The sequence below is a fragment of the Silene latifolia genome, chromosome 6, assembly GCF_048544455.1.
Source record: "Silene latifolia isolate original U9 population chromosome 6, ASM4854445v1, whole genome shotgun sequence".
Taxonomy (NCBI): Eukaryota; Viridiplantae; Streptophyta; class Magnoliopsida; order Caryophyllales; family Caryophyllaceae; genus Silene; species Silene latifolia.
Genome location: NC_133531.1, coordinates 126,539,684 through 126,600,631, shown reverse-complemented (window position 1 = coordinate 126,600,631; position 60,948 = coordinate 126,539,684). Strand labels below are relative to the sequence as shown.

General features: G+C 38.6%; 4 protein-coding genes across 4 annotated transcripts; 2 read left to right on the top strand and 2 right to left on the bottom strand.

Moving 5' to 3' along the window:
• The first annotated feature begins 251 nt into the window (after positions 1-251).
• Positions 252-5,445, top strand: LOC141587239 (protein ROH1A-like). Its single transcript, XM_074408690.1, has 2 exons — positions 252-923; positions 4,466-5,445. Exons 1-2 carry the CDS (start codon positions 339-341, stop codon positions 5,192-5,194), a joined length of 1,314 nt encoding a protein of 437 aa, XP_074264791.1. The 5' UTR covers positions 252-338; the 3' UTR covers positions 5,195-5,445.
• An 828-nt stretch (positions 5,446-6,273) lies between these two features.
• Positions 6,274-12,986, top strand: LOC141587237 (monodehydroascorbate reductase, chloroplastic/mitochondrial-like). The gene is made up of 17 exons (XM_074408689.1): positions 6,274-6,380; positions 6,473-6,659; positions 6,758-6,857; positions 8,072-8,149; positions 8,342-8,413; positions 8,619-8,737; positions 8,844-8,928; positions 9,390-9,479; positions 9,678-9,779; positions 9,907-9,996; positions 10,140-10,220; positions 10,878-10,949; positions 11,063-11,157; positions 11,273-11,361; positions 11,475-11,537; positions 11,644-11,684; positions 12,436-12,986. Exons 1-17 carry the CDS (start codon positions 6,371-6,373, stop codon positions 12,559-12,561), a joined length of 1,500 nt encoding a protein of 499 aa, XP_074264790.1. The 5' UTR covers positions 6,274-6,370; the 3' UTR covers positions 12,562-12,986.
• Positions 12,987-13,722: 736 nt separating this feature from the next.
• LOC141587236 (1-aminocyclopropane-1-carboxylate synthase-like) lies at positions 13,723-16,403 on the bottom strand. Its single transcript, XM_074408688.1, has 4 exons — positions 16,008-16,403; positions 15,778-15,909; positions 15,125-15,285; positions 13,723-14,975 (listed from the first exon to the last, which is right to left on the bottom strand). The coding sequence occupies exons 1-4, from the start codon at positions 16,146-16,148 to the stop codon at positions 13,967-13,969; spliced, it is 1,443 nt and encodes a 480-aa protein (XP_074264789.1). The 5' UTR covers positions 16,149-16,403; the 3' UTR covers positions 13,723-13,966.
• Positions 16,404-25,327: 8,924 nt separating this feature from the next.
• Positions 25,328-28,639, bottom strand: LOC141588638 (uncharacterized). Its single transcript, XM_074410071.1, has 2 exons — positions 27,766-28,639; positions 25,328-27,126 (listed from the first exon to the last, which is right to left on the bottom strand). The coding sequence occupies exons 1-2, from the start codon at positions 28,637-28,639 to the stop codon at positions 25,328-25,330; spliced, it is 2,673 nt and encodes an 890-aa protein (XP_074266172.1).
• Positions 28,640-60,948: the final 32,309 nt, after the last annotated feature.

The following is a 60,948-nucleotide window of genomic DNA, read 5'->3' as shown; positions in this document are numbered from 1 at the left end:
CAAAATTAAAGGCTTAACTCGTAAAATAAAAACGTCATATATAAAATAATGAATGAATTAAATCACAAAGATCATAAAAAATGAAGAAATAGTCTTCTCCTAAAAAAAACAAAACAAAAGAAGCTTGACCATCAACTTCCAAAATAAATGGGTCCCCTTACACATCATCTCACACCTCCTTCCCCACCCCCCACCTCATTTAACTGTCAACCGTTTACTTTATTCCCCAATTCCCTTCCTAATATACCCCCACCCTTTCTCCTCTCTCATTTTTCCACCCATTTTTATTCTCTCTTTTTTCCCTCTGTTTTTTTTGTTCATCAATTTTAATCGCAATTATGTTTTCCGGTAACGATAATCAAGGTAATTTCCTCGGCCGGATAAGCATCCGCCGTAACCAAGTCGCTTCCATGGAAGGCGACGTCGAAGACCTCGAATTCTTCCAAAAAAAAATCTCCGAAAGATTTTCCGAATTATTACCCAATAAAAAAGAGGCCAACCACCACCACACGCCGCCTCTTCCGCCGTCAGCAACGGCGTCACCGTCGCCGGCTGGGAATGTGGATTCGCCGTCGTCGGCGGTAGTGTCCCCCGGGGAGCATGACGGGGCGGATGATCATACCCCGTCGTGGTCCGCAGGCGGGGAGGGTTCCATGCTGTCGATAGCTTGGATGAGGACATTATTGGATACGTTCTTGTGTTGCGAGGCGGAGTTTAAGGCAGTGCTTTTAATGGGAAGGGACCCGTCTCAGGTTGCGAAATCGCCTTTGGATCGGTTGGTTCCTGATTTGCTGGATCGAGTTGTCAAGGCTTTGGATGTTTGTAATGCGGTTACTCATGGCGTTGAGGCTGTTAAGTTTATGCAATGTCACGCTAAAATTGTGGTGTCTTCTTTGGAAAATCGGCCCTTTACTGATGGTCAGGTAACCTTATACGATTATTTGTTTGTATTTTGATTGATGCTTGGTCAAATTTTTGGATTTGAAATTGTAGTTGCTTGATTCGATTGAATTTGGTTGTGGAATTCCTACATGAAGATGGGATTCATTGTTGACCGTCTAATTTCATTCAATCGTAAACGGGAATATCTGTCTAAAGATATAAACGGGTTGGAGTCAAATTAGGTTCAAAAAATATGGTGTACTTTTAAATATGTTATTCGTCCCACATTGAAAATAATGTAGGTGTGATAAATATATACTACGTATAAATAGTTGAATTGTCCCACATCAGAAGATTATCATAAGGTAAGGTGATCCCATGTTTATAAATAAGATTTATCCTTGGAACTTAGGTATCACCCCAAATATATTGAATCTCTCAAAGTATACTTATTATATAAGAGACTTTAAACATAATCTTGAATTAAATGTTAAATTTTTAAAGTTGTAACATTTTTTTAGGTGGGAGGAAGAGCGATAAAATGGTAAATATTATAACGAAAATTTTTCATTGTACCCTCGAATTTTGGTAGATTACACATAATACCCCTAATTTTAAGTTTCTACATATAATACCCTTGTGTTTAAATTTTTTCATAATGTCGTTACTCCTATGAGTAACTGAGCATGTCATACTATTTGTGTTTTATTATTTAGGTATTAAATGTTAGTTTATTAAATAAAATATGGAATTAGGAATTAGATGATGAACTGTTTGTGTAATAGATAACAAAAGAAAAAGGAGTCACAAGTCATAGGAGTAATGACGAAAGTTGTCAAATGGTATTACGGAAAGAAAAAGGTGAACACATGGGTATTATTTGTAGAAACTTAAAATTAGGGGTACCATGTGTAATCTATCAAAGTTCAAGTTTACCATGAGAAATTTCCAATATTATAATGATATAGTTAATTAAATTTTCATTTAAAAGAGAGAGATATCCGTACCAATAAAACAAGAAAAGGGATATTATTCTTTAATTGTTATTTTATTAACATGTCATCAAACTTAACGTCCATTTAACAGCCTTTACATTAGGGGGTATCATAGGCAAAAATGTAGAACTTTAAGGGTACCATAGGCAGATTCTTAAAAGTAGGGTAACATGAAAAATCTGACAAAATTAAAGTACCACGACATTTTCGTATCTCAATTATGATAAAAAAATGAAGAAAAACAACGTCTGAAATATTAATGGAAATCTTGATCATATTACTAAATTTAAATATAACTACGAAGTATTATATATAATGAGTAGTAATTGTCCGTATTCGGTATTCGGGATCTGGTTGGATGTCGAACTAAGTGCAAAAAAGATGGTCTAATTCTGAGTATGTTATTTGTCCCATATTGAAAAACAATGGAGGTTTGATGAATATATACTACGCATAAATAGTAGAATTGTCCCACATCGGAAACATAATCCAAGTTTGGTGAATATATTACTTATAAATAGTAGAATTGTCCCACATCGAAAGATTAGTATAAGGTGGGGTGATTATATGATTATAAATAAGAGTTAACCCACGTATATATTAATCTTTTATTTTTTTGAAAATAGATATTTTAATAATATGTAAACAAATCATTAGACATAGAATGTAAACATTAAACTCTTATAACATTTTTTTTTTCATTATAAATAAGTTAATTACCCCGTTGCAACGCACGGGCATTCAAACTAGTAATCTTATTTTTACATGAAAAGTAACCTCATCAGACCACCATCCCACTTGTTATTTAGTCACATATTTGACCCGTCTACAACTTCCGTCTAAAGTGGAATTTTGTGAATTTCATTTGAGTATTTACATTTTTACCAATTTTCGTTTAAGACCATCTTAACTATTAAGTTAGGACGACTTTCACCTCTAATTAAAATAGAGGTTGAAATAAAAGGATGTTATGAGAGGTCTTAAGATAAGACGGTCTTAAAAGCTAGACCAATTGGTACGTTTTAGCTAATAATTTGGGTGATTTAAAAATAATATCTCTATACGTGATATTATATATATGTATGCCATTATGCCGTCTTAATTTTGTGTCGAATGAATCACGATATTACATGATTGCACGTCTGTTTTTTAATATTTAACTGCCTATCATGAATCGTAATTTCGAAAAACTAATTTGTCTAGGGCAAATTCTCGTTTGTGACGGACATTATTCTGTCATAAGCTTGTGAAGGACCAAATGTGACCATTTTATGAGAAAATATGACCATTTTTGGATAGGTAACATTTTTATGTGTGGTTACATCTTATCTATATTAATACAAAAGACAATACTCAATCCTCAGCGCGCCACGTCATTAATGCAGATTTTTTTTTTTTGGAACTTCATGTTATGGTGGGACCCGTGAGTGTGCAATGTATTTATTTCTTCAAATTTCCGTCTTTTCAAACATGCGATAAATTCTGTCTTACAACAAATTCTATGAAATAATATTATGAAAAAATTCTATGAATTAATATTATGAAATAATTTTATACATTCCGTGTAAATAAAATTAATAACATATACGCAGAATGAATTATAAATGCGAGTAAATGAAATTGAATCACATAATTTTTAAAACAAAATTACATAATAATAAAATTACATAATTTCAAGAAGGAATAACATTTATATACTGGATCGAACATAAAACGCAAATGAATTACATACATATGTTAAAGTTGATTATATTTCTTTTATCCGGATGTAAAGTTTTTTATATATGCAATTTTTATTTACAAAATAGATTACGTTATTTCCTTATAAACCAGTGTATGTGAACACGTGTTTGTAATAAATTTAAACATAAATTATGTAGATCGTAAATTTAGACCAACCAGATAAGTATAATGGCCTTGTGGAGTTGAATGGAGGGAGTATACATCTAAAGACATTAATATTGGCCCAAATACATACTCGTGCAATTTTGCACGGGTTTAAAACTAGTTTTATTATAAAATGGTCACATTTACCCCGTCGTAAATTCTAACCGTCACAAGAGAGACCTACTCTTTATCTAGCCAGGCCATTGAATTTGAATTGCAATTTTTCGAAATTACGTCACATAACTGAAAAATGTAGCGGATTGGATTCAACGAAGGGAACATTAATTATACGGAAAATGCACGCGGTGCCCTTAAACTTTGATGTTTTGCCCGAAATACCCAATTTTTTGATCCGGAAAACTTTAAGAGGCTATAACTCGTGTTTACGAGCTCAGAAAGTGACGATTTGTTTTTCCAAATTGATTATCTTTTCGAGATTTATGACTTGAAAAAAAAAATTGTCGAGTTTGGAATTCGTGACCAAGAGATATGGTCACTCAAAGTTTGTCGGTAAAAAAAACTTTGACGTACAAAAACTCCTAGCCACGGGATCCAAATACGACAATTTTTTTTTTCAAATCGTAGTTCTCGGAAAGATAATCGATTTGAAAAAAAAAAAAATTGAGTTGCATTACATTATATGAAATTATGAATATGATGGACGTATGAAATTGATCAAGTTTAGCTAGTTTTCCGTACAGATTAGGAGGGCTAGAAGGGCACTTGCGGCAGTTTTGGCATCAATAGTAGTCGACGAGAAAGAAGGCAATGGCAAAACAACCGAACGCTCATGGTCCTTTGGCCGTCGAAACAGTGGCAGCGCATCGTCCAAGGACCGCCAACACATGCCCAATTTCCGGTCCCTTTCATGGAGCGTGGCGAAGAATTGGTCAGCCTCAAAGCAAATACAAGCAATCTCCTCCAATCTATACCCGCCACGTGGCGGGGAGGCAACGGGGTTACCCCTCACGATCTACATTATGAACGTGATCGTGGTCTTTGTAATGTGGGCCCTGGTGACCGGAATTCCTTGTCAGAATCGGGCCGGACTTGCATCGCATATTCCGATTCCCAAACAATCGAATTGGGCCCATAGTATGAGTGTCATCCAAGAGAAGATTGCTGAGGAGTGGAAGAAGAAGGAAAAGAAAGGGTCCGTTGGGCTAATGGATGAAGTGGTTAAGGTTGAGAAAGTGGCCCAATATTTGATTGAATTTGCGGATAATTTTCAGTTTCCGTTGGAGATCGAGAAAGAAGAGGAGGTGGCGGCTAAGGTGGCGGAGCTGGCGGAGATATGTCGGAGAATGGAGGATGGGCTCGGTCCGCTTCAACAACAGATTAGGGAGGTTTTTCATCGGCTTGTAAAGAGTCGAGCTGAGGTGCTTGAGGTCCTTGAACATGCGAACAAAACCTCAACTCAAAATGTATAGACGGAAATAAAAAAATGTGGTTTTTATATAATGTGTGTGGGGTAAATTTTGTGTCATTAAGAAGGTATTTTCCTTCGGATGTGAAAAGTAAAAATGTTGTTTTTTAATTAGGTAATTTTTGTTTTAGTTATCTATAAGGGTTAGGATCTTACTAATCACTATAGTTATAGGCGTGGCTACCCGGGAGATTTTGTGTCTCGTCATGTATAATACTTGGTGTTATCAAACTAAGCAAAATCAACAATCGTTTACTTTGCGAGCCAGAATAACTAATGCTAGTTCATATTTGTTTCGTTGTTTATCCAAAATGTTATTTGTGAGAAAATTTTCCAAAGTTACCTTTTGCTTTATACCTTTATGGCTAACCCAAATTGGATCCACCATGCATTTTTCTAATTTTAATTTCATTTTAATCAATCATCGACTCTTTCTTATCTCCCAATTAGAGGTAGTCAGAGACCGAACTTAGCTTTTGGGAGGTCATGGCCATGCTGAGCTGGGCCCAAACCAATCAACGAATCTAGGCCATATATTTTTGGTCTTTGCGCAAGCCAATAGGCGGACCGTGCTTGGAATTAAGGACCTTAACCCAGCCCTAGCAAGTTCACGGATCTAGATGGGCCTATGGCGGGCTAGCTAGCCCAAAGATTAGCAAGCCCAATGAGTAAACCGGGCCAGGCCGACCCGTGTAGTTGGCGACCTCTATTCCCAATTATAGTTCCCATAAAAGTTAGCGTAATATAACTCAATTAGAGTTTGCATTTGAGCTAATTCATATGACCAAGGCGTACATTCATAATCGTCTCAACTTAACCCTAAATATCAGCCTCGATCCAATACTACTAGTCCGGTTACTCCCAACGAACCATTTCCCGTCTCGACTCACACCATAAAAGACAAGACGACCCACTCTCCACCCCCCCTCTCCCCGTTATGGTCGCACCACAACAACTTACACTGCCGCCAAAAGCCAATCTAACGTCTTCCCATCACTCTGCTCTCTACTCTATTATTTTCTCTACAATCCTCTTCCTCCCCTTTGTCGTTTTATATAACGTGATGACACGGCCTTTCGCTCTGATATTGAGCCACAATTCAATTAAAATAATAATATAATATTTCCCCCCAATCATACTACATACAGTAACGATACTTTATAAATTCACCAGTTTCTCGATGTCAACAGGTTTTTATCTTCGAACTTTCAATCTCTCCTAATTCTGACATAATTTTCGATCGATTTGTTGATTTAATTACCTTTTGATTGTTGTTGTATAGTTCGACGATTAATGGCGACCATGTCCAGCTCGTTATCACTCAAAAACGGCATCGTTTCGCACTCTTCATCTTCTTTCTATTCTCTCTCGAAGTTGCCTTGCAATTCTTCCGTCGTGGCTTCTAGAACTTTCCGACGGTCTTCTAGAAGCTTCTCGATCTCTGCCTCGTTTGATAACAGTAACCGAGAGTATGATGATTGCGTTGTTATATTTTGTTCTTTTTTGAATGGTGTAATTGATGATGTTTTTAATCAATTTGATTTTGATTTGATTATTTGAAAATTAGGTATGTGATCGTTGGAGGAGGAAATGCAGCGGGATATGCGGCTCGGACATTCGTTGAAAACGGATTGGCTGATGGCAAGCTTTGCATTGTTTCTAAGGAGGTACATGTCAATTGTTAGCTGCACTCAAGAATGTTTTATTAGTATCAGTAGCGGAGCCAGGATTTAAAGCATGTTCGAAATTGTTAGGTGGCGAACTAGTTAGTTAGTTTAGTAACCTTGGAAAGAAAAGGTGAAGGAGGTCTGAGACCCTATGTTCCACCTCTGACTAGTGTTTGAACTTTGAGGTGTTAATAATGAGACGCCGTCACTTTATCATGGTGTTTATGAGCTTATTAATTGGTGCTAGTTGACATTTCGTTGGAGGCAATGTCATTAATGCATGGATGAGATGGAAAAAACCATTGATTGATGACAATGATATCAGTAGGGGTTTATCCTTTGAGCTTAAAGAATTTTAGCAAATGAATTATGTTCTATTTGGTGATGTTTCTTTCTGTTACTAATTACAAGAGAGTATGGAGTGGAGGATTGGTGTGCGTTATGTCAACTCGGTTCATAATCAGCCAACATGGATGCGTGTCCAAGCGTAGATCTTTTTTACTTTTAGAAAATGATTTGGCCATAAATGAAGTGTCCAACCACTATGCCATGTACGAGTGCTTGGTCTTATGTGAGGTTATATTGAGAGGCTGATTAACGTATGTTGCAAGGTCGCTAGAGTTGGATGAGAAAGTTCTGTCTCAAGTCGCTTAATCTACGTTTCTGTATGTGCTGCACTATATTGTGGAAGAGAGGGAAGTCGTTCGTGTCTGAATGTAGTGAACTCCTCTCTATTTTATGAAGGTGAATAGCGCGCATGGAGGTGAAACAGATAATGAGGCTTGGTGCCTCCCTTGTTTGGTGTTTGTAAGACAGTTGTTATACTTTGCAATAAAGGGTTTGTAGGGTTGCAAATGCTTAAGGAGGCAATGGTTGAGGTTGTAACTGGTAGCAAGCACTGTCTCAGAATTTGTTGGTAGTCCCAGGATATAGGTGAATTTACACTAGACAATCATTGAGCTAAACATGACAAACATCCTGTATTTTTTATCGATCTTAATCTGTTGTGCTACTGCTTGCTAAATCACTCTGCCAAACGTTAGGCAAGGGATAATTTCAATTAACAATGTGTTCTAATGTCTGGAAGAATGGGATATGGCTGTATTATTCTTTCGCTTGCATTGAGTTTCATTGGCTGATTGTTTATTCTTTGTTTAGAGAGGTTCTAATCAAAGCCTTTATATTTTGATAATTGACTTTTAATGCAATTACAGGCTTATGCGCCATATGAGCGTCCAGCATTGACCAAGGGCTACTTGTTTCCAGTTGATAAGAAGCCTGCGCGTCTACCTGTACGTGTCACATCCGGTTATTTTTTAATTTAAAGGAATTTCTCTGTTTTGGGCGTTCACTGCCCAGTTAACAATTGTCAATTCGGCTTTGCCTATTTTTTGTCTTTATGTTATTCAAGTTGACACTGAGGCGCTGAGCTCACTTTGCCAATTTATTTATCATATAATGATTTTGCTTTTGATTTTTTGAAGGGATTTCATACATGTGTTGGAGCTGGTGGTGAAAGGCAGACTCCTGAATGGTACCAGGAGAAAGGGATTGAGGTAATGTTTTTTATATTTCGTTGTTGAATACTTCTTCCTTTAGTCTTTTTCTGTGTGTATATATGTTGTGTTTGTTTTGCTCTGTATGTTCGGTGGCAAGTGTAGAAAAGCTCTCAACTCATATGAGTTGACATAAGTGCATGCCCTACTTTACTGCCTTGATATTTCTATATGGTAAATTTGGTGTTTGTTTTCATACATATAGATGATTTATGAGGACCCCGTGATGGGTATTGATATCGAGAAAAATACTCTACAAACACAATCTGGTAAAACGCTGAAGTATGGTTCTCTGATCATTGCAACTGGATGCTCAGCATCAAGGTATACTTTTTTTTTTTTTTTTGCTGATATAGAGAAGATTAATTTACAGCAGCTCCCTTCCCCATTTCATGTAACTGTCTGGTACTAATACTACTTTTGGTTTCAGATTTCCAGAAAAAATCGGCGGAAGTTTACCTGGTGTGCATTATATTCGAGATGTGGCAGATGCTGACTCACTTATCGAGTCATTGGTACTGTCTTCCAATACTTCTAAATTTCAACACCTGTGTTATTGATGGTGTAGACGTATAGTGGTTTTGAGGCTGATTTCTCTAAGGCGAGCTTAAATAATCCTTAAGGGCTTCTCTTCAGCAAAGTTGCTCGTCTACTAATATTGAGCCATGGAGAACATTTGATAGTTTTTAAGGAGCCTATAAAATGATGAACCTTCTATTGTTAATTGAAATAAACGATTGTGTATTTTAACTGGAATTCCTTGTGATTTTCTATATGCCTGCAAATTCTCTCATTACTATTTTTCTTTTATTTTTATACAGAAATACTGCCTTGCTTTTATTCTTTTTCTATATGTAACTGAATCCATTTTAATTTATGTTGTCATCTTACCTATGTATTCATCTTTAGTTTTCCTACCCTGGAATTGGTTATGTTTTATTTCACTATTTATAAACCTTTTGGTTTTGATTTGCAGAAAAAGTCACAGAAAGTGGTTATCGTGGGTGGTGGCTATATTGGCATGGAAGTTGCTGCTGCAGCTGTTGGTTGGAATCTCGATACAACGGTATAAGCATGGGTTTTTTGTCGTTTTGTTTTTAAGTTGGATTTTGTCATTTGTGCTGTTGCATAGACTTTTAGCTATGTAGATGCTGAGAAAAAGCTTGCAAATACGTGTCTGATTTGGACTGAAAAATATAATTAATCTTTCTTATTTTAGCTTTAGTATCTTTAATTTTGCTCGGTGGTTTCTTTGACGAATTAGATCATTTTTCCCGAGGATCATCTTTTGCCGAGATTGTTTACTCCGTCTCTTGCTCAAAAATACGAGGAGCTGTATCGTCAAAATGGTGTTAAATTTGTGAAGGTTGGCAACTTATCTATATGTCCCCCCATGATATGTCTTAAACCTAATTGTCCCCTTTGTAATATTAATTCACACACTATATACATCTCAACTAAATTTGACGCTTCTAAGTATTTTCAAAACCTAGGGTGCTAAGATCCAAAACCTAGAAGCTGGTTCTGATGGAAGAGTTGCTGCTGTTAAACTGGAAAATGGTTCAGCCATTGAAGCAGATACGGTGAGTTTCACTTTCAGATTGTTTTTTCACTTCAGTCGGCGTATTTTTGTCAAAGTTCCATGTTCCAAAATCTCACTCCTAAGGCTCAGATTTAGTTTCTTGTGTATCACTGTTGCGAATATGAATGTTTCGTTTCTGTGCAGATAATTATAGGTATTGGTGCTAGACCTGCCACCAGTCCATTTGATAATGTTGGCTTGAACACAAGTGTTGGTGGTATACAGGTTAGTGAGATGCCTTTTCATGAATTTGTGAAATGCATATTGAAGGCCTCAATTTAATATTGAAGGAAAGTTGATGAGACTTGCGCACATGGTTTAGTTTTTTTGATGCATCGTGTTTCCACAAAAAAGACGCCGCCTCTAATTACCCTTAATGAAAATCGTGTCAGAAATTACGTTGATCTATTGTTACTAGTCATACTACACATTGTAAAAAGTGCTTCAATTTAGTGAACTCAAAGAATAGTTTGTGTTTGGCTTCATTTTAGGACTAGATCTGTAAAGTAATAAATAAAATTTCGGCAATGGGTGAAACTTGAAGTCCAAATGGTTTTGTAATAGTTTTTTTTTGTTTGTCAAAAATCAATTTGGATGCTCTCCATTTCCTCTCAATGGACCGGATTTTGTTCCAGGACGATTCAACCGTCAATTATTTGATGAGGTGGAGAAAAGATGTTAATTTAGAATTGTGCTATTAGTGGAAACTGAAAGAAATGAGAGAAAATGAAATGGAGAGGATCCATACTCGTCAAAAATGCTTTAATTCTCTTTCGGAATTGCGTAGGACGAAACATCCAATGCTTACATTTTATGTGCTGTTGAACACAGTTGGATACACTTTAGGAATTCATATTGCTAAACAGTATTGACCATATTCAGGTTGATGGGCTATTCCGTACTAAAGTACCTGGGATATTTGCTATTGGAGATGTTGCTGCATTCCCATTGAAGGTATGTAGTTTCGTCTTTCTCCACTTTATGTTCCTTCGGCTGTCTCTTATAGACCACATAGAAACTGTGGTCTAGACAAAGTTTACATTGAAACTGAATGATTTGTGTGGCAGATGTACGACCGTATGACACGAGTAGAACATGTGGATCATGCCCGTAAATCAGCCCAGCATTGTGTCAGCGCATTATTAACTGCACGAACCCACATGTATGCTAGTTTCATTTACCTGCCTTAATGAATTCACTTATATATCAATAAATTATGTTCGAGAAATTCTTGATGCATAAATTTGCTTTTGCTTACTTATCACTGTTTAATGCAGGTATGATTATCTCCCATACTTCTACTCCAGAGTATTTGAATATGAAGGGAGCCAGAGAAAAATATGGTGGCAATTCTTTGGAGACAATGGTAATATTGTCGCCAGAGCCTAGAGTACAGTAGCCTAGTATTATGGTGAATTTATTTGTTAAATGTTTTTCATGAGTAAATGTGTGCTTAAAAGTATTTTCTGTATGAAACAGTTGGAGAGGCAGTTGAGGTTGGAAACTTTGATCCCAAGATAGCTACCTTTTGGATAGACTCTGGTATCATCAGCTATCCTTTTCGGATTATCCTTCTATCTCGTTTTAAGTTGCATCTCAGTTCAATCTTAGTAGAAAAGATTTACGAGTAACATGTTCCTAATCACAGGGAAGCTGAAAGGGGTTCTCGTTGAAAGTGGAAGTCCTGAGGTAGTGATTAATGGTCATGTTTTTATTTTTATTTTTTTTATATGTATTTTTTTTTATCATCATTCATATATTGGTTAGGTCTAAAAACTTATTCTTATGCCAAAGTCTTTGGTTTGATATGCAAGCTCTTAACATGCATTTGGTTACCAACTCCCTGAGAATCATGAACACCATAAAGTCCATGGTTATAGAGAGCTATTTGTTGAGTTGTCACTCACATAATTTATGTACATATGTTTAGCTAATAAAGTCACTAAGTCAGGGATGATATTCACATACTGTGTTCGAAACACGTCATTGTCATAAGTTCATAACCATTGCCATATCGAGATAAATCTGTTTACAAAATTCCTGCCATTGCATTGAAACTTTCTACTACTTTATGCACAAGAATTAAGGGCGACTATAATATGGTATATGTAGGAAATTGTAAAGTGAAACTTTCTACTACTTTACATACCATAAATAACAGCTAAACAGAAAAATAGGAAGTTCCCAAAATTGGGCAAAATGCGTAAAAGTTTCATTTGCCTTCAAAAATTGCTCCATTCACACCCCAAAAAACTCATAGCAGATTCGATGCCTACTCTATTTGGTGCATTTGTCTCTTGCCGACCTGATTATTGTAGCTTCTTGAGCACACTCTCCTTATTGCAGGACAAATTTCCTTATCAAATACTGTCTCTCTTACTGTTGTGCTTTTTACTTGCTTGTTGTTGGAAGTAACATGCATACATTTGTGACCTTTCAGGAGTTCCAACTTCTTCCTAAACTTGCAAGGAGCCAACCATTGGTTGACATAGCTAAGCTGAAGAGTGCATCAACAGTGGAGGCGGCCCTGGAAATCGCCCAACAAGCTCTTCAGTCCACGGCATAATAGGTGTAGGAGCATGACCTAGCGGATTCTATTGTCAGCTCTGTGCGCGCTGTACATTCGGATTCGATTTAGGCGACTTATGGGCATGAAGAATAACAGAAGGACATCACTCGTCGGAAGGAGGAAGATAGATCATAGCTACAGAAAAAAAAAACATTTGATGTTTTATGTATCAACTTATTTTGAATAAGCTTGAGCTGTAAATTTGTTCATGTACCATGTTGTCATGGTTTAATTTGTTCATGTACCATGTTGGCATGGTTTAATCTGAAGCATGATGTCCAAAGTTTGTACTGGTGTAGAACTGCACATCGATTACGTGCTTTTTCGTTAATAAACTACGGTCTGTAGTAGACTCGGTTTTCCAAACTAGTCTTAATTCAAAGTTTCAAACTTCGAACATGAAGTCTTAATTCAACATTCAACGATCGAGATTACTTCGGTAATTATGCGTGTGAATACAACCTTATGCAAGTAGATAAAATCTTTACTGTCCCGAAACCATTACTTTTAGGGGGTGTTTGGTTCAACTCATAAAGGTATGAGGTATGGGTTTGGAATGAGCCAAACCCATACTAAGTGTTTGTTTGGCAAAAATAGGGGTTTCATACCCATACCTCAAACCCATGAGGTATGGGTTTCTCATACCCAAGGGGGAAGATGGGTATGAGATTGATACCCATGGGTATCAAGTAATAAAACCAAAAAACATGAAAAAAACTTAAATGGAACATTTTAAATGATTTTTTTTTACATTTATTTGATTAACTCTTCATTTTCATGATTTTTTAATATCAAAAATAATTATTTTCAATGTTGTATTTTAGATTTTTTTAACTTTGATGAAGTTCGATCCCATTCCACCCGAAATTGAAACAAACACATGGTATGGGGAATCAAGTTCCAAACCCATACCACCCGGGTATGATTCCTGATACCAAACCCATACCCACGCGCGAACCAAACACCCCCTTAATCTTCTTTCATTTCACGAGTTCTGTTAGCCAATATGACTGGTGCTCGAACTCCATCAGTATCAAAACTGACATTATGGCACGCGTTATCTAAGTCATGCTCATTGGCGCGTTCTCCAACTTTTTTATGATAAAAGTTTTATTAGGGTCGAGGCGGATAAGTGATTAAACAGGTGAGAGAAAAAATGTTCACATCAAACTATATTACAATTGATCCGATTACAATGAGAAATACTATTACAATTGTTTGAATAAACTTGAAAGAATGAAGATGATAATGATCCGAGTAATTTCCTACTCCTCAGCCTACACAAATGTCCGAAAATAAAACAGCTAGAAACGTTATAGGACGAGTCTTATTGTAATTACATTCTATTCGACGTACTAATCACTTGTTGAAACATAACATAAATTTGTAACAGGCTGGTTAGCTAAGTCTGTGCTCGAACAAGAGGTGATTGAGGAAGAGGCGAGTGAGGCGATCCAATTTGCGAAATCCCCATAAAATCATCCAACCTTTTGTTAGACAATCTAAGCTGCAAGTTGGTTTGCCAACATTTCCTCTTGGTCGAGACGACAGCAGGTTTCGCCACATTCTTCTTTTTCAGCACGAAACTCCTAATCCGCCTTAAGGCCACGTCCATAGTCTCGTCACTCATGTTAGCTATGCAAACCCTAAACCACCCTGGCTCTGAACAATGGAAAGAAGAACCGGGTGACACATTGATCTTAACTTCATTGATGATCACGCGCCACAAGGTCAACTCTGCCTCCACCGTTGCATCTTGTAGTAGGTGGCGTAAATCCATCCATACAAAAAGCCCGGCATTGCTCTTAAGGCTTTGAATCCCAACCTGGTTAAGTCCCCAAGTGAATGCCCTATGTCTTGCTTCTAACCTCTTGGAACTCTCAACCAAAAACCTCTCGACAAACTCCTCGTCTGACAACATTGAGGCGATTAGCCTTTGTGTTTGGGTCGAAACTAGGCCAAAACTCGACATTTTCCTAGCACAATTCACCACATTATCGTTATAGGAATACACAATTCCCACTCTAAACCCGGGAAATCCCAAGTCTTTTGAAAGGCTATAAACGATATGTATGAGGTCCGGGTTATGAGGCTGGTCGACCATGATCTCGGCTATGCTTATGAATTTCTGCTGCCCAAAGACGGTCGCACCATAAATCTCATCACATACCAAATGTATGTTCTTCTCATTGGTGAAGGCTAATATGCTAATTAAGGTCTCTTTATCAAGGACTGTACCCAAAGGGTTTGATGGATTTGTTATAAGTAACCCTTTAACTTTAATTTTCGCGTCTTGGGCTCGCTCATACGCGTCCTCTAAGGCCGATTTTGTAATCTTGAAGTTGTCCGAGCTATTGCACAATACTGGGACTAATTGTACCCCTGTTCTCCATCTTAAATCTCGGTCGAATCTGCAAATTTATCAAATCAAACATTTAGATTGATGAATTCATAACAATTTCTTATTTTAAAAAAAAAACGTGTTGAAGTAACCCTTTAACTTTAATTTAATTTTGTAAATTTATCGTAAAAAGGAAGGTAATAAGAACGTAAGACGTACCCAGGGTAGTATGGAGTCGGAACTAAGAAAGCTTCACCAGGGTCAGCTAAACAAAATGTCATCAATTCATGGGCTCCAGTTGCTCCACCACTCATGACTATACGACTTTCATCAAATTTGACTCTTTCTCCTCTTACTTTCTCCATAAATCTTGCTACAGCCTGTTAATAATCACAATTAATTAAAGATTATTAGCACTAATTCAGATTATGTTAATTATAAAATCGACTCGAAAACGACGTAATTTCGAGATGATCATAGCCACTAAGTACTTGTCAATTTCTAATTGTCTACATTAGACTTGATGCACTAGTCAAACTTTACTTTAGAGTTTAGACATTCTATTATTCTGAAAATAAAGTAAATAAATTAAAATAATTGTCAATATTGATCGACATCATTTTGACCTCAAAAATGTCAAATTTGGTTACTAAAGTTGATGTAGTGCTTATTAGGGAGGCCGTGACGTAACTTTCGAGTCAAAAACACACAAATTATTATGTAATACAGTTTTACGACAAGATTATCAGGAAATTACATTACTCGGATATGATAATAATTGTCTTACGACATAATTTTCCATTTCATATGATATGGTGCCAATTAAACTTCAAGTCATAATAAATTATTATAAGACGATTTCAAAGTAATACCTTTCTAAACTGTGGCAAGCCATGGTAATCCTGAAAAATGGCAATATCTTGGAATTGATCCACACCATCAACTGTACAAATGGATGCACTTGGATTCTTCAATATCCATTCTTTCACCAAATCAAAGCAAAGCTGAAACATTCAAATAAGATATTATCACAATTAGACTCATTTTTTGACGAGTATTTTAATCAAACGTAAAGAATATATCATGCAGAAACATTAGTTACCTGATTTTCAGCAAGGCCCATCTGAATAACACCATGAGGTTTATCAACAGGGTGAAAAGGGTCATTTTCATAAGCTTTCCATCCATCAAAATAAGCAGATTCTTCAGCATGCCCATTTCCTGCTGCAATTTTCGACAACATTTTCGACAAATGACAAATTTACCCTTTACCAAATACTCAAAAATGATAGAGTTCTTCTTGAAGTTTAATTATTTGTTGTGTGATGAATGAAGTGAAGAAAGTAGTGAAGAGTGTATATACTATATATAGAAGAATTTATTATTATTAATATTAAGAAAAAAGGAATAAATAAGGTGATGTTTCAAAATCGCGTAATAGCTGTATGATTGATATGTGTTTAGAGTTAGATGAACATTTATGGATGGAGTTGGTAGTATTCATTGGATGGACAATGCTATCTATATATACTACTCGTAGTAGACTAGTAGTTGCATCTTGCATGATGTATGTTGTAGTACATGGACCAACCCAGAAATAAAATTTCGAGGTAGCGAATTTTTTTTGTTTGTTTCATATTTATATTAAAGTCTATATTTAAGAATTTTAAAATAGCAAAAATCGATAATTTTAACTCTTTTTGAGAAATTTGGAGTAGCGAGTGCTACGCTTTCCTACTAGATAGGTTCCCTAGGAATAGTACTAGTCTTCTAGTACTAAATTATTAATTTTCTATATAAAGAAAAGTGAAGTAAAACGTATTTTATTTGTTTTTGACACAATAGTGGGGGAACTTCCAAATGTGGGACACAACACGTACGTGTACCGAGTCTTAAATTCATAAAGTTGGTATATGGTTGGCTGGCATGTTTTGATTTTCATTATTTTCTTCGAAATGTATGTAAATTTGGTCAGTTTGTATGAGGCGGCATTTGTTAATAACTTTTTATTAAAATGTTGCTATTCATTTAAGTAATTAAGTCGATATGTAAAAAATTATAACATAGAGCCTTAATAGTTAATCCAAGCATGATTTTGGGTCAGTTAACATGGTTTTGGGTCTATATGAACATGACATAAAATTTATTTGTGTCAGGTTAAGGTTTGGGTTTGCTAACAGAAACCTGCCACGAATAACCTATTTGAATGGGTTTTAATTGCCGTGTTGACAAGTTCGTTAAGTTGATGAGTTGTACGAGTTAAGTAGGTTGAAAATGATCCACTTAAATATAAATGAGTTGAACATGTTGGTTGAGTCACTTTGTACGAGTATAATAGGTAGATCAGGATAGAGTTGAGGAAATTGACACTTATGTCTTGACCCGTTTATCATGATTGTGCTCAGGTTAAAGTGATGATGATCCATTTAATGTTGAGACGAACACTAACCCAACACGACTTGACATGCTTGTCAGGTTTAATCACAAAATTGCTTTAGAATTTGATCAATGGGAGCGTAAAATTAACAAAAATATAGTAGTGTCGTCAAATTCGAATTTTTGATAATTGGAAATTCGGTTTAAACATAAAATTTTTCTTTTGTGTGGCAAAATATACATAACACAGATGAGGAAAAAAAATTAAAATAAAATTATTATCTACAAGTAGTGAACTCATGATTAATATTCACAACCACTTGATCAACTTAATTAATGTGTTTCCTAATTATACAAAATGTACTTGTTTCCAGAAATGGGGTGTAGACGCACACATGCATGCAACCCTAAAAGAAATGGCCATGATTGGTGAGACCATCTATTATAGTAATGAATGCGCTTCATTTCATGATAATGGTTGTAATTAGTAATGCTCTTAATAGATAGTGTGCGATGAATTCATAAATAATCGCAATATTGGAAACATATAAAATGACATGTTCATTTGTGTGTTGATATTGTACACGTTCAATCTTCAGCCATGTACTAATAATGGACTCCCTTCACATGATCTACGCGTACAAGTGTCACACACAAAACTAACCTGTCCACCAAGTATAAGATGACACTAGCTGTTTTATGTTTAAGATGGGTCAGATATATATCAGTTGTGTATATAAGAATGCATCGGAAAAAGCAATATACTTGTCTTATATGCAGTGGTATGATACTTAACCCGTCTAACGAGAATTGGTGAATATTATTTAGTATTTTTTTTCTTTCTGAATAATCGAATATAATTATCTTAGATAGCTATGTACAATGAAAAAACGGATAATCGTATCACAATTTAAATATTAAACTTTGGTTTTAGTTAAAAGATACGGAGTACGATTTGATACTGCTTAGAATCAAAGCATATCAGACGATTGAGAAATCCGTGCTTCTCAATATGATCTATTGAAACGTGAAGTAGGAATTTAAAGTCGTCTATCTAAACAATAATATATAATTTTTCCAATATAATCGAATTTGGATGGTTCAATCATCGTAATTCATGCTATTTGCTCGGGTGCTCAATTAAATCCAAACATTTTTCACTATCTCAAAAATTGTTTTGTAAAAGACGATGAAAGCGACTGCCCTATAATAATTAGTCTTTAAACGACATTTTAAAACTAACATTGTTAATGCGAGGATGAGATTCATGAGAATGTACTTTTATGGACAATTTTACAAATTTGTACAAAATATTTTTAGAGAAGATTTACTAATTTCTTTTTTAGAAAAGACTAGCCCAAAAATTGTCATATTGATCAATAGAAACATAGCTGTGTGAGATGATGAATGAAGCTTCATAGTCATACACTCATACGAATAATATCCATTCTAAAATATTTTAATCAATTATTAATAAATTTATACACCGATAATAAATTTGTATGGGACTATGAGTTGTATGATTTTGTACTTTGTTTTGGATGATGCAATATAGATACTTTGTGTTTGTTCTTCGCACGTACAAATATACAATCATACCTCATTTACGTACAACATGCTTCCTCTGTCCCAATCATTTGTATACTTATTTTTATTTTGAAGCATTCCAATCAATTTTTTACCTTTATTTTGGGATGGGTAATTTGATCATTCACGCTTAAATTGACAATTTATTATACAATAATCAACCCAATTAATCCCTCTCTTTTTTGTGTCAAAATTAAAGGTAAATAAATGACGGTGATAAAGCGAGTATCTTGTTTGAAAGAGGGAGGAAACCAACACTTTTAATTTATTGTTAATTTAATGCTCAAAGACACGTAATATTGAATACTTTATTCGTTTGTTTTTGGCCAATGCTTAATAAAGGCATATCAAGATGTAGGAAGCAGTTGAGATTTGAGATTGGTGTGTAGACACTGAAATTCGATTGGTGAGTGATTTCATTTTTTTAATAAGCTTATTATCTGTATAGACATATATATACTCGTAAATCGTAATGTTTAACTTTATCTTTTTGTGTAAATGTAGTTCAGACACACAGATTATTAATTCATTGGTTTGGTTTAATAAAGACATGACAAGAAATTGAGGCGGTTGAGATTTTTTTTTTTTTTTTTTTTTTTTTTTTTTGCAGCCGTAAAGAAAGGTAAACCTAACTAAAGCATAGCGTCGCAAGCTAGGCTATGCGGTTGAGATTTGTTTGCCTAACATTCAGTACTGATTTTTCGTCGCTCGTGCAAGAGATTTTGTACTTTTACTTGAATCTTTTTACATTTTTCATATTTTAAATTTATTGTAGGAAGCCATTAGAGCAAGTTCAATGGTAAGCTAGTTTTAACTAGCTTACCTTTGCCATATCAAACTTTAAGCTACAATTATTTTGAGCTACCAAACAATTACAATAGTTTAGCTTAACATTTATACTAGCTTGAATAATGGAATTATGCCCAACTAAATTGCTATTGGTTGTTTTTTTGTTGTAGGGTCATTTAAGCTACTAGCTTAATGAAGCTAGTTGCTTAAACTAAGCAAGCTTACATGGCAAACTCCAATGGTATAGCAACTAGCTTGCAATTTCTAAAAATTGCAAGCAAGTCCTTAAGCTATACCATTGGACTTGCTCTTAATGGTGATAATCGCGGATATGGTCAAGTCAGGTCAGATCAAGGTCGGGTTATATCGGGCCAGTCTTCCCTTTTAGGTCGAGTTGAGTTTGGGTCAGGTCATTTCGGATCAAATGATGTATCGTGTCGGGTTGGGTTTTGGTTAGGGCAATATTGGATTCGGTTATTTTATCGCATTATTTCAATTTTTTACCATTAAATTTAGCTTTTAACCATTATTTGGTGTAAATTACTTCATTATTAACTCAAACGTTTCAATCTAAGCACAAAATCACTATCATTTTGATCAATATTTAGCTTAATAATTGTCGGGTCATACCAATATCGGGTCGGGTTTGGTTCGGGTTCGGGTCACTGATTATCGCGCCGTATCGGTTTACGGGTCATCATCGGGTCAGGTCGAGTCGAGTCGATTTCGGGTTGCAATATTCTCGGGTATTTTTATTGTTCATCATATACCTAAATTTCTAAAAGGGTGGGAATTTTGTTAAATTCAATCTCTTATTTTTTCGGGCTTATATCAACTGTTTATAACAACCAGACCACCACTATCGTAACACACACCTCTTAAAGATGAGATATCCACTACCTTTGAGCCCATTTTGACCTCCTTATGCCCAAACCACAAGATCTTGTTACTAATGTGGTACGTAGAGCCTCTTAGAGCAACTCCAATGGCAAGCTACAAGACCCTGTAGCTTACCTTTTCCCATAATTTTTTTAAGCAACAAAACTTTGAAGCTACAAGATCCTCCAATGGTAAACTACAACAAATCTAGCTTACAAGGTCTCACATTAAAAATAAATATTGCAATATATTTTTTTAAAATATTTTTAATTAATTTTTTATTCTTTTTAATGGACAAGCTATGTAGTTTGACAAGCTACACCTGCTTGAAAGCGGTGACATATTTTCGTACTTCAATGATGAGCATGTAGCTTGATAATTTAGAACAATTGCAAGCAGGTCCCTGAATTCAACCATTGGAGTTGCTATTCATGTGGTCCCCTTTCTCCACTAACCCATTTTGTTACCATTTTATCTCACAAAATATCCGTCACAAATGGTAACCCGTCACAAGGGAGACCAATTGCATATCATATCATCCTTATTTTTCCAATGTGGGATAATTTTACTCTCCATCTTTAAGGGTGCTATAACACATTCTTTTGATTAATATTACAGTTTCAATTCCTTTTCTCAAATCAAAGTACAAGATCGAGTATGTGACAATACACTAATTAAAAAACAAAATTCTATATATAATATGCATGCATTGTATATAATCTATGCTAATTTTTAAATGGGTTTTTCTAACCTATGTCCACTAGGCATAGGATAAGAAACTTAAAAGGGAAATAATTAATGATGTTTTTATGGGAAATTGTAATATTCTATCACTTTATAAGAAAAACATCATTAATTATTTCCCTTTTAGGTTTCTTATCCTATGCCTAGTGGGCATAGGATAGAAAAACCGTTTTTAAATATACCCATTTTTTTGTGTACTAAAATCATTTTACAGAAGATTAATTGAGGACAAGGATACTTGCATTAAACTAGAATGATGACAAACATTGAAAGATTACGTAAATTGTGCACGTATCTTCTTTTGTTGACTTCTTTAATTAATAATATTGATGATTTGAATCATTGACTAGTGTTATGCTTCAAGCCTTCATTGAATATTCATGTCCAAGAATTTCTTGACTAAGATATTGTCGGATGATGGAAAATTACTTTGTCAAAATGAAAAACCAAATTTGTTATTGTATGCAATCTAGTCATACTTTAGTAGTTTAAAAATGTATATATTGGGAAATTATTTAATGAAAATATAGAATATTTAATTATTTTTTCTATTTTTAAGGCGAAATTATTTCTCAATATATTCATTTTTAAATCATTAATATACATCTAGTAAAATACACATTAAGAAAAAGGGAATTTAATATGCATGGAAGAAATGTGCAAACGATTTAAGTTTTTCTTCCTCTCATTTATTGTCAAATTAAAAATGTGTACATTTATTTACACAATATTGTATATTTACATACTCTTAAAAATATGCGATAATTTTTCTTAATGTGTACGAGTATTTATTCATTGTACCCATCTTTACTAAATCTCATTTTAAAACTCGCCTTTTATAACTGTTTTTCTTTCAAAAGTGTCAACTTTTCCTTAGTCTTTCTTTAAAACGAGAAAAAAGATTGTACATCAGATGTATTACCTCACACTCAATGAGTTTTTTGTGTATTTTTTTTTTGAGTTTTATAGAGTGTATAAATTATATTTTAGTTTTATATCAAAAATCAAATTTTCTAAGCTTATATGTAATTTTTTTTGAGTTATAATATAATTTTTTGAGATTAATGTTTAAGTAAATGAACTCAAAAAATTTATAATAAAACTCAAAATTTTTAAATTAAAACTCAAAAATTTTATCTCAATGCTCAAAAACTATATTATCGGATGTACTACATCAGATGTATAATCCACTTACTGCTTTAAAACTTCCGCCCCCAGCCACATATATGGATATGCCAAATTAAAGACCATCAAAATCGACCACGAAATAACTTCATTTTTGCTGCAAACTATAGTTTTTGATAGAATGGAATGACCATTTATGGCTGATTTAAAACAATCTTCATGTGAAAGTTTTAGTGAAAATTTTCATAAAAGGTGCATTTTAGAAGAAAATATTTGTAAACACAAATTCTTGTTTGTGACGGCACATATCCGTCACTCTTGAGTGACGGATACCATTTTACCTCACAAAGTACCCACTTTTTCTCTCTCTGCAACACTATTCATGTGGTCCCCTTTCTTCACTAACCCATTTTGTTACCATTTTAACTCACAAAATATCCGCCACAAATGGTAACCCGTCACAAGGAAGACCAATTGATTTGTAAAAGGGGAGAGTTTTAAAAATTGTCAAATATTTCAATATCTTAGTAGGAGACACTGTCACAGAAAATCTACTGTACATTCATTTTTTTTTGCCGAAGAGATTCGCACAGATTTCCGTTCTAAAGTTAACTCTTATCCGTTGCAAAAACTAGCGCCCTTCTTAAACCATAATAGAACTAATTTCGATATAACTTCTATTGGAGTATATTGACTATATGTCGGTATTGAAATGTACCGACAGAGACAAGACATACGTAGAATATGAAGAAAGATATTAGCGTCCCTTCATGAATCAATGTGTCCCTTGGTGAAAATACAACTACCCTTATATTATGTAGTATATAAATAGAACATTGTTGTAAACAAAGACTATGCAATTCATTAATAATAATTACACTTGTATAATTTACATTTGTGTAATCTAATCAAGTTCACATCTATAAGAAGTATTATCAGGATTACAATAATAACATTTTATTCAAAGCAAATTTATAGAAATTATAATTATTTGATATCTGGTGTGAAAGTAGAAGTTTGAATTAATCTCTTCAAACATCGTAATAAAACAAATGTGTGAAGTAATCCAGTTTGTAATTGTAAGGAAAATAAGGTCAATATGCACATGGGATGCCAATTAGTTTGACAGAGAGAAATTTGACTAAGAAGGTATGCACTATGCAATAGAATGGTCCAACAATTTTATTATGGCCAATTATCGCAGACTTTGTCGAGATACACTCTTTATGTTTTTATACGGAGTAATTACACGTATAAAATCCCATCATCTGTTTACTTTTAATTTTGACACAAAAATAAAGAAAATAAAAATAAACCATTTATGGTGGTTGCTAGTAGATAACAAATAGATCATAATAAACGCGTGTTATCGAATTACTAACAAATACTGTACTATTAATATTCAATCTGTATTTATTCGATCTATCCTTAAGTAATTGTGATGCATATTTAGGAGAGACTTTAAAAAACAGATTTTTATTACCTATACTTTTTAATATCTACGGGTCATGTTGTAAGCAGTAGAGATCCATTATATTTCATCTATTCAAGTGAATATATAGTTTACACTTACTTATTTTATAAGAGAGAGTAAGCAATATGACACCTTACATGACACTAATTTCTTTAGGAATATTGTGTGGTGCAAATAAAACTAGGACATAAATAGCAATTTGGCTTATAATGGATCTCAAGTCTCATCTGTCTAGAACATGTAAAGTAGGATATATCTGTCTTGGTTATTTATACCCATTTTATTTGAGGTGTATTAGTCAATTATTTACTTTTATTTTGGAAACGTCTTGGATAGGTAATTTGATTTTCTACACGTAATTTGGTTCACTTATTATCCTATAATTGAAACACTCTTGTTTTTTATTTTTATCGCCAAATCAAAGTTAAATAAATAATTAAAGTGGAAGGGCCGAAGGCCTATTTGTGATTTAGCAATCGAGAAGTAATTGTAGAAACTAGAAAGTACAAGGACATAAAGGAGATAAGAGTATTAAAAACGAGTACGACTTAATGGCATAATCAAGCACATTGAATTACTATGGCTTTAGTCAGCTACACACAAGCAAGAAATAACAAAGTTCTTTTGACTTAATTTACGTTGAAAATGTCAGCAGTAGATCGATTTCAGCCATTCAACGTAATGTACGGACTTGAAAATTTAGACATTTTGACAATTTAATAAAACTCTAATGTCATCGTAAATGGGAACATTTACTTGTTTACCAAGTAATAGTGTAATACTATAATGTTACCTTGAGTGTCAAGGTTTTAACTTTTAAGATTAGGTTAGACACGGACTGCATGTCTCTAATCACGTGTATAAGACTAATGAACGTATGTAATGGTTAAAAGTAAATTTATGTATTATAAGATGTATGATATGAATGTACGTATATTCGATTGTCAGAATGTTGCTTTACAAGGATGTTTGACTAGCTATATATACATTACATTATATAGTATTTACGGAAGGAGATATTTACTTAACGGCTAGTAAATCATATTATAGGTAGGAAAGATAATTCCCTTGAATAGAGAGCAAGGAGCCGTTTATGCTTAGGGCTAGCCGTTGAGCTTGGGCTAGCTGTTTAGTTGGGCTGGTCTCGTATTACCCCCCCTCAAGTTGTGCGTGTAAGTTTGAAACGCCCAACTTGGAGAGTAGGTCAGCAAATGAGTTGCGTCCAAGAGCCTTGGTGAGAATGTCAGCCAACTGTTCTTTCGTGTGAACATAGCTTGGTTGAATTGTACGTTTGATTATCTCATCCCGTATGAAATGGCAATCGACTTCGATGTGTTTGGTTCGTTCGTGAAAAACTGGATTTCGAGCGATGTGAATGGCGGATTGATTGTCACATAAGAGCTCGATTGGTTTGTCTTGTGTGACACCCATGAATTGCAGCAACCCCTTTATCCATTTAATTTCGCACACCGTGTGTGCCATAGCTCGGTACTCGACCTCGGATGATGATCGTGAGACGGTATTTTGCTTTTTCGTTTTCCAAGAGACGGAGTCTTCGCCGAGGAATAAGATGTAGGGTGATAAAGACCGCTTCGGCTATTTGGGCATGTCGCATAATCTGAGTCGCAATAAGCATGTAAGCGCAGGTCGTTGTCGGAGCGAAGTAGAATACCCTGTCCGGGACTACTCTTAAGATATCGCACGACTTGAAGCGCGGCTTGCCAATGATCCACTCGTGGTGCATGCATGAATTGGGCAAGGATGTGAACTGAGTATGTTAATTCGGGTCGGGTGATGGTGAGGTAAACAAGACGGCCCACCAATCGACGATAGGGCTGAGGGTCCGTTAGTGGGGGCGATTTCGTGGAGGCTAGATGATGGTTCGGTTCCATGGGTATGTTGTTCGGTTTGGACCCAATTAAGCCAGCTTCGGTGAGGATATCGAGGGCGTACTTCCGTTGAGATATAAAGAGCCCCGTGTTGTTGCGAGCAATTTCTAGGCCGAGAAAATATTTCAATGGACCGAGGTCCTTCATGTGAAAGCACTTGCTAAGATATGCTTTGAATTGGTCGATCATAGCTGTCTTGTTACCACATATCACAAGATCGTCGACATAAACGAGAACGTGTACTTCAGTGTCATTTGTAGATATTGAAAATAGAAAATGATCATACGGGCATTGTTTGAAGCCGTAGGAGGTGAGAGCAGTGGCGAGTTTGGCATACCAGCATCTGGGAGCTTGACGGAGACCATATAGAGATTTTCGAAGGCGGCAAACTTTTCCATCGGTAGAGGTGTTGAAACCAGGTGGCGGTTTCATGTACACTTCTTCGTTGAGATCTCCATGGAGGAAGGCATTATGGACATCCATTTGATGAATGACCCATTTCTTTGCTGCTGCGATGGTGAGCAAAGTTCGGACTGTTACCATCTTTATGGTCGGGGCAAATGTCTCTTGAAAATCGACGCCTTCAATTTGTCTGTTTCCCATGACCACGAGGCGGGCTTTATAGCGTTCGATAGACCCGTCGGCATTGTATTTGATTTTATAGACCCATTTCGAGGCAATAGCCTTTTTATTAGGCGGGAGCATTTCGAGAGTCCATGTGTTGTTTCGTTCAAGAGCGGCAATTTCGTTCTTCATCGCTTCCTGCCACTGAGGTACCTGCATTGCTTCTTTGAAGGAATTTGGCTCGTAATTTTCGGTCACGGCCGCTAGGAAAATTTTACGGTTAGTCGAAAATTTAGAATAATCAATAAACTGAGAGATAGGATACTTCGTACCTGAAGATGATGATGTGGCGGTGAGAACGTGAGTTGAGGGATTGATAGGTGGTCGAACAAAGCCTTTCAGACGGGAACTCGGGATTTTGGTGCGGTGACCTTTACCCATTGTGACGGGTTCAGGAGGTGGGACAGGAGGGGTGTCGGTATTTGGGGGTGAGGTGAGGTCGTCGTTTGTGGTGTCGAGGTGGGGTCGGGAGGTAGTGTCGACGTGGGGTTCAGGGGTGTTGATGGGTGGATTTTTGGTTGTGTCTAGGTGGTGTCCGGAGGTAGTATCGGTGTGGGATTCGAGGGTGCCAGCGGCTGTATTTTGGGTGGTCGGGGAAGGCGTGATTTTTTCAATAGGAATAAGAGTGTCGTCCAGAAATGTCGGGATTGGTGGGTGTTCATCGTGTATGTTTAGAGAAAAATAGGGGAACTCGTGTTCAATAAATACTACGTCGCGGGATGAAAAGTAGGTGCCTGTATCCATATCATATACTTTCCACCCCTTCTTACCAAAAGGGTAGCCCAAAAAAACGTACTTGCGTCCTCAAGGTGCAAATTTGTCATGAGAACGGTTTATATTACGGGCATAGCACAAACACCCAAAGGTGCGAATGTGACTCGTAGGCGGGGGTTTTTGAAAAAGAATTTCATAAGGGGTTTTGCCTTTATGTATAAAACTCGGGGTCCGATTAATGAGATAGACTGCAGCGAGGATACATTCTCCCCAAAAGAGGATAGGTAGTCTCGCTTGAAAAAGAAGTGCTCGAGCGACGTTTAAAATGTGACGATGTTTTCGTTCTACCCGAGCATTTTGTTGTGGGGTATCGACCATGGAGGTTTGAAAAATAATACCGTTTTCATTAAAAAAAAATTCGAGACACGTGAACTCGGTGCCATTGTCACTTCGAATAACTTTAATTTGTTTATGAAATTGACATTTAATTAAAGCAAAGTAATTTAATAAGGTTTGACGAGTATCACTTTTTCGACGGAGTAAATATACCCATGTGGATCGTGAAAAATCATCGACAATGGTTAAAAAATATTGTGAACCACATGAGGCATTTTCAGAATATGGCCCCCATAAATCGCAATGTATTAAATCAAAAATACCATTAGCAATGTTCGTGCTTAAAGAAAATTGTTCTCGAGTTTGTTTAGCACGGAGACAAATGTCACAGTGCTTACTATGAAATGAAGAAGTGCTACTGTTTTTATTCGAAAAAGATAAAAAACGAGAAATACTGGAGGAGGGATGTCCCAACCTACGGTGCCATAATTCAACCTCATCGATGACATTGATGGTAAAGAGATGCACTTTGTCTGATCGAACACCTCTCAAGTAGTACAATCCCTCGATTTGCTCACCCGCACCAATCACCATCTTCGAGGAACGGTCCTGAATAAGGCAAAGTTGATGAGAAAATTGTATAGTAAGAGATACGTCAAGTAAAAGACTAGACACAGATATTAAGTTGAAATTTAAATTCGCAGCAAATAAAACGTTTCGTAAAATAAGACGAGACGATAATCGGATATCGCCGCTTTGAGTGGCCATGGCCGTGTCCCCATTAGGTAAGCCGACACTCAAAGGGGTAATATTGCGTAAATTAATAAAATAAGCGAGGCATCCCGACATGTGATGGGATGCACCCGTGTCAATTATCCAAGATGAAGAGGAAAAATTACCATTTAATTGTTCAGAGGTGTCTGTCTTACGGGATTTCCACCACTGAGATACTTCCTCAAGTTCCTTAGGACTTAGGTTATTTAAATCAAGCCTATCAAGATTATTAACCAAAGGACGAGAGGAAGAGTTTCCATTACCAAGAGGATTAGCCGTGTGACCAGTAGCTATATTTGCCCGCGGAAACGACGGTGCCGTATCCAAATTCTGTGTACGGGAAGAAGAGGCAGAGGTAGATGATTTTCGTTGTGCCCATCGAGCACGACCTGCCTCGTCGGGAACGAAGACTGCTTGACTCATGTCAGTCGCATTAGGAGGTAGATAGATGCGGTCTCGAGGTCGGTCACCCCACCATTCGGGAAAATTGCCAGTTACTCGATAACAAACTTTAAATATGTGACCGGGTCTCTGACAAGCAATACAAAAGGGTCGATTTTCGGAGTTGTTGGGTCGGTCAGTACGGTTTTCACGATTTCCCCCCCTGAAAGTTTCTGTCCATGGTTAACACGAGTTGCAAAAGCCATTGTGTCAGGTCGTGTATCAGTTTTGACGGGGTTAAGGGAGCGAACTCCTTCTTCTTGAAGTAATCGATTGTAAACAAAATCAAGAGTAGGGAGTGGATTAGTACCGAGAATCTGAGAACGCGCATTATCATACCGTTCATCGAGTCCCATGAGAAAATCACGAACTCGTTTCTTCGCACGGCGAGAGTCCATAATGGTTACCCAGTCGCAAGAGCATGGGTTGCACGAGCATGAGGGAAGTGGATCGATGTCGAGAATGTCGTCCCATATGGTAGTCAGGCAACCATAATATGCCATAAGGGACTCGATTGGTCCTTGACGACAGGCAAGAAGATCAGCCTGCAAACGATAAAGACGAGCGTCGTTGTTTTGGCAAAAGCGATTTTTAATATCAGACCATACCTGCTTAGCCTCGGGACGGAGGGAAATCGTCCTCCTGATGGATGTATCGAGGGAGTTGAAGATCTAGGCGGTCACCAATGCGTTGGTGGAACGCCAGGATTGGTAATTGGCTGCCGTGGTTGCGGGTTTGGTGACGGTGCCATCGAGAAACTCGCTTTTCCCTTTCGCAAGCAAGGCAAGGAGAAAAGTACGGGACCATTCATCGTAATTGTGTCCATTAAACATGACTTGAGTAATATTGTTCACTACTACAAATTTAGGCAACTACAACGCCCCTTTAACAACGATTATTCACGAAAATCACAATAGACGTTGTAGAATGTATGGCGCGAATTTTACTAAAATCAATTACAACGGGTATAGTTATAAAAACCGTTGTTATTATTTTTAACAACGGGTCACACATGCGGAACCGTTGTTAATAATTTGGCGCAAAATTGGCGCAAAGTTAGTGAAAAGTAATCACAACGGTTACTTTTGAAACCCGTTGTTAAAACATATTTGACAACGGGTGTTTTTTACAACCGTTGTTAAAACATATTTCACAACGGTTGTTGTTTAATAACCGTTGTCAATACCTTCCATACTATAAACCACACAAACATGTAAGTCTCGCTGCAGCCACAAAACACAACCCTTAATACACAAACACAAACACAGCAGACAAACAAACACAAAACACATACACACTCTCTTTCTCTCTTTCTCTATTTCTCTCTTTCTCATCGTCGCTTTATCTTCTCGCCGTCATTGTGATTTCATCGTCTATTACGTTCTGTATTTATCAGGTAAATCTCGCCGTCACTGTCATCGTCATTATTTTCTTTTTCTATTTATTTCTTTTGCATATATGTGTTTTTATCGACCATTATGTTATTTGTTTAAGTATTGTTCGCATAATTAGTTACTAAAACAATGAAGAAGCAAGATGAAGAAGTAAGATAAACATAATTAATATATATATATATATATTTATAAATACATAAATTAAAAAAAAAATTACATATGTAAAAATGCAATTCTTATATTTTCATGGAGGATCTTATTGTGCTCTATCGTATCCATCCTCTCCTCCTTGGCTATTTGGAGGTTCCGTTCAGCAGTTGCTATATCGTCATATAGCTGCAACTGCTGCTGCTCCGTCAAGCCATCTTCTTTGGCGTGCTTCAGTGCGGATCGAGCTTCCGCAAGGTAGCTCCTGAAACTTTCCTCAATATGGAGGAACCGGCGGATGAAGTTGTTGTTGTTCTCGATCATGGTAAGAGTCTTTAGGATGAAATCATTCATTTTCTTAGAGTTTTTTGAGTTTGATTTGAAAGATTAAGTAGAGTTTGTTTTAACAGTTAGAGTTTGGAGATGAATATATGAGATAATGGAAATGTTAGTTGAGATATGCAATGTATTTATACTAAGCAATGTGTGGGTTGAGTTAATTGCTTTTTAATTAATATATATGTTAGGAAGTTGTGCCATAATCATCATCATCTCTCTCAATAATGCTGCTTCAAATCCTATTACTAACCCTTCTCATTCCATATTATCCGTTCATATGTACAGTGAATGTCAGTAATAATGCATGCATTGGAATTCTAACAGGCCGTAATTATGCATGCATCTAGTAATATTTAATTTTTTTTTTTATTTTTTAAGAACAAACAACAACGGTTATTTTAAAACAACCCGTTGTCTTTAGTTATAACAACGGTTTTGTATATTACAACCCGTTGTTATAACTTTCCCCCCAAAATTGAGTCACACTTTCCACAACGGGTTTTTATACATAAAACCGTGGTTAATAGTTTTAACAACGGTTTCCTTAAGTAAACCAACCGTTGTTAAAACCTTCTACAACGGACGCTTTAACAACGTCCGCTTTTTTATATAACAACGGTTTTTGACCGTTGTTATAGCCTGTATCTGTAGTAGTGGTTGCTTGAATTTTCGACATGAATGAAAGAGTAGTTTTGTGGTTTCGATGTATCAACGATTTCGGTATTTTCGGGATTCGTCATATTGGAAATTTCGAGAACGAAAAAAAAAACGGCAGAAGGAGGATGAGCGTGTTTGTGTATTATAGAATGAATAACCTAGCTTTTGATACCATATTATAAGATGTATGATATGAATGTACGTATATTCGATTGTCAGAATGTTGCTTTACAAGGATGTTTGACTAGCTATATATACATTACATTATATAGTATTTACGGAAGGAGATATTTACTTAACGGCTAGTAAATCATATTATAGGTAGGAAATATAATTCCCTTGAATAAAGAGCAAGGAGCCGTTTATGCTTAGAGCTAGCCGTTGAGCTTGGGCTAGCTGTTTAGTTGGGCTGGTCTCGTATTATTATGCAAGATGAAATTTGAGTTTGAATGCTTGACTTGTGCTACTTCTTTAAAGGTTGGACGAGGATGTTTCTAGATGTTCATTATCATTATTGAATTTAGGAGCTTTGTCATGTATGTGGTGTTTAATGGTTTGAATGATGAAATTGCATTATTACATGTTTATCATTTAAGCGAGTGGAAATTTAAAGATATGTTTTGATATGAAGGTAGCTCCATCTCCGGTCGCGGTACTGATACCAGCTATATTTTAGCCTCTGAAATAACTCACTCTATGAATGCCTCTAAGTGCAAAAAAGGATGGTTCGCCTTCAAACTCGATTTGGAGAAGGCCTTTGATCGCCTCAAATGGGATTTCATCCATAATTGTCTCTCTCTTTTGCTTTTTGATGACAACATTATCACTCTTATCATGAGTAGTATCACCAATGCCAATACTTCCATCTCCTTTAATGGTTCTCACACCCCTGCCTTCCTTCCATCTCGTGGCCTCCGTCAAGGCGACCCTCTTTCCCCCCATCTTTTTATTCTGTGCATGGAAGCGCTTTCCAAATCTATCCACCTTTCCTGTGACGACTCCCAATGGACTCCTTTTCCCCTTGGCAAAAAGGGAGTGACCTTCTCCCACTTGCTTTTTGCAGATGACATCCTCCTCTTCGGTAGAGCTTCTGAAAAGAATTTATTTGTGTGCTCTTCAGGATGTTCTTCTGCAATTCTGCTCCGCCTCTGGCCAGAAAATCAATAACCTCGAAAGCAATTTTTTTTTCAAAAAGAACTTCTCCAAAAACATCACCTTATTCGAAAATTCCCTTAACATTAAAAGAGCCTACAATCTTGGAACTTACCTTGGGTTCCCTCTAACTGCAAGGAAACGTAACACTCCGATCTACATTCCATCATAAGTAAAATAATGTCCAAGCTCGCCAATTGGAAAATCCAATTCCTATCCCGCCCCGCTAGACTCTGCCTCATTAAATCCACTCTTAATATCATTCCCTCTCATCTCATGCAATGACTCCAACTCCCCCACACCACTTTCTCTTTGATTGACAAGATCAACCGATCCTTCCTCTGGTCTAGTCTCTCTTCTCGCAAACTTCACTTTTCGAACTGGGATTTTGTGACCAAACCCCAATCTCTTGGAGGCCTTGGAATTAAAAAGGTTCGACTTCTTAACGACGCCTTTTCCACCAAACTCGCTTGGAATATTTTCTATGACAAAAACAGTCTATGTTCCACAGATATTCACAGTAAGTATTTGTCCTTCAGGAGCTCCCAACCTTCTCTTTACTCATGGTTCTCACATTTGGAGTAGCCTTTGTAACACCCCCATACTCCAAGTGCCTTACCAGGACCACTCAGGTATAAGGATGTCACCATCTCGGTTACCCGAGGCAATGATATTCATAAGACAATAAAGAAACATATTTAAAAGTAAATAGTTTAAGTGATTACATGATCAAAACCAAAACTAATAAACTGAAATACAACATTCTCAAACGGTCTACTGCTAAAACTATCAAAGCTATAAGACACCGTCGACACAAATGAAGACTTCTAACGCCACGTGATGACTCATCCCGCTATCCCATACGCGTCATATCACACTCGCTCAATAATCGCTCACCACCCCGAATGGATCACCACGCTTTTAAAACATTTAAACGGGGTCGATTAATCACACAATTCAATATATCAACAATAAGATAAAAGACGACTTAACCGCACACACACACACACCACACTAATCCCAACAATCTCAATCACCGATCCCACCGGACCAGCCACGCGATGGGGGACCGCAACCGTTCCCACCTAAGCCCCGCTCATCATACCGAGCGATAACCCTGTCCCATTAATGTGCACATCCCCTTCGGTGGCGGGTTCCACGAAGGGCGAAACTAGGGCGTGAAGCCACTCCCGCAAGTGACTCCACTCGGTAGAGAACGCATCTCGAGAACCGGAGACAACAATCACAATCACAACCGTCACAACACAATTACGATATTAATCAATAATCACAATCAACCACCGTCACAACACAATTACGATATTAAACAATCAATCTCAACACATCAACAATCATCCCATTATGGGACTAATGCGAGTAGGAAATCCTACCGGAAAGCAACACAATCATCGACGATCTAGCAAATTGTCTCAAAACCTCTCCTTTACAAATCCTTCTCCTATCACATAATCACATAATCACAATCTAACCTTAACAAATCATAAAAACCCCCAATCCCAAAATTAGGGTTTAACGAAACTTGACGAAATACTATAAAATTGGTATGCAGATCTTACCCTCGACGCAAGGATCACAAAGGTGTAAAGAACGATGAAATCCGACCTCTCAAGCTCCGGGATTTGTCAACAACACGGATGAATGCGAAGAACGTAACTTGAATCTCCCTTTTAATGTTATTAGGTTTGTAAAGGTGTATTATGAAAGTGACGGAAAGATTTATATATATATCCGTGTTTTTAACAAAACCCGTCGAATTATCACCCCGTAAACCGGCTACTCGATCGAGTACCCAAGGACACTCGATCGAGTACCCCCCTACTCGATCGAGTACCCCAGCTACTCGATCGAGTACCCAACAGGTCAGAAACTTTTCTAAAACGCAACTTACCCTTACTCGACAGAGTAAGGCCTACTCGATAGAGTACCCCAAGACTTATAAATACGGAGTATTACAGTCTTCCCTCCTTAAAAAGAACTTCGTCCCCGAAGTTCAACCCATACTCAAAAACAAACCTACTAACTCGATCAAGACTCAACAACGTGACTAAGAACTCAAAACAAAACTCCAACCCAAACATGAACTCGTAACACCAACTCCACTAACTATTCCTACCTCCACAACATGGCTCATGATATCGTATCAACTCCACATATATATATCTCTCACGACACCAACTCCATACATAACCAACTACCATCCTCTAACGTTGCTAGCTCCATAATATCATCCACTATAAAATCCAAAATCAAGACACTCAAGACACCCAACGGAATGTTACATTCTACCACCCTTAAAAGGAACTTCGTCCTCGAAGTTTACTCACACTCATAACCTCATCATCCAACTGTCAACACTAGTGAAATATTCTCACACTCCTAAACATCACGCTACTACAAGCACGGCCATGGCCTTTTATAAGTATCATCCACAAAACAAATCCCTCCTTCACGCTACGCTAACACTCTACTTCCAATTATATTACAACATGCACCACCATGAAACTCTCTTTTATCGCATCTACTCCTCTTAAGACAAATGTTACGTCCTCGTAACTCACTAATACTAAATCCTAGATATATCTTTTCATTCCCCTCTTTACCACCACATGTCAAAGATAACCGTCTATAAACCAAACACTCACCATGCATATATCCAAGGCTCTCTTACTTAAACATTTCTCATAACTCAACTCATTTGGCATACCACCTAACCTATACCGTAAAACTCGTAGCAAAATCACCATACCAACTCTTCATTATTACTGCAAAACAACATACCTCTCTATGTAAGGCACTTATCTCCCAGAAGCATAACTCACGATCCACACTCGTTACGTACACGCACACTAGATCCTCAAGTTCTTTCTTCCATTACCGCAAAACTCATACACAACTTAACATGACACTAATTCCCAATACCCTACACTCACTGTCTCAACAAAAGATTATGAACCACCTGCATCTTTCGGGTCATTACCACACATGTTCTACGACTCACTTGCCATTACCATGTCTACTGAAACCTTAACTAGAACAAGATCATAATTATTGTAACAACCTCTCACAACCGTGTCCCATTAATGATTGTCACTATACTATGACAACAACGAAAACATATACAACTCTATGTATATCATACTCTACCCTCATTCCCAACTTAACCAGGTAAAGAAAACATCAATAAACAAGACAACCTGTCTATCTACACAAATCAAACTCATAGGAACAATATCAAACAAAACAACAATCTATGTATAATCACTATGTACTTTCGAAACTCGAATCATAATCATCCCGCCTACTCCACCACAACCGGTGACGGCATCACAACACCGCCACCAACAGCCACACCGCAGTGCGAAAATACCCGCATCACAACACTAAATATCGTGCTCGGATCACCACCCGAGGCACCACAACCACATCGATAGTCATCACGACTGCATACAACTCCCATAAATACGACTCGAAATAATTTCTCGACAAGAAAAACTTACTCAAATCCACTTTACTAAATCATAACACCACATATTTTATGAATTAAACAGATACTAACCTCGTGAATATCATCTCCTTACCATATCACAGATTGATATGTACCATGAATATAGACAGGCATAACTAGTCATGCCAAAACAACAAATCAAATTATTACCCTTTTTTTTTAAACATCCTTCCATTACGTTCTCGTATCCAACATGTATTACGAGAAAATTCGAGATAACAACTTATAATTATCACACCATACCATTTCTTGTGAGGTCACAACCTCACACAATCATTTATATATATGACATAGACCCATAATCACATCCAACCAGTCAATCCTGATCACGTAAGTTACCACTCAACATAGGTTACCTGCCGCCCGAGCTTAACTCATATGCCCCTCATAACCTTTTCCCCTATTCGCACAACCATCACTTCCTGCCAAGTATAACCAGACCATTACTATTCAACTATTAGCATCCGCCTCATCTAACCACATCTTATACCCTCTCACAACCATACATATCCATCCTGGTCTCTACAAAATCAACCTCTTTAGAATTGCTACCTTTCTAATATACCATCACCCTTAACCACTAGTCACAAACGATAACACTACCACTGTCCGAACATCAAACCTCTTACACTCATCTCTAAACATCACGATTTCTTTCCTATCTTTGGTTGACATCCCAAATAACAAACATCGAATCCATCAACAAAATTACCTCAACATTCTTCCCAATACTATCCTTTATTGTATCTTCATCTAACTCTCCGCCAAAAACCTCGTATCGTGCAATTATTCTACCAACTTCTTACTTTCCTTAATTCCTCGAATCTCATTACTAATCATGTTGTCCCAAAACTCCTCTATAACCATTAACTAACATCCTCAAGATTGGTAGCACACATCTCGACGACTCCTTACCTCTATATCACATAACTCCGGTCAACATTTTCTTAGTTTTATTCCCCTCATTCTTTTCCTTTACATCTACAAAATCAATTAACCATTCAACTCCTTATCACTTCTACCTAACTCTTTAGTGTTCCTAAGCATGTTCTCACCGCTCCAAAACTCACATCTAATTATTTCATATCGATATCATCTCACTCTTTCTTACCACAAATATTCTCTTATTATGTCATCAATCACCCTTGCCACTAATCCATCCATAGAATCAACGTTTACTGTTCAACAATTGCATCTCCCTTCTTATATCTCTAGAAATCAAAATTCCTTTCATACCGCTAATTGCCCAAGGAAAACCCACAATAGTTTCATCTCTTAGAAAGCCAAGTCTCTACCCCGCGACATGTCTCCACAAAATTCACTATATACCACTCTTCTCAACCCCTTTAAAACGAACTTTCATTATGTATATTCTTAACCCACACGGCTCTTAACTACCTCCCTCCATAATTCTTTACACATCTCAAGTTGTCACTATCCATATCCTTACTCTCAATCCTTTCATTCTCACGTTCCTTAGACTCACATCATCCATTGCCCACATTCACTTACTTTTACGTTACTCAACACACACTCATATCACTCATCCCATTTCATCTCGTAAAACATGCTCGATGTCTCAATTAAGCCATAACAATCTTCCTTTTCTTTTTCCACTATCTATTACAACCACGTATAACTCATGTCTTCCCACCGAACTCATACTCACCACAGGTGCCACTCACTACACCACAAGATTGGGTAACTTACGCGTCAAGACCAACATACATGTAAAACAATGCATAAAGAAGCAAAATAATAACTTTGAATTAAACATAATATGCAATGAATTCAAAAGATAAGCATATGACCCAAAACAGGGTCACTAGATCGAGTACAAGACACTCGATCGAGTAAGGGACTTACTCGATCGAGTAGGTGAAGATCGAAGCACGTAAAACAAATTGCCAGGGACACTCGATCGAGTAAATCGACGTACTCGATCTAGTACCCCTACTCGATCGAGTACCAAGGCTACTCGATCGAGTACCTACGCATTTCTCAAAGACTGTCCAGTTTTCGTAAAACAGTCATAACTCACTCATTTCTTGGTCAATTTGGGCGTGTGACCTATCGTTAGAATCGTAAAAGGACAAGCTATCACCTCCAATTGGAATCACATTAAAATCATTTATGCATCTCAAGTTATAACAGTTTAAAGACAACTTTGCTGTAATTAGACGACATAACTATTCGATTTTCTCTTTCAAACACTTAAACGATAACAATGGTAAACAAAACAACTCAATACTCACAAAACCAGTATCCCTAACCACATGTTATTATTTTCAAAAGTTAAGCAACAAATAACTCGATGCACATATATCATTCAACTTACCAATCACATATTACCCACATGTTTTAATTTTATAACTTTTCGCAACACAAAATATACTCATACCTTACGAATCATATTCCCATGTTACTAATACAACAACATTACAATTACACTTCGTCACCTAAACATATTCATAATCACAAAATTCATATTCTTATGCAATTGCTACTCCATCTTTTCCAATCAATTCATCTATTTCCAACACATTACTCATCATTCTCATACACTTTTCTAACAATTCCAACCAACATTGTAAATCAACTATCATGCAACATGCTTTCAATCAACAACATACGAAATCACATTATCACCATCTTTTCTACACATTCCCTATTCTCCACATACATACATCCACTGATTCATGCCACACATCACTCCATAGGTACACAAGGCACAAGGTAAACACATAGCGATCCCGACTCATATCCCATGTGACCGGTTCAAAATTATAGGGCGAGTTCGCGACTTTAGGACGTCTCCCAAGTCTTTGCATTAGCTCCTACAACCTTTACCCCGGATTCATTTTAATTGACTCCCTATATTCATTGGATTCATTGGTTACAGGTTTCAGGATCGTCGCTCTGATACCATTTGTAACACCCCCATACTCCAAGTGCCTTACCAGGACCACTCAGGTATAAGGATGTCACCATCTCGGTTACCCGAGGCAATGATATTCATAAGACAATAAAGAAACATATTTAAAAGTAAATAGTTTAAGTGATTACATGATCAAAACCAAAACTAATAAACTGAAATACAACATTCTCAAACGGTCTCATCGCTAAAACTATCAAAGCTATAAGACACCGTCGACACGCGAAGACTTCTAACCGCCACGTGATGACTCATCCTACTATCCCATACGCGTCATATCACACTGCCAATAATCGCTCACCACCCCCGAATGGATCACCACAGTTTTTAAAACATTTAAACGGGTCAGTACTAATCACACAATTCAATATATCAACAATAAGATAAACAGACAGCTTAACCGTCACACACACACACAACCACACCAATCCCAACAATCTCAATCACCGACTGTCCACTGGACCAGCCCTGCCAGTGGGGGACCGCAGCCGTTCCCACCTAAGCCCCGCTCATCATACCGAGCGATAACCCTGTCCCATTAATGTGCACATCCCCTTCCGTGGCGGGTTCCACGAAGGGCGAAACTAGGGCGTGAAGCCACTCCCGCAAGTGACTCCACTCAGCCGAGAACGCATCTCGAGAACCAGAGACAACAATCACAATCACAACCGTTACAACACAATTACGATATTAATCAATAATCACAATCAACCACCGTCACAACACAATTACGATATTAAACAATCAATCTCAACACATCAACAATCATCCCATTATGGGACTAATACTGAGTCCTGGAAAGCAACACAATCATCAGACGATCTAGCAGCTGTCTCAAAACCTCTCCTTTACAAATCTTTCTCCTATCACATAATCACATAATCACAATCTAACCTTAACAAATCATAAAAACCCCCAATCCCAAAATTAGGGTTTAACGAAACTTGACGAAATACTATAAAATTGGTATGCAGATCTTACCCTCGACGCAAGGATCACAAAGGTGTAAAGAACGATGAAATCCGACCTCTCAAGCTCCGGGATTTGTCAACAACACAGATGAATGCGAAGAACGTAACTTGAATCTCCCTTTTAATGTTATTAGGTTTGTAAAGGTGTATTATGAAAGTGACGGAAAGATTTATATATATATCCGTGTTTTTAACAAAACCCGTCGAATTATCACCCAGAATGCGGCTACTCGATCGAGTACCCAAGGATACTCGATCGAGTACCCCCTACTCGATCGAGTACCCCAGCTACTCGATCGAGTACCCAACAGGTCAGAAACTTTTCTAAAACGCAACTTACCCTTACTCGACAGAGTAAGGCCTACTCGATAGAGTACCCCAAGACTTATAAATACGGAGTATTACAGTTTTTCCTGAAGAGATACCGAGTTTGCCTCCCAAGAGGGATGTTGATTTCAGCGTGGAGCTTAAACCGGGAACGGGTCCTATATCTAAAGCACCATACCGTATGGCACCTAAAGAGTTGGTAGAGGTTAAAAAGCAGATACATGAGTTGCTAGGCAAGGGTTACATCAGGCCTAGTGTGTCACCGTGGGGAGCTCCAGTTCTTTTTGTAAAGAAGAAAGATGGGAGTATGCGACTGTGCATTGATTACAGAGAGCTCAATCGTGTCACAGTGAAGAACAAGTATCCGTTGCCGAGGATTGATGACTTGTTTGATCGGCTAAGTGGAGCAGTGTGTTTTCCAAGATTGATCCGAGGTCGGGATACCACCACCGAGGATAGCGATGAGGATATTCCTAAGACAGCGTTCCGATCTCGATATGGTCATTACGAGTACGTGGTGATGCCTTTTGGGTTGACCAATGCGCAAGCAGCTTTTATGGATTTGATGAATCGGATCTTTACACCGTTTTTGGATAGGTTTGTGGTTGTTTTCATCGACGATATCTTAGTCTATTCTAATACTAAGGAAGAGCATGAGGAGCACTTGAGGATAGTTCTGCAGACTTTGAGAGATAATCAGCTTTATGCCAAGCTATCCAAGTGTGAGTTCTGGTTAGAGGAAGTGGCTTTTCTGGGCCATGTTATATCTAAGAAGGGGGTATCCGAGGCCGTTACCAAGTGGGAATCGCCGAAGAATGTTGCTGAGATTCGGAGCTTCTTAGGCCTTGCTGGCTACTACAGGAGATTTGTGAAAGATTTCTCTACCATAGCGCGGCCTATGAGATCCTTGATGAGGAAGGAAGTCAGATTTGTTTGGGATGAGAGTTGTGAGACGGCGTTTCAGACCTTAAAGGAACGCTTGACCACAACTCCTATCCTAGCCTTGCCAGAGGGTTGTGAGAACTTTGAGGTATATACAGACGCTTCAAAGAATGGTCTTGGTTGTGTTTTGATGCAGGGAGGGAAAGTCATAGCCTATGCTTCGAGGCAGCTGAAGCAATATGAGGAGAACTACCCTACTCATGATCCGGAGTCAGGTGCGTTGTGTTCGCTCTTAAGATTTGGAGACACTACCTTTATGGAGAAACTTTTAAGGTGTTCTCTCGATCATAAGAGTCTAAAGTATATCTACACTCAGAAGGAGCTTAACATGCGACAGAGACGGTGGATGGAGCTGATTGGGGATTATGATATGGAGATCATCTATCACGAGGGTAAGGCTAATGTTGTTGTAGATGCACTGAGTAGGAAGAGCGTTCATTCGCTATGTACAGCTATGTCCTTGCTGAAGTTGAGGGATGAGATGTCTAGTTTGGGGATCTTTATGATTCGAGAGGGGGATACCATCGGGATTTGACGATCAAGCCGAGTTGTATGCGAACATTAAGAGTAAGGTGAGCTTCATCCTAAGATTCGGAGTGGAAGTCAAGGGTAGAGAGTGGAACGGTTCCCGGGTTTTCTATCCATCCGCATGGGAGTGTCCGTTTTGATGGGAGATGGTGTGTTCCCGAGGATGCGAGTTGCGGAGAGTGATCTTGACGAGGCTCATTGCACTCCCTATTCAGTTCACCCAGGTGGTGACAAGCTTTATAGAGACCTTAAGAAGACTTTTTGGTGGCCAAACATGAAGAGAGATGTAGCTGAGTTTGTAGCCAGATGTTTGACCTGTCAAAAGGTCAAGGGTGAACAAAGGAGACCACAAGGTAAGATCCAGTCTTTGGATGTACCAGAGTGGAAGTGGGAGTCGATCTCCATGGACTTCATTGTGGGGTTACCCAGGTCACAACAAGGTAACAACATGGTTTGGGTGATTGTTGATCGGTTAACCAAGTCAGCCCATTTCGTTCCCATGAAAGATACTTGGTCTAAGATGCAGCTGGCATTGGGTTACATGAGGCATGTGGTTCGGTTACATGGTATACCTAAAGATATCGTTTCTGATCGTGATGCGAGGTTCATATCCAAGTTTTGGCAAGAGTCAAGAGTTGATGGGTACGACTTTAAAGATGAGTACAAACTTTCATCCGAACCGATGGTAATGGTCGACAGAGCGGACCATCAAGACCTTAGAAGACATGCTGAGGGCATGTGTTATGGACTTTGGGGGCAGTTGGGAAGACATGCTTGATCTGATCGAGTTTTCATACAATAACAGTTATCATACAAGCATTGGGATGGCACCTTTTGAAGCTTTGTATGGCCGGAAATGCCGAAGTCCAGTTTGTTGGGATGATAGTTCTGAGACGGTGGTTTTAGGGCCACATCTGGTTCAAGATATGGTTGAGCAGATCCAGTCAATTCGGCAAAAGATGAGAGCAGCTCAAGATCGTCAGAAGAGCTACGCTGACTTGCACCGCAAGGACATTGAGTTTATGGTAGGTGACAAGGTTCTTTTAAAAGTGTCACCTATGCGAGGTGTTATGAGGTTTGAGAAAAAGGGTAAGCTAAGCCAAAAGTTTATAGGTCCTTATGAGATTTTGGACCGTGTTGGCGAGGTGGCCTACAGGTTAGCTTTACCACCAGCTTTGGATAGAGTGCACAATGTCTTTCATGTATTCCAACTGAGGAAGTATGTGAGCGACCCGTCGCATATCCTTGAAGTGGAGAACATCGAGCTTGATGAGTCCTTGTCCTACGCCGAGATTCCTAAGGAGATTCTTGATCGCAAGGTTCGTAAGACCCGGAATGGTGAGACGGTCTTACTCAAGGTCCTTTGGTCTAATCATAATGTGGAGGAAGCCACATGGGAACCCGAGGAAGCTATGCGGGAACGTTTTCCTAACCTTTTTGATCAGGTATGTTTGGTTACGGGACGTAATCGTTGTCTTTTTAAGGGGGTAGGAGATGGTCGCGGTCGTGTTTTGTTTTGTTTGTTGTTTTGCTTGAGTCGGGGTAATGATTTTGTGGTGACTTGTATAGTTCCTTGGTGTTGATATATGTGGTTAGTATAGTCTTGTGGCGTAGTGTAGTGCTTTGTTTTATAGTAGAGTGTGAACTTCGGGACGAAGTTCTTTTTAAGGGGGGAAGATTGTAACACTACGGATTTTCTTTGGTGACTACTCGACAAATAGAGCCTACTCGGCCGAGTAGTGTCATGTTGTGAGTTGTTTTGTTCTCGCCAATGAATACTCGGTCGAGTATAGTGAATACTCGACCGAGTAGAGGATACTCGGCCGAGTATAACTTTACTCGACCGAGTATTCGGTCTGGCGAGTATTATTTTGACGGTTTGATTAGGGAGTGTTTAAAATTATTTTATATCGCGCGTCAGTTTTCAAAACATCATTTCAACTTCATCATTTCTACATTAACCTTAATCTCTCCCTAATCACTCCCTAATCATCCCATAGCCTTGTTGTTTGTGAAACCTTTGGAGTCCTTGCGCACAAATCCTCATTCTACTGTTGGTAAGTTTTATTCTACGTTATTTGTATTCGTTGGGGTTACTGCATAATTACGGAATTGGGATTATGAGGGTTGTGCAATGTGTAATTGTGTAATGTGATTATGTTATAGGAGAAGACTTCGTAGAGGAGCCTTTCTGAGTGTGCAAGTTCTTTTCCACTGTTGATTTCTAAGGTAGGGTTTCCTACTCAGTTTACTGTTCTTGTAAGACATGTTTGTTGTGATTATTGTTATTTGTTGATCATCGGAGTGTGGAGATTGTTGTGACGATGTTGGTGTGAGGGTGTTGAGATGGCTGTGATATCATGTGATTGATTGTGGTGGAGTCACTTGCGGGAGTGGCTTCACACCCTAGTTCGCCCTCCGTGGAACCCGCCACGGGAGAGGATGTGCACATTAAGGGACAGGGATTGTTGTCGCTCATTGAGGAGCTGGATTAGGTGGGATCGGCTGCGGTCACCCACTGGCGGCGAGGATTACCGTGCGATGGGTAATCGGCGGGGCTACACACTTCGAAGTGTGTAGTCGATTCTTCGTGTGAGAATGGAGGATTGGGAATTGGCGATGATCAGTGGATTTCTCCGTTTGTTTGTCTTAATGTTTGAGTAATACTGACCCCGTGTTGTTTGTGGAATCTGCGGTGATCCATGCGGGGATGGTGAGCAGTCTTGACAGGTATTGCTAGTGTGAGCTTGGGGACTGTCTTGGGAGTATCGTCATCACCAGTCATAGCATCACCGTCTGAGTCTTAGATTGGATTTATTTTATAGTTAAACTTTGGAGTTGTATTTTGTAAACTAGTATTTGGATTTGGGATGTTGTAAACTTTATGCTTTACAGTACTTTAATAAATGTGCTCAGTTCAGACGCTTTTGGTATGTACTAACCTCGGGCAACCGAGATGGTAACACACTTGCATGGTAGGGTGGTCCTGGTAAGGCACCTTGGTATGAGGGGGTGTTACAAGATCGATCCTTCCTTCCCCTCATTGTACTTCTTGCCTCAGCCCATCAATTGAGGAATCATCCATCCATATCCTCCATGATTGCCCATATGCCTTTAACGTCTGGGCCATGTTCATTGTTCCCTTATCCTTCTTCTCTCTCCCCATTAGAGAGTGGATCCATTCAAATTGAACCTCTTCCAATCGTTCGTGGGTTACTCTTTTCTCTTTCATTACTTGGCGTTTATGGCTTAGGCGAAACGACTTCATTTTCTCTGGCCTTTTCCCTCCTACTGACTCCAAATGGGTCTCTACTGTAATACTACGATTTTCTGGGTTCTGTTACTCGGCCGAATAGGGATTATATATAAACGTTTGTTACTCTCAGTACTCTACCGAGTAACCGGCCTACGGGTTATTTCCGCGGTTTGATTAAGGTGATTAAAGATTATATATAAACTTCATTTTACAGTTACTATCCATTCTATCAAAACCTAAACTACGTTCTTCACTCCTCTAATCACTCTCAACGCTAATTGATCGATCGCAAGTCTACAATTCCGTCTTTTGTCCCGATTTCTTTGGTAAGTCTTTAGTGCCTTGTAATAAGTTAATAGGTTGTCTTTTAGGGTTTGCCCTAATTATTGATTTGGGTTAATTTGGAGGAAATGGTTTATAGTGATGGTATGTGATTATTGTGTGTAGGTGACAATGTCATGGAGAATTGTTATTGAATGCTTGTGTGTGCGTGGATTGCGAAAAGGTAGGGTTTTCCTACTCAGTTGATTGCATAATTGATTTAAGATGTGAAGTTGTGATTTAATTGATATGATAAGTATTGTTGTTGATTGTATTATGGAGTATTGGAGTTGTGGCGGATTTTCTATGATTGTGAGGTGTGTCCTCGGCTGAGTGGAGTCACTTGCGGGAGTGGCTTCACGCCCTTAATTAGCCGCTTGTGGAACCCGCCATAAGAGGGGATGTGCACATTAAGGAACATGGGTTATTGCTCGTTGCGATGAGCGAGGCTTAGGTGAGCAAGGCTGCGGTCCCCACTGGCGGTGTGGATTATCTAACGCGGCAGTAATCCCGCAGGACTATACACTTAAGTGTGTAGCCAGTTATGAGACACGATTGGGATTGGAGAATAGTTGTGGAAGAGTTGTTATCGATATTGTTGTATTTGTTTATCTTAATTATGCAGTGAACTGACCCCGTTGTTGTTTTGTAAATATGTGGTGATCCATTCACGGATGGTGAGCAGATTGTGACACGTGATGGTTATTTTCAATTATATATAATGCTGTTTCGAGACATTGTGCGTACCCTAACAAGGAGTTTACGATTGTATTCATAAAGTTGATAACCAAAACATATAGAAGCGATACGACCAGCAAGAGAAGCGATAAAAGAAGGCCAAAGCCGTTTAATTTTAGTCAATCATCATACACCATTTGTGGGTTACTCTTTTCTCTTTCATCAAGAGTGAAAACATAAACAGTCATTGATCGTCTGCTATCAACATCTCCTGCATAATCATAATCTGAGTACCATGACACAAGGCACTCTCTATCACCTCTATAAATGAGACCAACTTCAGATGTACCCAAAGGTACCGAAAAATTCTCTTCACGACTTGCCATTGCTCTTTACCTGGATGATCACCGATAAACTAGCTCACCACACTGACCGACTGTGCTAGATCATGTCTAGTGCAGATCATAGCATACATCAAGCTACCCACTGCACTAGAGTACGGAACTCGGGACATGCTCCCTTTCTTCAGCTGATTTGGGTGCGAAGCAACAGTCATATGTGCATTTGATGCACTAGGAGTATCTATGTATTTAGAAGTAGAGATGCCAAACCTTGAAAACACCTTCTGAATATAACCTTTATGAGATAAAAAAAAATTAAAAAACTTCTTGCGTCTATCCTTGTAGATCTCCATTCCCATATTTTTTCTTGCTGCATCCAAATTTTATATCTCAAACTCAACATTGAGAAGACCCTTCAATTTATGAACATCAGACTTGCTCTCTGTAGCTATCAACATATCGTCTACATATAAGATCGGATAAATGAAAGATCTACTCTTCACCTTGTTGTAATTAACGCAACAATCATACGAACTTTTATTGTAACCAATTTTCAACATGTAGTTGTTGAACCTTTTATACCACTGCCTCGGTGATTATTTTAGGCCATATAAGGACTTCTTCAGCTTACAAAAGTAGTCTTCTTTACCCAGAACCTGAAAACCGTCTAGCTGAGTTATGTATATCTCTTCTTCCAACTCTCCATGTAGGAAAGTTGTCTTCACATCTAGCTGTTCGAGTTCTAAATTCTAATCTGCAACTATTTCTAGTAACACTCTAATGGAAGTATGTCTGACCACTGGTGAAAATATCTCATTGTAGTCTACCCTCTCTTTCTGACTGACCCACGAGCTACCAATCGAGCTTTATACCTTATACCTTCAGCAACAGTTTTTCCTTCTTTCTTCTTGAAGACTCGTTTACAAGTAACAATTTCTGCCTTGAGGCTTCTTGGATAATTCCCGGGTCTGATTCTTTTGAAGTGACTCATTCTCATCTCCTATGGCAGCAAGCCTTTGGGCAGATTCAGAACATGTAACTGGTTTTTTGTAGGTGGATGACTCATGTAAGTCAGGATCCACCTTCTCATCAACCTAAAGTACATAAATCACCATATCTTCAAAACCATGTCTACTCGGAGGCTTCCCAAAATTAGGCCTAATAGACCGCTCATTGGCCAAGCTCTGCTGATTCGGAACTGGTAATGAAGAACCTGATGGTACAGATTCGGATTCAGACTGTAGTGGTTTCTTCTTCCTGTGGTACACTCTTATCAAGAGTATCTTGTTGCTCCACCTGTTTATCAACACTACTACTACTACTATCTAACAAAATAATAGACTTCGCAGTAGGATTAACCATAGAATTTTCATCAAAGACAACATTCATGCTCAACATAACCCTACCTTCATATGGAGATCAGATGCGGTATCCCTTGACACCATCCCAATAGCCCTTGAATACTCCATTTTTAGCTCGTGGCTCAAGCTTACCCTTGCTAACATGATGATAAGTATTACTACCAAAAGCTCTTCAAATAGATAGTCAGCAGACTTACCATACCACATTTCAAATGGATTTTTGATATTCAGACTCGTGTGAGATCCCCGATTTATCAGGTAGCATGTTGTACTAACTACTTCTGCCCAGAATTTTCATGTTAGTCCAGCATTGGAGAGCATGCACCTTGCCCTCTCTAGAAGTTTCTGGTTCATTCGCTCCGCTACACCAATTTGATGAGGTGTATCTCGGACTGTATGATGTCTAGCAATACCTTCATTCTTGCAGAACTCATCGAACTCAGGAACTCTAGACCGTTATCAGTTTGCAGCCTCTTGACCTTCTTCTCAGTTTGATTCTCCATTAATGTCTTCCACTGCTTAAAGTGAGTAAGGGCTTTGTTCTTGTGCTCCATCAAATAAATCCAAGTTTTCCTTGAATAATCATCAATAATTGACACAAAATACCTGTGACCTCCAAAAGAATCTACTTTAGAAGGACCCCAACAATCAGAATGGATGTAATCAAGTGTGCCCTTGGTCCTATGCACTACTTTAGAATACTTGTTGCGATGTAGTTTCCCAAATACACAATGCTCACAGAAATCCAGATTCTTGACCTTGTGACCACACATAATATCTTGTTTTGAGAGAGTATGCATCCCCCTTCCACTCATATGACCAAGCCTCATATGCCACATCTTAGTCAAATCTTCTTTAGCAACATCTGTGGATGCAACAACAACAGAACCTGGCAGACTAGATCCCTAAAGATAATATAAAGTATCATGCTTGATACCTCTCAGAACCACATTCAAACCTTTGCTGACGTTCAGAACTCCACCTACACCTTGAAAACCGAAACCCTTACTATCTAACGTACTTAAGGAGATCAGATTCTTTGTCCTCAGTAGAACATGTCTATCTAACTTCGTTCAATGTGCAGAATTTATCATCATTTGTCCTTATCCCGACAGGGCTGATTCCAACTATCCTGCAAATAGCACTGTTGGCCAAAGAAATATTGCCTCCATCAACCTGTTCATAAGTTGTAAACCACACTCTGCGCGGACATATATGGTAAGATGCTCCAGAATTTAGGATCCACACATCAGTATGATGCATGACCCTATCAGTAACTAGTGCATAATCATCTTCCTCGAAATCTGCATTTGCTACACCAGCAATACCAGATTTGTTTTGTTTTTCTTTCTTGGGACAATCGAATTTCCAATGCCTCTTTCCTTTACAGTAGTTACAAATATCAGTAGGTTTATGACCCTTAGAGCCAGATGTATCAGAGGTACCAGCAGAATTAGAAGAACCAGAATAAGATGGCTTCTTATACTTTTTCTTCCTAGAATTTCCCTGTCCATAACCCCCACTAGCTATTAACCATGCAGCCTGATTGTCCGTACCTGTACCAGTCGCCTTATGGCGCAGTTCTCTAGTATGAATAGACGATCTAACATCTTCTAGAGTTACAGTATCTTTACCCACAATAAAAGACTGAACAAAATTCTTATATGACAGTGGTAAACAAACTAACAGAATTAATGCGGCATTCTCATCTTCTAGTTTAACATTAATATTACGCAATTCTAGTAAAATTGTGTTTAACTGATCTAAATGATCTCGAAGAGGCGTACCTTCCTGTATTCTCAGACGCAACAGACGTTGCTTCAGAAGCAACTTATTAGTCAAAGACTTGGTCATATAAAGACTCTCAAACTTTTTTCACAGACCGGTGGCGCGCAGTAGTTTCCTCCGCGACTTCAGTGATGATATCATCAGCAAGACACAACATAATCGTTGAATGTGCCTTCTCCTCCAGACTGGCCATCTCAACGGCGGCAGTAGTAGTTTTAATAGCAGTTGCACCTTTCGTCTTCTTTTCTGAAAGCGGTGCCCGCAAGCCTTGCTGCTTTAACAGAGCCCGCATCTTGATCTGTCATAAACTAAGATTGTTTCTCCCGAGTCCCGATAAAGCGATCGATCTTTATGTTAATTGCCGACATCTTTCTCGCTGGTCAGGAACCCGAAGGCTCTGATACCAGTTTGTTATAACAGAAGCAAGTAAGACAAATAAAAATAATAAAGAAAGCTACGCACATATTTACGTGGTTCACTAACGGTGTGTTAGCTACGTCCACAGGGCAGAAGGGAGAGAGGTTTATTGATATGTAAAGAGTTTTTCAAATTACAGATTCAGACGGTATGATAAGCATGACTGTTAGGGAGAGACTTAGAAAGTTTATATAATGCTCTCTAAGACCTAATACAGAACGAATGATCTAATAAGGCTCAAGACAGATCCTAGTCCAATAACAAATACGAATACCGTTTATAATCGTTTGAAAAACGAATTCAAGTCATAAATTCAACAGAAGTTGTGATTAAAGATGGGCCTCACAGCATTAACAAAAAAAAGATGAAGAGATTAGGAGGTGCAACCGTGCGCACAATTGTGAAACTGACACTAGACCTACCCCACTAAATTCCCACGCAAATAACACGTTTGCTTGAGATAGTAGTATAGTACATTAGTACTACATGAGCTTCACTTAATTCGCTTACTCGTAAACAATTATGACCATTTTTCATGTTTTGCACCTTCAGTAAACACAGTAGTTTAGATTCAATGAATTATGCTGCTAAGTGCTTATGCATAAGTTTGTATTATTGATGTTAACATGTTATGCATTTAGGGCTACAAAAGTGTGTATTATTAATTTTAACATTTTAAATTTGCTTACGCGGTTGTGCCCATCATTAGTTTTTTTTTTTTTTTTTTTTTTTTTTTGTCAGCTGTAAAATAAGGTTCTACAGTTTCATGGCTTGCTTAGCAAGGTTATGCGCAGTGCCATTCATCTGTCTCGGAATAAAGTTGAAACATAAACAGTGAAAGAAGCTAAATGAACCCCTAAGGTCCTCCAAAAGTCCTGCGATCTTGTGATTATCCTTGTCCACTCCTGCTATTTGGCTGATCAGTTGCAGGCAGTCCGACGAGATATCCAGATGTAAAATCTGCTCTTCACATGCCCACTCCACGATATCCCGAACCCCCAGAGCTTCAGCTTGTAACGGTGATTCAGCTCTGGTGCGCACTTGTCTACGACCTATTTCCTGCCCCGTGTCGTCATATGCAATCCACCCGAAAGCCGCCTCAAAAGTCTGATTCCAGCTAGCATCCACTTTTACGCGCACCACCATACAGCCGGATGGCTTACCTACAACACACACCGGGTGGCCATTGCGAATTTCGGCCACATCCCTCTGGCAGGCTCCTTCTTCCTCACCTCGCATTTTGCTCCGGTTTTGTCTCGAGTTCATGGCATTACACAAAATGTGTACTTTCTCCCCAATTACCTTGTAGACCAGATTCGTAATCGCATGTGAATTGACCGCTTGATCTTGAAATTTAATTTTGTTCCTCATTGTCCATATGCCCCACAGAGTTGCTACAAACTGGATCACCTGATTCATCCCCTCTTCCTTTTTCTGTAAATAAAGTAACCAGTCGCAAATCCAATTTGAAATTGGAATGCTCCCTGCACCCTCCACTCGAATGCCTAGCGGTGATCCAGCCCAGATTCTTCGAGAGAGCCCACAGTCCCTGAACAGGTGTTCAGGTGTTTCCATAATGTGCCGGTCTCCTCCGCACATGTCACAGAACGGATCCGCCTCAATCTTCCTCTTTATGAGCTCATTCCCCGTCGGGAGCACATTTGTAATAGTCTTCCAGAGCAGAAGTTTCCACATCTGTGGGATAGGCAACCTCCATAGTATTTTCCGACAGAACAGTCGTCCTCGCTCACTTAGTCTACGGTTGTCTTTGTCCGTCCCAACTTTGGCCATATGGTCAGTGAATATTAAACCATAACCACTCTTAACCGTATACTGACCTGTTGTTGTGAGCGGCCAAAAAACCTTATCCTCACTTCTCATTTCGCACCTTGGTATAGCCAGGATCCGTGCAGCCCACTCCTCAGTGAACAACCCTTCAATAAAGACCTTATTCCACCTACCATTAGAATGGACCAGGTTCCGAACCTGCAGATTAGCAAGAGAAACGTTGCTAAGATTAAGCCAACCTTCTTTGGGCTCCGGTCTCTCTCCCCCCACCCATCTTGCAGTCCAGACATTGATCTTCGAGTTAAAACCAGGCTTCCACCCCATATTCTCCATGACAACGGACAGTCCATATAGAATGCTTCGCGTCCCCCATGAACACCCGGTGCATCTACGGGGAGTCATACCTTGCTGGATCGCCTGTGTGCCAAAAATCTTTTGCCTGAAAATCTTGCAAAAAAGTGATGATTCTCCAGCAACGATTCTCCACCCATGTTTGGCCAGTAACGCTTGATTGAGACATTTCACATTTCGAATGCCCAAGCCTCCCCCACTCTTTGGTAGGCTCAGAAAATTTTTGCTACACCAGTGGATATTGTGTCCCATCCTACATCCCGTCCACCAAAATTGTGCCAAAATAGAGTTAATCTTATTTGCCACACTTACCGGTACTTTGAAGACCGATAGAAAGTAATTTGAAAGATTTGATAGAACCGATGCGATTAGAGTAAGTCGTCCAGCTGGTGAGAGAAAGATCCCATTCCATGAAGAGATGCGTCTGGTGACATGTTCAATAAGCGCGTGAAAAATACCTTGTTTGGAGTCTTTAAATTCTGCAGGGATACCCAGATACTTGCCAATGCCGTTGTTCCTCTTGATGTCAAAAGCCTTCATAATCCTCTGGGCTTTAGCTAAAGTAGTACTTGGGCTGAACAGAATCCCTGATTTATCCACATTCAACCTTTGGCCCGACGCGTCACAGTACTCCTTGATGGTTTGTACTAACTGAGTTACCGAATTCCCCTTATCCTTGAAGAAAAAGATTGAGTCATCTGCGAAGAAGAGGTGTGTAATGGGGCTAACTTCCTTAACCAATTGAATCCCATGAATCAATTTAAGGTCGTGTGCGTGTTTAACATTTCGGGACAGAACCTCCATACACAGGATGAAAAGATAAGGGGATAGCGGGTCCCCTTGCCTTAAACCACACCTAGGCTTGAATTGTGGTAAAGGAACCCCATTTACCAGGATCTCATAACTTACAGTCGTGACACAATTCATCATGAGTGAAATCAAATGCGGGGGGAAACCGTACTTTACCAATACCGCTTCCAAGAAATCCCATCTGACCCTGTCATACGCCTTGCTCATATCAGCTTTGAATGCACATAATGCTTGTCTCCCCTTTCCATGACTCGAGATTTTATTGATGGCCTCATGAGCCAGCAGAATATTATCACTAATGTTTCTTCCTGGGAGAAAAGCATTTTGCGTTTCACTTACGAGTGCACTCATCACTTTTGCTAGCCGATTTGCTATGCACTTCGTCACAATCCTCATCATCACGTTACAAAGACTAATAGGCCGATAGTCCGTAACCCCCTCCGGACTGTCTTTCTTTGGGATAAGCGTGATAAAAGTTCTATTGAGTTCCCGTAGCACTCTCCCAGAATTTAGTATTGAAAGAACCGCCTTTGTAAACTCACCCTTGAGCATAGACCAGCACCTTTGGAAGAAGACAGCCGGTATGCCATCCGGACCCGGAGCTTTGAGCGCTCCCATTTGAAAAACAGCCGTGCGGACTTCCTTGGCGGAGAAAGGTCTACCTAGTCGGTCAAAATCATCCTGCGAAAAGGAAGAATCTAGGTGATTGAGGATTGAATCAAAATCGGAGTTTACTCGCCACTCCAGGTTGTCGTTGGATGACAAATACAGCTCCATAAAAGATTGCTGGAATTCTTTTCGAATCCGGTCCTCCTCATAGTGCCAAACCCCCTCCAGATCTTTAATCCCATGGATATGATTTCGTCCGGCCCGGCCCTTCACCCAATTGAAGAAGAATTTCGTACACGTATCTCCATCAACCGTCCATTTCATCTTTGCCCGTTGTCTCCAGAAAGCCGCAGTCGCTCTTGCAAATTCTGTCACTTCCTCATTTACTCTTGTGTATTCCTCGTCTCCATTGCCTGTGATAGCCAGGGTCATGCCATGTTCCAATTTTTGATCAAATTCATCCCATTTCATTCTCCATTCAGCTCGTTTGTCAAGCGCCCAACGCTTGACACCCATCCTGATCCTTGATAGCTTCCGAGTCACTTGATACGCCGGCGAACCCCTATCACTTCTTTTCCAGTCGACCCGGATCTTTTCCATACATTCTTCATGATCAAGCACCCACGCATCAATCTTGTATGGCCGATTTCCAGACATGGCTACAAGATTCAAATCAATTTCGATAGGCGCGTGATCCGAAATTTGGATGGGATAGTGTTTGAGTCCAGTATGCGGAAATATCATAAACCAATCCTTCGATCCAAAAGCTTTATCAATTCGTTCATAAACCCGCTTCTCCCCCTTCCGATTATTACACCACGTAAAACATGGTCCCTTAAAAGGTATGTCCAAAAGCTCATTGCGAATTTTCCACAAACAAAACTCATCCATTCCCCCGATTGGCCTATGGTTCAAACTTAATTTGTCACAACGATATTCAACTTGGTTAAAATCCCCTACCATAAGAAAGGGGGCGTTACAAGTGCCAATCCATTCCTCCACCTCTTGAAGTATGGAAGCACGCATATGGACACTCGGAGCGCCATAAAAGAGCACAAGATACCACACTAATCCGTTATATTTCTTGACCAAAAGGATAATGTAGTGATTACACGCCTTAACTAAAGTCATACGAGACTCTTTCCGCCATCCAACCCAAAGTCCACCCGATGCTCCCACGGCATCCACCCCAAAACACTTGTCAAAACCTACCGACCTAAACATAGGGAAAATTCTACTAGCATTACATTTAGTTTCGATTAAGAAAAGAAAATCATAAAACTTACTACCTACCAACGCTCTAATTTTAGGAATTGTAGGGGCGAGCGTGTTGTTGAGACCCCTACAATTCCAAACCAGTCCCCTCATGGCGATAGAGGGGGTTGTGAAGGCCCAACCCCCGCAAAGCCATCAGAATTGACCTCAACACCTCCCCCATTCACAGAGGGCAAGGATGAATCACTTGACTCAATCAGCACCATCTCCTCCACATGAACCCTGAAACCCCAAGTGGGTTGCTGCTGCTCCTTATTGTGATGCGTATGGTCTGGACTCCAGCATCTCCTTTTTGCCATCATGCGTAAATATTCCTTAGCTTCATCCATTGATTTTTTTGCAGATTCTGGTATAATATACTCCCCAGCGTCAGAACAACATCTACGCTTCCTTGCACCTCTGATTTCCTCCCTGTACTCATCTCTCATCTCAGAAATATGATATGCATCCAGCAACCCCATACATCCATCAGAAGAATTGCCAACAGGCAAAGCAGCAAACAACTTAGCCTTGGCCCCTACCTCAGGTATTTCAAAGAACTTAATCCCAGCATCACCAATTGGTTCTTTTCCCTTACCTCTGAGTTCAGATTTGTGCTTTTCAGTCTCCACCAGTTTCTCCCAGGGGATCAGGTTAGAAGACCCCTCATCCAGCTCCTTACCTTTGCTGCTAATGGCCTTGGAAAAGAAAGGATTGGATACCTGCTGGTCTTGAGCTTGCATATCATTTCCAGTTTCTTCATTTGAAGTGGTGACAAGTGGTCCCATCTCAGAGCCACCACCCACTGCCAGCTGCAAATCAGTATTCACCTCAGTATTATCATCAGATGAGATGATAATGACCTCGTCCCCTTCCCTTCCATCTGAATAGAATTCAGATGCTAAGGACTCAGAAGCAAGCATGTCCGCTGATAAAGAGGGATCAGCATTTGGCAGAGCTTCCTGTTCATTGATTTCAGCATCATTTGCATTGTTACCATTCCCCATGTTTATCATTCCTGCATCATCCTCCTCCATTGCAGCCATCAGAAACACGTCATTTTCCTCTTCATTCTCATGTACCTGACCTGATCCCTGTCCTACCTGCCTGGTGGACCCATCTGCATAGTGATACACCGTGGGCCACCCCTCCATAGGTGGGTCAAATGTTTGGTTGTATCCCCTATGCTCGTCCTCCATGTGTGCCCAGCCCAGGTCATCTTCTATCCTGCTCAGTATTGCTGCTTGGTTTCTCTGGTCACGGTCCAGAGCCCCAATGAGACTGTTGTGGTTAGTGTACAGCACATAAGGGTCCTCAACCTGAACCTGTTCCAGGACACCTTGTTGCAGCATGTTAAAGTCTCCTGGAGTCTCCAACTCCTCTCCTGCACTATGAAAGACCTCAGTGTTGGCATCCCCCTCTTCTAACCACCCACCAGCCCCAGGGGGTAGTTGATTCTCATTGCCCATCACAGCATCTTGCATCTGATTATCTTGTGTCTGTCTCTGATCTACGTCCCCTGCTACCACTTGTGCCTCAGTCATAATCACATCATTTTGGACTCTGCTTCCATTTAGCCCACCAGACCCATGAGTGTTATGCACATTGTGGACTGTACTAGCAGCAGCCTCTCTTTCCCCATTCACAGCTTGACCCATTCCTGAACCTTGGCCCATTCCTGAACCCTGACCAACCCCCCCATTGCCACCATGAAACACCACAGGTCCTGCAAAAGGTTGGGCAGTGACCGCAAATGCCATCCCCGGAAGTACCCTCCCCCCAGGAGTAATGCCAAGGTCGAAATCAACTGCCCTCTCAGGAGATTCCCACCTCCTTCTTCTCCTCTGCATTCCCCTTGCATTTCCTAATCTGACTTTGGACGACAAGTATTTCGTGGTGGATGGGGTGGCACGTAGGTCCAAGTTAAACATTGTATGTGTACTATTGGCCTGAAAGACCGGAAAGCCATTCTCCACTGATTTATCCAACATACCATTGATCCCTGACATCACCGTCATTATAGACTCCCTACATTGAGCCCCCTTATGACCAATTTTACCACACTTTATGCAATATTTAAAAATCTCCTCGTAGCGAAACTGAACCCATAATAAGTACCCCCCCGCCATTGCCAAGAAAAATCCGGGCATCAGAGGTTCATTTAATTGAACGTGAGCTTTAATCCTTAGGTAGTCATTGTCAGGAACAAAGTGAAAAGGTTCCACCATATAGTTGTGGCTCAGCAACTTACCAGCAATGTGTGCCACCTGCATGGTCAGGTACTCGAAAGGGAGACCACAAACTCTAACCCAGACTTCTGCATATGGGAATCTTACTGTGCGTGGAACCGTATCAGCGAACCATTTCGAAAACACCATAACCGCACCATCAATCGTTGCTGTCGTCCTCTTCAATAAGGCTTCCATGTCTTCTGATTCAGTACAGTGGAAGACATACACCTCTCCCATTCTAAAAGCAGTCACCACTCCCTTGGTAGTCCACTTTTTCCTGATCACGTCATTGATCAATGGTGCTTCAAACAGCCTGTAATCCACCAAGAACCCCAACACACATCGACCCCAGAACTCTCTGGACTCACCCAGTTCAGCAGGGTCAATGTTAATGACCCCACCAGACCTGGGGTATCTCCAAATGTTAGCGTGAAGAGGGTTCGCAGGGTTGAACTCAGGTGCTGTGTGCTCCTGGTTGTATCCATGGTTACCAACCACATTATTCTGTATTTCATATCCTGGTTCATCAATGTTATGACCATAAACCCCAGCTTGATTTTCAGCTTCCATCTTTGTGTTTGATTGATTTTTTGAACAATAAAACTTAGAAGTATCACAACTAACAAACTCGTTTTTTTGGAATTTATGTCGTGTTTTCTTTTTTGGATTAATAAGATTAATAAAGTGGGAGGATGAGTATGAACAGCCAACAGCCATACTCACTGTTTAAATAGATTGCTAAAAAACCCCTCTGAAAAGACGCAAAGAACTGGAATCTCCACCGTTTGTCAATTAGCAGCCAACGAAGAGCCAATTAACGGGAGAATAATAACCTCGAGCTGATCAATTTAATGAGAGGCCAATAAACATCAGCTGCACTTAATGATGAAGGGGAATATGGAAGGATTTTTGGTTAATAGCTATTGATTTAATTCTGACAAAAAATTAGGGTTTGGAGCCCCAATTAATGACCCCAAAATGAAATGATTGCCAACTTAATAGCTGCCTGTAAGAATCTTTTAGCAAAACGAATTTGCAGAGCTAAAATACGCCCAATGAGAAGAAAGAGAATTTTGGGGGATTGAAAAAGATTGATTTTGGGAGTAGAGAAGATGAAGAAAGCTAGTGTAGCCTCACTAGAAAGCTCTCCAGAGAGAGTTTACCGCTCTCTAGATTTTTAGAGAGAGAGTCAATCGAAGCTCGTGCCCATCATTAGTTATTTACCATGACTTATTGCTGTTTGCTACAAATTACTCATTTAAAATTCTACAAAACACATTAGCCATCTAATGAACAAAATAACATTAATGACGTTAATATTACACATTACTCCAAGTCATCGTTGCAACAGGATGTGAAGAAATCCGAGGCTGAACGGACGATGTGACCGCTTGCTGAAGCTCCCTCCCAGCCATCCCTTGCCGATTTTGTACTCGTCTTTTCTTAGCAACCTTTTTTCCCTTATCAGCCATCTAATTAACAAAATAACATTAATTGCATAAATTCAATTAAAATTCTACACAACACATTTAACTATGTAGATTTAATTAAAGGGTTATGATAAATACAACCCAATAGGTTGTATTTAAGAAATTAAAAAAGGAAATAAACTCTTAATATATGCATTAATTACATTGATTAATGTGTAATTTATTCTCTAATTTCTAAATTATTACCTATATACAACCCAATGGGTTGTATATAGCATTTTCCTTAATTAAATTGCATATAATAACGTGAGTTAATAAGAAAGTAATATTTATTTGTTGAAACAATACTTAATGACGTTAATATTACACATTACTATATTTAATGACGTTAATGATAAAAAAATATATTTAACAATGTAAATTATGTAAACTCAACTAATAGTGTTACATAAAATGTCCCTAATTAATAAAATTCAACTACTAAAATGATTTTAATTACTATTATTTAACGATATCCAAAAGATGGATTTTTAAAAAGAAAAAAAATAATAACAAAAAAAAGGCTCGGATGTGAAAGACATAGGTCCAAACTTAGGCTCGTAACACCTACTTCCGGACCTAGGTTTGGGCGTGTAACTTGGAGGGGGGATTGGCATCGATTAGTACAATAAGACCCCCTTCTTTTGGAATGAGCGGGGCAGAACTAAACTGAACTGAATCTGACAAAAGAACAAGGCCTAATTTGTTCTAAATCGCTAATTATTCATTCTAAATCATGAATTCTTATTGTTATAATTTACGAATAATTCACGAAATTAATGAAAAAATTACGAGTTTAGATCACTTACATTGTCGATTTGTTGTTGTTGGTGGGGGAGTTGAAGATTAGAATGCGTCAATTTGTTGTTGATACGAAAATTCGGAAGTTTAGAAAGCGGTTTTCGTTTTTGTGTTGTATTTTAGTGAGAAAGTGATTTTTGTGGTTTAAATTAGAGAAAAATGGAAAGTTCATTAACATTGTCGATGATTTAAAAATTGTTGACAATATTAGCAATCAGCAACTCTCCTATAGGACCGTCCTATAGCATAAGACATACCCAATAGAAGAACTTAGCCCAAATTAATTGAAAACCCTCTATTCATATGTAAAGCGCCAAAGTGTGATAAACACCTACCACGATCTCTCCATCATCGCACCGCTACCTCTACCATTACCAACACCAACACGAGCACCACCACCACCATCACCTATGTCTACACCGCCCCAACATCATTTACAACCATCGTCATCAGTATTGGCGGTCCGCTTTCTTTCTCCTTCCACATATAATCACACTATAGAAGATGAACATTGGCAATGGCGATGAACACCAAGTACAACCAGGTTTGGTAAATTGATCTTGAAAGATCAAGAATTAAAATTAAAATTAAAATTGATGCTTCTAAACCATAACTGACTATTTTAACTTGAATATTCTCTTTTTTATTTTGAGAACTTTGAAAATTTAATGTTAAAAATTACATTTTAAATTAGCTCAAAACATTTACACATATCTTGTGATTTACCTATAGTATTTCATTGGGGAATATATTTTGTTTAGCAACTGAAAGTTTTAACTTCAAAACTCACAATTTTAGTTTCAAAACTTCATATAATTATGATGGAAAGTTGTTATTCTTTTCTATTGAAATCTTAAAGTTTTACTTTACTTTTGTGAAGTATGGTTTTTAGTTTAATGACTAACGATTTTAGTTTAACAACTTACTGGTTTAAGTAATGTCGTTGTTTGGGGTCGGGGTGGAAATCGTCGTCCATAGGTGTGGCCAGAATGCTGGGTCAAGACAAGAAATTCATGATTATGGGCATGGGTGGCTTAGAGGCTGGATTTGAGTTGCTCAGGGAGAACGCGAAGCAGTAGAGGAGAAATAAAAAAGGGAGAGGTGAATTAATGTTTGGGCTTATTCATAATTGGGCCCGTCTTACTCTAAAATTGGTCTTATAGAATAATTAGTGATTAGCAATTGGGCTAGAAAAGTGAGAGAATCTTAACCGAAAGAAAAGACGGGTCATCTCGAGAGAAACACATGGCTGGGCTGAACTTCACATTTGGAGTAGTATTAGGAGATGGGCCGAGGCCCCTATGGAGCTCCACCAGTTAGATCATTGTCACAACTCACAGTTTATCAACTTTTTTTTTACCTGCCTGCTAAAGGTCGTCGACAAATTACTAAATATCGTCGATAATTTTAATGAACTTCCAAAATTGCCCCTCCCTCACACTCCCCCTAATATTTTCCTTTTTATTCAAAAACTCCCTTTCACATTCGAAATTTTGAAAAAAAAAACCGACTCAAATAACAACAAAAAAACGTATCGACCGCATCATTTCCGTCACGAATTCAAACATTCAACAAGGTATGTGATTGTTATTAAAAAAATTTTGTAGTATTTTCTTAGATTGTAAATTTGTGACGGAATAAGGATAGATGCCTTTATTGTAGACGGAATTAGGATAGATGCTTTGATTTGAATCGGATTAAGTCGTGTTATGCCGAAAATCAAACGAAAAATTCAAAAAAAAAAAAAAAAAAAAAAAAAAAAAGCGAAATTGGTGGGACGAAGAACATTTTCGCCCGCGTCCAGCCCGCATTTAAAATGTTCTTCGTCCATTATGGGTCTTGGACGAAAAACATTTTCGTCTGGGCCTGGACCTGTACGAAAATGTTCTTCGTCCAAG

Coding starts and splice junctions, on each gene's coding strand:
- LOC141587239 (XM_074408690.1), top strand. CDS start 339: ATGTTTTCCGGTAACGATAATCAAGGTAATTTCCTCGGCCGGATAAGC. Junction 924..4,465: donor GGCCCTTTACTGATGGTCAG/GTAACCTTATAC, acceptor TTTTCCGTACAG/ATTAGGAGGGCTAGAAGGGC.
- LOC141587237 (XM_074408689.1), top strand. Junction 6,660..6,757: donor TTTGATAACAGTAACCGAGA/GTATGATGATTG, acceptor TTTGAAAATTAG/GTATGTGATCGTTGGAGGAG. Junction 9,997..10,139: donor CAGCCATTGAAGCAGATACG/GTGAGTTTCACT, acceptor GTTTCTGTGCAG/ATAATTATAGGTATTGGTGC.
- LOC141587236 (XM_074408688.1), bottom strand. CDS start 16,148: ATGTTGTCGAAAATTGCAGCAGGAAATGGGCATGCTGAAGAATCTGCT. Junction 15,910..16,007: donor TGGGCCTTGCTGAAAATCAG/GTAACTAATGTT, acceptor TGAATGTTTCAG/CTTTGCTTTGATTTGGTGAA. Junction 15,286..15,777: donor GCTTGCCACAGTTTAGAAAG/GTATTACTTTGA, acceptor GATTATTAACAG/GCTGTAGCAAGATTTATGGA.
- LOC141588638 (XM_074410071.1), bottom strand. CDS start 28,639: ATGAGTCAAGCAGTCTTCGTTCCCGACGAGGCAGGTCGTGCTCGATGG. Junction 27,127..27,765: donor AAGCACGAACATTGCTAATG/GTATTTTTGATT, acceptor ATATGGATACAG/GCACCTACTTTTCATCCCGC.